A 53,377-nucleotide genomic window follows, 5' to 3' on the forward strand; every position below is an offset into this window, starting at 1 on the left:
GATGCTGAATCAGATGTTGTGTGTAAAATATTTTTTTAAGCAGACAGTTTTTAAGAAACTCCATCCGTCTTGATAGGGCGTTAAAAAGCACATATAGAACAATACATCGGCTGAAAACACATATGCAAGAGCTTAAGTGCTTCATGTCATTGTTGTGGAAATTTTACAACTGACAATAAACCTGGCAAAAATCACATTTTTGGCCGCCGTGTTTGGAAGAACCCGATTTATCAGCGCGGCTCACTCTAAACGTAACATAGAATTTTTTTTTTTTTTAAAAGGCAGGAGGTGAAACTACAAGGCAGAGATGGTGTTCAAGTTCTTTCCAAACACACAAGCACAATCAAACACCGCTGTATAAACACAGCTTACTGATAAGTAAACGTCAAGCTTGGTCTCACAAACACACACAAAAATGACATCTTTGATTATAAAGAGTAGCAAGAGACTGCTCTGTGGCACGGAAGAGCGACCAGAGAAGCACATGCCTTCATTGTCTTAAGTGCCTGTATAAAAAAAAAAAAACATCAACACACAATTTGTCCGTTCTTCATTTCATACAGAATGGGAAAGTGTTAAAAAGCAGAGAATATCTATGATTTTAAAAAAGAGGTGAGGGAAAAGTTGACACTCTCCAGTCAGACTATTAGAAACTAGAAGTAATTTCTACCATCGCTCATCCAAGAGTCAACAACTTGAACAAAGTCTATTTGGTAATAAAAGTCAACTCACTATGCAGTATCATACAAATGTCATAATGTACCTCAGCAAAAGCTTATAAAATATAATAATATGAATAAAATAATATAATAATAATATTTCTTGGTCCGTAAAAACCATGTTACCCTCGCAACATGTTTCCCTTAAACACGACAGAGAAAGTCTTTCAGTAGAAAAGTCGACCGTGGCAGCAAAGAAAGCAAAGAAAATGAGCTTTCAAAACCCACAGGCTCTTAAAAAGCAACACGGGGTCTCCTTTGAATCCAGAATCAGATGCGTCTCCTTTGAGATGAAGATCCACACCACACCACAAGATGGAGCTAAAGAGACGGAGTCAGTTATCCCAAGTAATGTCTGTCCACTTGTTTTCTTTCATCTCCATCGTGATTCCACACTCGATAGTTTGTGTCCAGGTCCAATGAGCCTCTTTGGAAAGTGTATCCCACACAGCGTTGCTATGACAACACCGACATGGCCGACGCCCCGGACGATATCCCCGAGTTGCTGCCGTTGTACGATCCCTGGCCGTCGCCGAGCCGACCCATCGAGGATGACGACGGCGAGGACGAAGAGGAGATGCTATGCGTGCGCAGGATGGCCCCGGCGGCGCTGCAGTGAGGTCGCGGCCCTGGTTCGGGGGTGTAGGTGAAGGTGAGGGCCGTGGCGTAGATGATCCCGTCGTTACGGACCAGCGTGACAGGAACCTGCACCGGCTGTCGCACCCAGCGCCAGCCCTCTCTGAAGGCGGAGATGTCCGGCACGACGCACAGGATGCTCTCCCCGCATCTGTGTGTGGCAGACAGACGAGACGTTTGAGTATCGAGCCATTACACAACTACACTGTTGTAGTCAAAAGTTTGGGGTCACCTATACAATTTTGTGTGTTTTCCATTAAAAGTCACACTTTTATTCATCAAAAGAGTTGCAAAATGAATAGAAAATATAGTCAAGACATAAATAATGATTTTTAGTCAAAATAATAATTTTGCCCTTCGAACACAAGGGTTTTCTAATCATCCAATAGCTTTTTAACGCGATTAGCAAACAAAATGTACCATTTGTACCAGACGTTTTTACCACATTAACAATGTATAGAGTGTAATTCTGATTCATTAAATGTTGTATTCATTAAAAAAAAATGCGCCTTTCCTTAAAAAATAAAGACATTTTTAAACAAATCTCAAAATGTAAATTTTTTCCTCAAAATCTTAATTTCTTTCTCAAAATGTTACTTTTTTTAATCAAAATTTTAATTTCTTTCTCAAAATGTGTTATATTAATTGAAAAATTTGCTTTTCCTTCAAAAATAAGGAAAATGAAAAAAAAACAATTTAGTTACATTTTAAATTTTTTTCTCCAAATTTTAATTTCTTTCTCATGAAAATTTTGATTTCTTCTCATCAAAATTTTAATTTCTTCTCATCAAAATGTTAATTTCTTTCTCAAAATGTGTTATATTCATTGAAAAAAAGGTGCTTTTCCTTCAAAAAATAAGGACATTTTAATAAACAATTTTCTCAAAAAAAATATTTCTTTCTCAAAATGTATTTATTTTTCTCAAAATTTAATTTTTTTTCTCAAAATGTAATTGTTTTTCTCAATTCTTTTTTATTGTTATCTCAAATTTTTAATTACTTTCAAATTTTTTTTTTTTTTAATCAAAATTTAAATTTCTTTCTCAACAAAATTTTCATTTCTTTCACAAAATTTGTTATATAAAAAGTGAATTTCACATTTCTAAGTGACCCCAAACTTTTGAACACTCACAAACACTAACGCTCACCTGTACATGGTGTCAGCCTCCACGTCTCCGAACCACACTCTAAGATTGGGGGTAAAGTTCTGTCCCGTCAGCTCCAACATGGCGACGTCTCCTCCACCGTTTAACTTGGGAAATAAAACAATCAAACAAAAAGAGATTTTGAACTGTTTTTGAACCGATAAGAGATGCAGGAGGAGCTGCTGAGGAGGAAGAGACCAGGAAAACACAGACTTATCCCCACAATAGAGTTGATGCATCTGAATGATATATTATTTCGGGGGTGGGACTGGGCATCAAAAGAATCATATACAGTGCTTGATTAGATGAAAGTTACTAGAGCTGCAACTAACCATTATTTTCATATTTTCTCCATTAATCGTTTGGTCCATAAAATGTCAGAAAATGTTAATAAACGTTGACCAGTGTTTGTCAAACCTGGAAATGACAATGTTCTCGAATGTCTTGTTTAGTCCACAAAACAAAATAGAAAATATTCACATTTAAGAAGCTCAAAAGATCAGAAATCTTGTTTTAATCATGAAAAAAGCTTCAAAACTCTAAAAGTTACTATACCCTACAATACTGGATGAGCTTGGGGGTGACATTTCAAGCAACATATATCTGATTAAAGCACTAAAATGTCAAATTTCAGGTAATAGGGGAGTTCAATAAGGTCTGCTCAGTGTTTGCTGATATAAAGCATAACAAGCATATTTACCTGCAGACTCTCCACGACAGGAACAGGTGTGACCGGTGTGGGGACAGGGCCCATGCCCTCATAAAAGGTGTACTCTGCCTTATCGGTGCTAATAATAGTCCAGGAAGCCCCGTCGTTGATGGTCTCTTTGTTCGTCTCTTTGGAGCACTGTGTCGCCTGGAAAAACAACAAAAACAACATTAGTTGGCACTTCATATGCTAAAATGAAACTATTATGGCGGAGTAGCGGGGAATCCGCAAAACCATTCGACAATTATGCTAACATTGCTCCTACATAAATTTGCAGGAATGTACGTAGATTCACAAAAATAGCCAAAATCTAAAAAAGTCCAACTTCCTGTTGAGTTGACGCCATGGTCTTCCCACCAAGTTTCAGGAAATTAGGTGGAACTCAATCCATGCTGAAGTTACAGGGCACTTCCTGTATCGTGGCGAACGGGTCGCAAAACGTTTGGACAACTTTGCTAACGTTGCTAACAAACATTAAGTGGGGGGGCCGCATGTAAGCGATTGGTGGGTCGCATACAGCAGTTTGACACCTGTGCTTTAGGCAGATTCTGACAGAAACTTTATTGGAGGCAGATCTTACCACTTAAAGGGGCAAAACAAACCACTAGGGTAACAATATGATAATTTTTTCCTTGTAGAACAAAAAGAATAAAACATGACGCATGAGCGACTGCACACCTGGAACTGGATGATCCTCTCCTGGGACAGGCACAGATACATCTTGTCCGTGTCTTTCAGGTAGAAGGCACACTTGTGGAGCTGAGACACTGGGTCGTCGGCGTCCATTAACGCCATCTGCTTGTCTACTTTGCGAATGACCTGAGGAGACGAGACGAAACAGAACCATCACACTGGGAAACAATGTACGGCTACAACACCAGTGCAAATTTTAGAACTCTGATAGCGGTATATGTGACGAGTAATGTCCTAAAATGTCATGAAGGAGTGTATAAGTAACAGTTTTGTGCCTGCAAATAATAAACAATAGTTCAGACACAGTGCTTTTACTTTGCAGGTTTTATTTACTTGCATTCCTGGAGGAAATGATGTGCGTTATGCAAAAGCCTGTTATGTTGTGTTGCTCTAAAACCCTCTGAGCAGCAGTGTGCGTGCATACATCGTCCGTGCATTAGTATTTATTTACCAGTCTGGGCAGCGCCATGCCAGTAACAGAGCACACCAATTTGACCGTCTGGCCATAATGAATGTAGCCGTCTCTCACGGAGAACTCCTCCCCTTCAGACTCTTCTTCGTCCACTGAACAAATGACAGAAAACAGCGATAGCATGAATGTCTGTAACCTATAAATACTAAAAAAAAATGAACACACAAAAGACACGACGGAAAAGTAAATAGATAAAAAAAATAAAAAGTAACTCACGGAGGTGAATGCAGAAGGCGCCCCACTGCTGGGAGCTGGCGTGAAAGTTTCCGCCCTCGACGTGAAGATACCTGGTGCTGACCGTCTGGGAGCGTAAGCGGTTAAACAAAGCCACCTTGGTTCCTGAAGCTATACACACTGGGATGACAGGGAGAGGGACAACGGAGAGGAAGGATGAAAGATATTAATACAGTGTCTCTACAGGCAAGAGGAAGTTATTTTTCACAATAAAATTGGCTGTCCACACGGTAAAAACCCTACAAGGTATAGAGAGAGTGTATTGCCGCTTGTCCACCACATGGTCACGGCTCGCCTTGCCTTAAAGGGATAGTTCGGAATTTTGGACATAAGACCTATTTTCCAACTCAGCCAGTGTGATGGAGACGTTTTCAGGAAATTTACATTCAGTTCTTCTCGTTGCCGAGTTCCCTGGTGCTATGGCTAGCGTAAGTCAATGGTACACGCTAGCATGGCATTAGAAACACTCATACCGACTCCACAGTGCACCCGAGGCAAATCAATTGTAACTGCAGACTATCGATGTACATATCTGTGTTGATAGAATGTTTGAAATAAAACCAACCTTGCAATTAGAAGGATTTATGTCACAGCAGCAGCAGCGCGTCATACTTCCTGTTAGGCTATGGCAGCAGTGGACCGATTACTACGAGAAAGTAGTCCCTCAAAAATTAATGCTATGCGAGGTCAGTTTTGTTTCAAATATTATTCTATCGACACAGATATGTACATCGATAGTCTGCAGTTACAATTGATTTGCCTCGGGTGCACTGTGGAGTCGGTATGAGTGTTTCTAATGCCATGCTAGCGTGTACCATTGACTCGGCAACTAGAAGAACTGAATGAAATTTCTTGAAAACGTCTCCATCACACCGGCTGAGTTGGAAAATAGGTCTTATGTCCAAAATTCCGAACTATCCCTTTAATTAACCAATTCTAATGATTCAGTTACACTGAAACAACTGCTTCGACTCTCACTAGTCACTAGTTAGTCGCGTGTAAAGCAAAGTCACGGCAGTTTCGCGCAGCTGTTCAGCGATGACTCCGCCCACTTTGAGGAGGTACAATATTGTAATGAAAAACCAAGTCGGGAGTGGAAAAGCGTCAAACACCGAATGTGCGTCTTTAACTCACAATCTGCATTTTTCAAGGACTGCTTCTTCTTGGAAGGCTTGGAGATGACCTTGATCCTCTTGCTGAGGAAGACTCCGATGTTGGCGCTGTTTCCGTACAACATCTTCACAGAGAGCATGAAGTGTTTCCTTTTGTCCGAGTCGCTGATGTACAGCGTCTTGGCCGTGCAGAAATTCTAAACGTAAGGGGGGGGGGGAAGAAAAACACAATATCAGTGACAGTACAGGGTGTCTACAGGTATAAACAAGTTGAATTTAAGACTTTTTAACGACCTTTTAATACCACCTCTAAATGAAATTTAAGACCAAACTTACAATGGAAATACATATCAAAAGTGGAACATTTTTCACTAGCTTCATACGCTCTGCCAGGCACCGACCTCAACCAAGAATACTCATTATTTTCAAGCCATTTGTGATTAAACTTGCACTTTCCCATGTTGTCGAGTGGTTAATCAATGCTGCCACCTGCAGACACTTTAGCCTAAGTCATCGAAAGCTGCGCAGTAGGCTAGTGACGAGTTGAAGACGAGACCCGGACACCATCAGCGGCAGTGATTGCAGGGTCTCTGCAGGTTTCAACAAGTCAAATTTAAGACTTTTTAAGACTGACAAATACAATTTAAGACCCATTTCAAATCCATACTGGCAAAAAAGTACAAAAGACATGAAGGAAAATTAGAGCCACAAATTGTTAAGTTTTCACCACTGCTATGCTAAGCTGTAACACACCGCGGCGCGCGCATACTAGCTAGTGGTGCTCGATAAATTCTCACCGGGCCTACTTTAGTTCCGTATTGTAGTTATGTTATCGCATCCTCAAAAATAGAACCATTTATGCAGGTTTTAAATAAAAGTAACGTTAATAGATTATTAAGACCTTTCAAAATTGTATTTAAGACCCATTTATGAGATTTTAGGATAATTTAAGACATTTTAAGGCCTTAAATTCAAATTATTGGATTTTAAGACTTAAGACTTTTTAAGACCCCGCGGATACCCTGGACTGGGTCTCGTCTTTCACTTGTCACCCAACGTTGCTTAGCGTACCGTTACAGCCTCTGACATAGACCATAGACAACGCAGTGGCTACCGGAAAAAAATTTTTTAACTAGCAGAACAGATACAAATATTTAAGACCCATGAAATGGGTTGAATTTAAGACAATGTATAACTTTTTAAGGCCTTATTTTTAGGAAAATTGATATACGACTTTTTAAGGACCCACGGCCACCCTGCAGTATAAACAAGGTTCTGCAGTGATAAACAGACAATGTGGTGAACGTGCACACTACAAAGCCACTGCTCTAGTTAGTTTGCATGGTCCAAGACAATTCCTTATTGCATTAAGCATGAATGTGTTTATTGCTAGAGATCATAGGAAGGATAAGTCATTGACAGAGTCATTTTCTCGTGCCTACATACCTTCCCCTCCAGGTTTAGTTGCTGCATCTCCTGCTCACTGTTCCCGATCCCGATGAACGCACACGGCTGCGCCTCCTGCTCAGTGCAACCCTCCTTCTCCATTTTCTCCAACTTCTTCTGCCAGCCACTGCCCATCAGATACACCGAGGGCGGAGGGCAGAAAAACCTAACAAGACGCACAAATAAAGAGGTTCACTGATTTATCTATGAAACATTTACAAGCCCCAAGCAACAAATACAAACCTTTTTTCGTTGCCGTATGATTTTTGGGCAACCTTCGCGTGGAGAATGAGCACCGTTTGATCATCTTTTTCCTTCAAGTAATTCCTCATAGCCTCCCTGCAATAAGGGGAAGAAACACCTGTTTTAACAAATTGCTCAAATAGCGTCGACTTAAAAACATCGTCTCGCTCTTTTTTACCTCGTCAAACGCTGGGGCTGAAGCAGCTCACCGAACTTCCTGCAAAACAAAAACACCACAGCGTCAACATGTATTATGCTGGGGTTTAGTAAAGGAGATTTTGACAATCAAATTAAAAAACAGTGTTTTTATTCCATTCTGTTTTTTAAGAACTATTCATAAAACCACAAGCATTTCACACTTAGGATCGAGTTCCTGTTACAGCCAACAATAATGTGATAGGACTTGTTTAGGAGGAAAAAAAAAATGGGGCAAAGGTGAAACAACATTGAGAGTTGATCAAATCAACATGCTGTGAAGAAATAATGTGTAAACAATTCAATGTGGCAACACAGACATTACTATTAGAGCTGAATGAGTCTTAAATAGAGTGAAAAGGACAACGCTAAAGTTCGCCACGGGGGGAAAAGTTAAGGGGAAATGAAAACAGTCGCACTGATGCGCAGTGCGACTGTTTTTACACTGATTGTCTTGTCACTTTTTGATGTGAAAACATTTTAGACATGTTAGGTAAGACATTAACCTTGCATGAAGTCCACTGTTGTATTTGTGAAACTTTTATTTTATTTGTGAAAATGCTTTTATACCCAGACCTCATTGAAACAGGTCTGGATCAAAAACCATTGTACCTAGACTTCTCAAATCTGGACTAGATTAATCTACAGACCTTGAAGATTAATAAAAACAGTCTCTCATTTGTGAAAACTTTATTATATTTGTTAAAATCCAATAAAGTCACATTTCAACATTTTTTCTGCATATAGACCACTTTGGACCATGGCACTTTTTTAAACAAAGATAAATGTGTATACACAAGCAACTCTGTTTTATAATTAAGAGTCATGTATGTGTTAAATATGTTGCTAATAGTGAATACTTTGCTAATTCGTTCACCTGTAATAATTATTTAACACAACAGTGTTGACAGTAGAGATGTTGCACAGTACTATGTGGATTTAGGAGTTTTGTTATGCTAGCATAAATTACACTGACACAAAGTGTACATAGAGATAAAGTTACACAGCTGTACACTGTTTCTGATGTGTACACACAGACAACTCTGTATTTTAATTAAGAGTAGTGAATGATAGTCATGTATGTGTTAAATATGTTGCTAATAGTGAACTTTGCTAATTCGTTCACCTATAATAACTAATTAGCACAACAGTGTTCACATTAAAGTAGAGTTTCGTTATGCTAGCATAAATTACACTGACACAAAGTGTACATAGAGCCAAAGTTACACAGCTGTACACTGTTTCTGATGTGTACACACAGACAACTCTGTATTTTAATTAAGAGTAGTGAATGATAGAGTCATGTATGTGTTAAATATGTTGCTAATAGTGAACTTTGCTAATACGTTCAACTATAATAACTATTTAGCACAACAGTGTTCACATCAAATTAGAGTTTCGTGATGCTAGCATGAATTACACCGACACAAAGTGAGTATAAAGCCAAAGTTACACATCTGTAAACTGTTTCTAATGTGTACAAACATACAACTCTGTATTATAGTTAAGAGTAGTGAATGAAAGAGTCATGTATAAATATGTTGCTAATAGTGAACTTTGCTAATTCGTTCACCTATAATAACTATTTAGCACAACAGTATTCACATCAAATTAGAGTTTCGTTATGCTAGCATGAATTACATCGACACAAAGTGAGTATAAAGCCAAAGTTACACAGCTGTAAACTGTCCAAAAGTTTCCCAGACGAACTGAAAATGATGCTAATATCGCAACAACAAGCTCCAGCAACACGGCAGAGACACCAGGCGACACCACTACGAAGAATAGTTTTTGCACAAGTGTTGACCCCACATCAGGCTCCGTGTGGGGGGCTAAAGTTTTTTAGTAAGTTTACCGAGGCTACGGCACAAGTGTGGCCGCAGACACGTCACACAACAACGGCACACGCTGGCGAAGAGTTAGCGCAACTCAATGAAACTTCTTTTCTTTCTGTTTTTTAGCCAAATTGAAGCCTCGGATTTCACCACTTACCCCGTAACAACGGGCGCCATCTTCCGAATAACTCACCCCCCCTCCGGGGAAAAGAAAAAAGTCCCAACAATCGCGAGATCCGTCCCACTCCCACAGTCTCTGTGCAAAAGGCAGCGGCACAAGAGAAGAAGCAGACTGGGAGGAAAAGAAGGGAGAAGCGAGGGAGGGAGGGACGACGGCCAGAGGGCAGACGCCAAAACAACAGGCGTGGGAAAGTTGCAAAGTCACGCGAGAACAGAAAAACTCTCACCATTGACATGAATGGAGGCGGAGCGATCGTCTCGCGAGATGATGCGGCGGGGCAGCCACACACTGACTGCACTGTAACTCGATTCCCACGCCTTATTGAGCAATAAAGCAAACTTTTTACACCTCTCCGCAGACTGATAGCGCAGCGCGGAGATCATGAAGTAGAACACGACAACTGGGAACACAAAGTTATATATATATTTAAAAAGAAAATCGTCACGTGACCTAAAAACGAGAGACTAATAATAACGCGAGTCAGAGGCGATTCTAGAGTCTGTAGGGGCCCTAAGCAAACATTCCCAGGGGGCCCTTCCTTCCAACCAGTGTTCATCACCATGTTACAAATAATCTGAAAAATGTATGAGTTCAAAATATTTTTTTTTTTCCCAAAATGAATGAAATAACATGGAAAAACCTTGCAATTAAAAAGTATGTGAAAATATAAATGTAAAGAACAATAAAATACTGTAAATAGCTTATAAGAAACTATATAAACTTAGTAAAAAAAAACATTACACTGTAAAGAACCCACATTATAAAACAATATGAATATATAGAACAATAAAATACTGTAAATAAATGGAAAAAAAAGATATATAAACTGAGTAAAAAAGATATGCATTACACTGTAAATAATCCTCTTCATTTTCCAACTTGCAGAACGATAACTTCACACAGGTTAACGTGAGGTGGGGCCCCTTTAGTACTATTTCAGTAATAACAGCCCTCAGGCACCGAGTGTCAGGGGGCCCCCTATTGGCTCGGGGGCCCCATGCAGTTGCCTGCCCTGCCTGTTCACAAACTGCACCTCTGACGTGAGCGGCAATGCAGTGCAAAAATGACCACTAAATAACAAATACTTTGGAAAATGATTTATTATAATATAAATGTAGTGTTTAAATATGTGACTATTAAACACAAGTTAGGAGAACTATGAGTAATATAAAGAAATCTCAGCATTTAGATTTTGCAGACTGTTGATAAGTGATAGCATATGTGATGTGTATGGTATGGTGGGAGTAGAAGCATCAAATAAGAGGAATTATACAAACAGCTTTTTTTTGGCAAGATAAAGACATCAAATACACACACTGTGCTGTAATTTAATACACAGATAATAAATCCTCCTTTTGAAAGAGTTATTTTGGAGGCCGTGGCTTGCATTCACGGCGGAAATTAAATCTGATAAGTGACTGTGTGACGCTTTGTGAAATAATACTGTGGCAAATGTCCTCGGCATTTATGATACAAAATGTGAAAGAAACTTTTGCTATTTGGCGAGAAAGATTTCCGTCGACTGAAAACAAACATTCACTCGTGTGACTGGTGTTTTCGTTAAAAACCTAATGAACTAGAAAGAGCCCAGTGGTTTCAATAGTCATTTTCACTTCCCCTCTGCACGACAATATCACAACAAATACAAAATCCGTGTTAAGAAAAGGTGCAGAGTCAGAGGGAAGTGAGGAGTAACCTGCAATGGTACAAATCTATACATAGACAACTGAACACTTACATACTGCAGGATTATTATAAAACTTCAAATTTCACCTTTGTTTACCAAATAAGTGGGAAAAATGGCACTATTTGTAGAGTATACATTATTTACTGTGTCCTGCTCTCAAACAGTAATATAGTTGTATTTAAGATGGCAGCAAAAGAAAAAGAGAAGTCAATAAACCCACAAGTGCAACACCTTGTTTTGTGGCACAAAAATGGGGAGTGAAACCAGCATCTGCAGCACATAGTCACACGCAAGACTAACAAAGTTCTCAAATTCTTAAAATTGTTCTTCCTGAGCCTGTAAAGACATTTGGCAGATGCTTCATATCTTTGGAAAACAACACATTACATATTCTAATCATATAAAGTAGTGATTACACATTTTAAAAAAGAATGTTTGACAAAATGACACAATCGTAGTCCTTTTTTCTTCCAATATTAGAACTCCAGCAGTCCTGATGTAAACAGTGTCCCCTGCTGTCTGGAAAACTCCATCAGTCAGAGTCTAAATTTTCCAAAAAATCTTCTTCCTGTACAGCACATAGGAGATAATCACCCAACAGGAAGTAGCCACTAAGTTCTGGGTGAGGTGTTCGGCGTGGGACTGGCTGTTTGCCATGCGCCAACGGAAGGGGAAGTACTCTTCAAACACTTCATGGCCAACATACACCAGGATGGAGTTTGTGCCTGGAGTCCAAAAATACACAACATTTATTTCACAGACGCCTAAAAGACAAATAATAATAAAATGGTTTCTAATGTGTGATGATGTCACTGACCAGGGTAATAGAAAGGAGCTCCTGACCACCACTTCTTCACGTCGATGATGTAGTAGAGAAGCATCAGCAGCACGAAGGCGAAACAGGCCAGTGTTGTCACATAGGACAGAGACCTAGAAATCAAGTGGTACAGAATTATTGAACATACAATAAAACAATAAATCCTTGAGGATATTTCTGAAGGCACAGGAGGGGTTTCTTCTCCTTTCTCTGGAGATAAATTCCCCTAAATCAATCAAGATGCTTTCAGAATCATACGACACACAATGTGACTTCACACCTGCAAGTTAAGAGTGTGAGTGTATGTGTGTGTACTTGCATTTATGTCTTTGTGAGGTCCATAAAAGGTGAAAACCTATCTTTCGGGGGACATTTTTGTCTGGTCCTCATGACTTTAAAAGGGCTTCTTCAGGGTTAAGACCTGATTTAAGGCACTTAGTTGTGATGTTTAAAGGCGCCATATGTAAGAATGTGGCCAAAAACAGTTACTACATTCAAATACAAAATACCAAGGTCTTTTAGGTTTCGTTTTCTGACTTAACTGGCAACCCGTGGTTGCTCGGCAGCTGAGACTCTACTGACTGCAATGATTGGTAGACGGCGGTAGGTGGCGCCACATGTCAAAACATGATTTCAAAACATAAACATGACTTGCAGTCAGCAAAATATATTTTTTAATGCAAATATTTTGTCTGTACTGTTGTTGTTGGTGAGTTCAGTTTGTTATATGAACATTATTCCTGAGTCTCTGTGACATATTAGGAGGATTTTATGGCCAGTTGATTTAGATTTATTACATAATGCACCTTTAAGGTTAGCGTAAGGGACTAGAAATGTATTATGTCAATAATGTGTCCTCACTTAGTAATAATAATAATACATAGGTTTTATATAGCGCTTTTTTAGGTACCCAAAGACGCTTTACAAGAACACAAGATATAAAAACAAAGCTTGTATGTGTTCACGTTCGATAACTACAACACATATTAAGGATACATATTAGAACTTTAGTCAATCGCTGCACTATAAGAATGTAAGCAACAAACGCTCCTGATTAAAGTGAATAAAAACAAACCTTACCATAAGTTCTTGTTGACAGGAATGAAGCCCAGGTCTGTGGAACACTTAGTCAGAGCTGCTGAAATGGCTCCCTGTGTGATACAAGAGAAAAAATGAGTGGAAATTAGATATTAATAAGTCTATAGAAAATGACAACCTAATGAAGAATAAAGTGATTCATATGCTTACCAAAAAGAAACCCCATATAAGAAACCTCGACATTATACTCGTGTGGACGTCTCTGTAGTGTAAGATTATTTTTCCTGCCTGTAGAAATTAAAATGTATAATAAATTAAACAAAACAAAACAAAAAAGGATTACGTGCGGCAATTTCTGTCAATCATGAATATGAATAGCAAGAGACAAGTACACACTACAAACCTGTAATCCTAGAAAAGCCATAAGGATGGAGTTGATGCTGCCAAGAACACCCTCAGGATCATACGGCATGTGAGTCGCATAGATCACCTGAATTATGACAGACACCAAAAGCTAGAGTTTTTAAACTATACATTAACTCGAGAGCAGTTTTTCAGAAGGAAAACCGATAATCGAGCTCACACTTAACATTCATAAATAAGCTATGGAAAGTTTTCTGCTCACTAACCCGTGACGAGGGATTCTGGTAGATGTGGTTTTCTCCCAGCAGCCAACGGTCGATGTAACCGGCCGCTCCTCCTGTGCAGTTGGCGTACAGGCCCATGTCTCCGATCCCACCTGGGCCCAGATAGCCTCTGTAAATAAAGAGCGAGAGCGAGGTCAAGTCAGTGACATAATAATGGTCGCCGATAAACCAAAACCCCAGCAGAAAGAGGAGAACCTGGAGAGAATCAATGCACAGAATGGCCCTCAAATGAATTCAATTCAATTTCATTCCAGTGGTGTGAAAGCAAAGAATTACAGGAAGTGCAAAACAAAAAAAATACGAGCTAAAATTTATCAACTTCAAATCAGTTTTTCACTTTATCCATCCATCTTCTAACAACCCTTCACTCTCACCTATGGTCCAATTTGCCTAATCCCCAAATCTGCAGTTGAACCCAGAGAAAGCCCACACACACACTGGTAAAAGTGCTAACCACTATTAAAACATATTCAAAAATATCTAAAAAAAAACATGAATAAAATACTCATTGGAAGTGAATAAATCCTTGTTGATCCCTTGTTACATGGATACAAAAATATAACATGGCGGGTTTGACTCACGTTGGACATCCTGGTACATTGAGTTGAAAAGTGAGGTAGAGCCAGATGCTTTCGAAGAAGACCACGCACAGCCAAACAGGCCAGTACATCAAGATGTCGAGGAAAGGAGACCACCAGTTAGCTGGAAGCTGCAACACACATCCCCCACAACCCCATATCTGTTTAAAATCCATTTATTTAAAGGCGCCATATGTAAGTATGTGGCCAAAAACGGTTACTACATTCAAATTCAAAATACCGAGGTCTTTTAGGTTTCGTTTTCTGACGTAACTGGCAACCCGTGGTTGCTAGACAGCTGAGACTCTACTGACTGCAATGATTGGTAGACGGCGGTAGGTGGCGCCACATGCCAAAACACGATTTCAAAACATAAACATGATTTGCAGTCTGCAAAATATATTTTTTTAATGCAAATATTTTGGCTGTACTGTTGTTGTTGGTGTTGGTGAGTTCAGTTTGTTATATGAACATTATTCCTGAGTCTCTGTGACATATTAGGAGGATTTTATGGACAGTTGCTTTAAAATTTATTACATAATGCACTTTTAAAGCAAAGTGATCATAACTAAACAAACAATTTAAGTATCCTTGTTGCAAATGGAAACAGAAGATGACGGCTGACCGTTGTGAGGAAGTCAAGGTGGCCTTTAGCCACCATTAGATCCAGACAGGCGACAACCAGATAAGACCAGGCCAAGCGCTGCAGAACACCTGGGATCCGCAGGTTGTCCCACGATACTGTGGAGGTGGACGAGAGAGGAGTGGAAGTCAAACAGGCAAACGGGAAAGAAAGGAACACATGACCTCACTGGAAAACTGTAGACCACATCGAAGAATTGTCTGCGTTTATTACTCACACGTTCCCTGACAGTAGCTCGGGTTGATAATGATGACGCCGATGATGAAGAGCTGCAGGCTCCTCCACACAACTTTCCTCAGCAGCGAGCCTCGGCTCGAGCCGGCGCACAGCAGGGAGTTGATCGACAGTGCAACGGACGTCCCCATGATAAACACAAACCTGCAAGAGGCAGGAAACAAACACGCGGGAGGTTTTAGTTTGGAGAAGAGTTTCAAGCAGTGAATGAAGTTAAAGGTGCCACATGTAAGAATGTGGCCAAAAACAGTTACTACATCCAAATTCAAAATACCGAGGTCTTTTAGGTTTTCGTTTTCTGACGTAACTGGCAACCCGTGGTTGCCCGGCAGCTGAGACTCTACTGACTGCAATGATTGGTAGACGGCAGTAGGTGGCGCCATATGCCAAAACACGATTTCAAAACATAAACACGATTTGCAGTCTGCAAAATACTTTTTTTAATGCAAATATTTTGTCTGTACTGTTGTTGTTGGTGAGTTCAGTTTGTTATATGAACATTATTCCTGAGTCTCTGTGACATATTAGGAGGATTTTATGACCAGTTGCTTTAGATTTATGACATAATGCACCTTTAAATAAATATAAAAATACTAAAAACACAAGCTTTACCAAGGGAACACCAGATCTGCAACAGTCAGACCTGTAAGGAGACAAACGACAAACACAGGCTTCAAAATGTGTTACAATCCAACAGGCATTTTGCCACAGTATAGGTTACTTAGTGATATTCTCCAATCAATAGACGAATAGTTGGGGCTCACCATTCCAGCTTTCGTGTCTAAAGAACCAGTATCGCCCCCCTCCGTAGTTCACAAACACCATAATGATTAAGGAAATCCTGACATGACAGATAAAATGAAGCGTTAGTGAAAGACACTGAACAACTGCAGGCAAAAGAAGAGAAGAGACATTTCATCTGAGCAGGAAAAATCCCATAAAACAAAAAGTATAGCCTCAAGGCACTGGATCCATGTTAATGTTATTCATAAGGGTTTATTTATTGACTGACAATTCTGGCGTCAGCTGCCGTAATAACGTCACGCTGCATGATACAGTATAATCCCAGCCGGCCACTATAAGAAGAGTTTATTATAATAAGATGCAGTATATGTGAGAAAGTGGAGCTGCAGGGGTAAAGTGGGGGGTGTGGATTTACCCTCGGAATGTGTCCAAAGATCGCAGCCTCTTGCTGGGTCTGGGTGGTGGAGGGAGGATGTTGTCAGTCAGTGGTGTTACAGGCCTGCCAGGGGAGCCCAGCTCCTGGATGGTGAAAGCAAAGATTAACAGATTTAACACTTTTCTATTAGGAGAAAACACACCCATCTACAGACAGTCATACATACTCATTAATTAATAGCATTTCCTTTGAGAGTTTGAACATGAAAACACAAGCACAAATGACACATATTGAGAAATTATTCAATATATTGGAACAAAAACTTTTACAGCAGGGTGACAGGACACAACGTGCTTTATAATATATGAATAAAACAACAATGAACAATTAACAGTTAGACCTTAAAAATGAACACTCACAGAGTTGATGAGCCTTTCCGTTTCCATGGAGCCACCCAATCGGAAGAGGATGCTCTTCACTACGTCAAGCCTGGACAAGAGATAATCAACCAGCTTACACAACAAACTACACAACATTTCACAGCTCTAGTAGGAAACTTCATGAAATAAAGACATGAAATGAAGGAAAGGAATGACATAATACAATTAGATTACCTTGATATTATTCTACCGATGGCTGACAGCAAAAACAGTCCGCCAAATATAAGAAAAGCGACCAATATCGCTGTGAAGAGAGGGTCAATTAAATTCAGCGTGTACTAGGTATGAATATGGCATCAAATCGGGTTTCTGTGTGCGAGACTCACGTATGTAGCTGTTGGTGGGTTCTGTATCAGTCACGACAGAGCAGTTGACGACTGAGGAGTCGTTCAGATTCTTCACCCACAGAGAGTAGTTCCCATGCTCCCCAAAGTGGAATGGAACCCTATAGTGAGTAAAGGCATCAAAACCCATAGCACACAGTTTACCTTCGTTATACTTCACATTCTGTTTGTCTGATTGTGTGTAACGTGTCTGTGTTATTAAACTTACATGCACAGCTCCAGGTTGACGGGAGTACTGTTGAGCTGTAGTGTGATTTCATGCTGCGTGCTCACAACAAATTCAGCTGAACCAAGCTGACCGGGACTGGCAGCTCGCGGTACCAGCCCAAGCTGCTGGTACAAACACTAGTACACAAAGAGGACACAAGGGTCCAGATCAGAGCAACATCTTTCTCCTCATCATCTGAAAAATGACACGTGTCGTAGGGGTGGATCCACGATTCTGAATTGATTCATAAAATTCAAACTTTAAGTTCCTATTTTTGAAAAACCACACAAAACACCAGTTAATTTATTCATTTGTTTTGAATGAATAAATGTTAACTTTTGTCTTAGGTTTGCCTTTGTGTGATCACATTATCACATTATCTTATACAAAATGTATTGTTTTGATGCCATCAATTGCCGTAACGCACTATGCATTGTATCAATTTTTTAATCGAGAATCGTATGAATCGAGAATCGATTTTGAATCGAATCGTGAGCCACCCAAAGATTCACATCCCTAATGTGTTGTGTGTGTGTGTGATGCTAGTGCTACCTGGTAGCAGCGCTCTGATTTCCAGGACACCACCAGCTCAGTGTCCAGCTCATTGCTGACTGTCAGTAACGCCTCATCCATCTTTAAGGCGCTGTGTTTGTGGTGATGATGATGAAAACCCCCTGGAAGAAGAGAAGTGTATGGAAATGGTTAAAGTAATCGAGGGTTCAAAAAAGCAAGAACAAAAAAAAAAAACCCAGCACAATCTCTCTAATTCTCTTGCACTGACGAAATATTTAGTAAATAGAATAGTTGCACTGTTTGCTTCTATAATCCCATTGCCCCTGTTTTATGCACCTACATCAGCAGTTCAGTTTATTGCCTTTGATTCAAAGTTCATTTGAACAAAAAGCAGACAGGATTACCAAACAAAAGATGCATACATCAGAATTATATTATTATTTACATGTTTGTACAGAAAAGGAACACATGCAGAATATGCTGCAGCTTCCTATCGTTGACCACACCCATATCTGAAACGTTAGGAACTGATGTGATGAGCAATCTTACAGTATATTTACAACACATTTGAACTTTTAAGTCAGGATCAAAATTAAAACACAAACACACATACACAGATATTGTGCAAGCCGAATATTAACTAGTAATTCGTAAGGGCTACAGCTGTGCAACCAGACTTACCTCAAAGCGAGGACAAAGTTATTCTGTGTATGTGTGGAAGCTACAAAACACCAGAGTGAAAACAGAACAGCTAACTAGCTGTTGCTGTTGCTTAGAAGGGGGAAGCATGTGAGAGGGTTGAAGTTATGGCTGCAGAGTCTCATAGTCACATGCCGACTTAATCTGTCAAATATCCCCTGGAGGGAAGTTCAAACAGCCTTTGTTCGAGTCAGTATTTTGAGTGGCTACTGTTTTTTTTCCCCTTCCCCAATCGATGCTATTTTAAGTTAGCTCTGAGCTAGCATGGCAAGTTCTTTCACTTGAACCATTTACACAAAATATCGAACGTGGTCAGTCTCGAAGTGACCGACAAAAGGTCGTTTCATTTCTGTAGTGAAACTTCAACACATTGAAGGCAAAAATAATCTCGAAATTCAGTAACTAACTAGTTGTGTGTTGCTAACACATGTAGCATTGCCCCCTACTGTTGTTTTTCGCTCAACACTGGTGTCGCTTGTTTACTTACATAGCGTTAGCTCAGCTGTCAGCGGTGCCACGCAAGCGGCGACAACCAGAGCAATGACAGCACATGAAAACATACATTTCTGGGATTGTGTCATTTCTTTCAGTGGCCCCCGTTGAACCCCTAAACCAGAAGACGGGTATTTTGACTTTTTTTGGTTTCCCTTTTTTCCATAATTTATTCTACTTCCGACTTTCCCGTGTTTTGACATGGTAGTGGGAGCGAGAAGGGACAAAAAGGCGGGTAGGGTTACTGAAGACTGAGAAGTTAGCTTCGGGTTGGAGATTCGAAACATGGATGTATGAGACGAAAGCTTCGGGAGCAATCTCAGAGCAACTTCACCACCGCGGTGCCGTAACCGCACACATTCGTCTTGTGATTTTTAAAAAGATCGGATCATAGCTAACGTTTTAATGTAATCGAAACATTACAATGAGGAGTGTTGCAGTCATATATGGATTTTTGACTAAATAATCGCTGCGATCCTTTTAATACGAAATGGCGCATGCGCTTTCATTGCGAGGCTTACTAATCGATGATCGAGTCACTCACTGACGCCGCCTGTCATCGGATAACGTTTATCACAATGGCAGATAAACAAGGTGCCCAGAAAAGGTAATTTAAACTTTTAAAATGTCATTTACGAATTTCGATACTTCTAACACTATGGAAAATACGAATAGACGGGCACAACGAGAGCGCAATGTAGCTCGTTTAAGAGGGTTTGTGGACGCGGCTACTAGCTAAGTAAGCTAACATATCTCTCTGTTTTCTGTGCAGCGTCAAAATAGCCGCTGGAGCCGTTGTTTGTGTTGAAAGTGAAATCAGGGGAGACGTCACCATTGGTAAGACGTTTTGTTTTCTTTGTCACTGACCAGTAAACATTGCCGAGTTGAAAGAAGTCACTTATCTAAGTTAACTTTACTGTTTGTGAGTGTCCTAAATGACGCCCTGTGTCTCCTCAGGCGCCAGAACAGTGGTCCACCCAAAAGCTCGTATAATTGCAGAGGCAGGACCCATAGTGATTGGAGAAGGAAATTTGATCGAAGAGCAAGCTCTGATCATCAATAGGTACATTTTATCCACATTGTCTCATCTTTTATACTGTCACTGATGTTCCTAGTTCTTCTCTGCATCATTATTAAGTCCACTATCGTGTCTGTTTTGGACTCTACAGTTACCCAGAAAACATCACACCGGATTCTGAGGTGGAGCCAAAGACTATGACCATTGGCATCAACAATGTTTTTGAAGTTGGCTGTGGTATCCTTTTTTTTTAAAATGAGATATTTATACTTACTCAGTTCACTGAAAAGTCACAGGAGTGGGGTCATCTGCTGCTGTGGTCCGCCAATCTGCCTCTGAACATCTCACATGAAGAGTTGCTGCCATGTGATTGAATGATGTGTGATAACAAGAAGTTGGATTTAATAATCTGGCTGGTGAGTCATAAGACTTGCCTGATAATGTCAAGCCAGCAAGAGCACGATATCTGCCTTAACGGACGACTTACAGTATCACAAGCCCTGAAAATTGGGGACAACAATGTGATAGAATCTAAAGGTGAGATCTTTTTTGTTTTCAGTGCGTGTTCATTCGTGTAAAGAAAGATGGTATTGGGTGACACCCGTACACTCGGTGACGACATAAATATACTCGACGTTGTCTTCCAGCTGACGTTGGTCGGAACGTGATCCTCACCAGCGGCTGTATCATCGGAGCCTTTTGTCAGGTCAACACCTGTGAGGTCATACCTGAGAACACAGTCATTTTTGGCTCTGGGTGTATGAGACGGGTGCAGACGGAGAGACCACAGGTATGGACACACACTTTGAATATATGGACTGACATTGCAAGATCAAAAAGCTCAAAAACAAGCACATTTTCAGATTTGTGCATCTGCCCCAATATCTTAAATTGAAAGCATAGTCAAACACATCTTTGTGTACTAAGCGTTTTGTTTTATTGCCTCCACAGCCCCAGACTCTTCAGCTCGACTTTCTGATGAGGATTTTGCCAAACTACCACCATTTAAAGAAAACTGTCAAAGCAGGTCACACTGCAAGCTAGTCTTAAAGCTTTATAGTTTCTAAGTTAAATAGTAAAGGGCTTTTAAAAACAATTATTATTAGCATTAGCGCTTGCTGAGAGGAAGCATGAATGTATATAATTACATAACGTTTATCAAGCTTTATCAGGAACTTTTCACACTTAATAGCTGAATCTTTTTTACTCTAACTGCAACAAATAGAGTGTTTTGTTTTTTCCTCCTGTGCTAATGAACCGTTTTGTATGATTAATTAAATAACAAACCAGCTGACATGGTGTGGACTTATTTTTTTCTGCTGAAAGATACAGATTCATGTTTAAGAATACATTTTATTTTGTCTTCACTGATTCTCAGTTTGAGCAAATAACTCCCATCAGAACTGATGCTGGTACACGGTATGTACAACAAGCACTGACGCAGTATCCTGTAACAGTTATTTATTAAAACAAAAAATAATAAAATTGTAGTATTTTAAACCGCTGTGCCAGGGTTGCAGTAAATTAAAAAGAAATCTTTAAATACATTTGAAATGTCCAAGATGTTTCGGGCTTATTCAGAGAGGATGGGAGGTTGTACAACCTTCTACACATTCACTCACCTCTTGTTGATGCATTATGTGAAATGAAAGAAAAAAGCTATTACACACTATAACTCATTAATATTTTAACAGTAAGGTTACAGTGCCCCCTGCAGGATGGCAAGAGCCCTCACTGTCCTGAATACTCTTTACTTCCAGTGTCCTTTAGTCATCGCTAACCAATAAACAAACTGAAAATTATTCCACAACACAGGTAGTTTACACTCCATGTAATACAAGGTCACCGACCACTTGAGAGGAGCGCAGAGAAAAGAAAAAAGCTTATCTGTTTCGAAAAAACCCGACACCAATGAAAAGTGGATTTCAATTCTTGACAGGAACGCCATCTGAATAATCCTCCAGGACTCCTGCCAAGTGGCTGTTGTGCGTCTTGAAGTGATTCTTCCTCTGCCCAGTCTTCTTCTTCCTCTTTTGAACTGGTAACTGTAACGAGCAGAGACACGTTAGCACCGATTACAACGCTCGATGAATGAAGTACAAAGTATCTCCACACTGACCACTTTCTTTGGTCCCATTTCTTGCATGGAGGTGATTCCTTGCTTCTTCAGGTACTCCTCGATTTTCTCTTCATCGATGGAATCGACCGGAACACTCCTCCACAGTTTCTGGAATTCTGAGAATTATAGTTTTTTTTAGACAGAAATACAACGATTGTGCCGTATCTCAGCCGACTGACAAAGGCTGACTTCATTCTCACCTTCATCTACTACAAACTGGCAGTGTTTGTCATTGTAGAAAAGGATCTTTTTCTTGTCTGGTCTCGTCACAAAGATGATCTGATCTCCCAAAGCCTGCAAATGATCACACCAGTGAATATCACATAGATCCTTATTCCTCAACTTAGCACATACACACTTTTTGGGGTCACTTAGAAATGTCCTTATTTTTTAATGAATATAACATTTAATGAATCAGAAATACACTCTATACATTGTGAATGTGGTAAACGACTATTCTAGCTGCAAACGTCTGGTTTTTAATGGAATATGTACATAGGTGTATAGAGGCTCATTTCCAGTGTTCTAATGGTACATTGTGTTTGCTAATAGTGTTAGAAGGCTATTGGATGATTAGAAAACCCTCGTGAAAAATCATTATTTCTAATCTTGTCAATGTCTTGACTATATTTTCTATTCATTTTGCAACTCTTTTCATGAATGAAAGTGTAACTTTTAATGGAAAACACAACACATTGTATAGGTGACCCCAAACCTTTGAACAGTACTGTACTTCCTGACATTATTTCATATAATTAACAACATTACGTGGCGTCTTTATGCTTTACCTTAATGGCCTTGGCTGAGTTGGGCAACCCCTCCTCTACATCATCTAGCAGCACTCCTCCCAGGCCCAGCTGGTCATGTTTGTCCAGCAGCCTCAGTAAAGCTTTCTTGTCCTTCAGGTTGTACTTGGGCTTGAAGCCATATGTTCCATCCCTTACATCAATTTTCGGATTGCTGACCAAGGCCTGATATTGGCAGGGATATAAACAGTAGTGAGTTCTCCAACGTATACGTCTCTAGTTAATTTGCAAACCAGCTAGGAGTCTTATGACAATTAAAGCTCACATAGAGTGGTCCTGTTGCACATAATAGTTAGTTATGGAGGTCTACTTGCATACATTAACTTGTTTTTATGGTCAAAAACCTCCTAGTTGCTGTAAACGAGTCTATCCTTACTGACGCTGTGTTTCAGACTGAAATCTCACACCCAGAATACAAACTGTTTTGATTAGCCAATACCGGAGAGTGACAAAATCGGCGCTCCCGCTCTCAGAAGCACAGCAGCGCCCCCCTCTGGAACAGTGGATGCACTGCTACTCATTATCAAAACATTGTTTTACCAGTGTTTAAAAATAGTTTTGTCACGACTCCCTGCCGCAGTCCCTTTTATGACTTTGACCAGGAGTCAGAGTCAGAAGAGACTGTAACTCGTGAAACACCTCCACAACCGACGTTATTCTTGTACCCGGACTAGTGTCCGGAGCAGGAGGATCTGCTGTTCAGGAGAAATGCTGTTTACGTAACCGGACCTCGCTGAGCCCAAGATTACAATACAAAAAAGCATTCTCAGCAGTGGCTGAACTGTTTGTTTCGAACCTTCAGGGCTTCATAAACGAGGTAATGACGCAGATACACACCAAAAAAACAGCGTTAATTGGAACCTAAGGTCTGGGTCTGCTTTAAAATAAATATAATGGGTTAAAAACTAAAAAAGCCATTTGTTTGACGTGCTTTATTAGCTTGATCACAGTAGGTCAGGGTAAATCATAAATAAATAAGTTGTATAATATAAAAAGAAACACAGACACACCTCATTTATGAGCCACTGCTTCTGTTTCAAACTGATGTCAAGAAGCTTGGTCTCATCCAGAATCTCCTCTATGGTCAAGCAGTGCGTGTCGCCATTCTGGTGCCTTGTCTGAGAGGACGGAGGAACAGATGGATTTACATAAGGGAGGAAAACACTTAAAGTTAACAGTATTAAATCATCCTTATTATAATTACATTTCGAAGAAACACCTCGAACAGTCTACAGTTTGTGCCCGTGTGCCTCTCATCCCAACTGTCAGGGTATTTAACAGTGCCGGAGAGCGTTTAACAGATGGCACAAAAAAAGGCACACGTTCAAAGAAAATCTGTCGAGTCGAGAGCGAGTCCTGCAGCGAGCGATGAGTCAGAGTGTTGGTGTGAGGGAGCCTTGCTGCCTCTTTGTACAGCCAAAAGCACGATAAACAAGCCGGGTTTTTGTTTTTTAAATACCAAAAAGAAAGACCAGGGACCAAATGTTGTCTGCCGTGCAACATTTGGCCCCATGACTCGCTTGGTCGAGACAAATTGGCAAGTTTTTAAAGAGATTGGATGGAGAGGACAGCGCGGTAAAGCATTTGTGTGGGAAGCTACTGCAAGAGCTTAAATCAACTTGGCGGCTAAAACAGTGATTGAGTTGTGAAATTCAGAGACTTATTAAATCACTCATTTCTAAATGTGGAAGACAAATGGTGCACAGAGGCTTACCTTCATATAATTTACAATCTTGGCCAAGCAGCCAAATTTGTACCCAGAGCTTGCCTTGATGTTTATGCTGCCATTACTCGGCTCTGGGGGAAAAAAAAAGAATAAGTGAACATCAAATTAAATCATCAAAATTAAAATTCTGTCAGAAATGTTGTACATTTCTCTGATTCAAAAAAGGATTTGAAGCCAACAATGGTCCTTGCATCATTCCTAAGGTAGATGCAATTTTTTAAGCCATTGTGCTCATATGTATGTAGTCACAACAATAAAGCGGCTTGTTCCACATAGAGCTGAAACAATTAATCGTCAACTATTTTGAAAATCGATTAATCGGTTTGAAGATTGATGATTAAAACAAGATTTCTGATTGTTTTAGCTTCTTAAATGTGAAAATTGTCTTTGTTTCTTTGCGCCACATAACAAAGAAATCATTAAAACTGAATCATTAAGACTACAAGAACATCGTCATTTCCAGGTTTGACAAACACTGTTTTTTAACAATTCTAACATTTTATGGACCAAACCATTCATCGAGAAAATAATCGACGGATTAACCGATTAGGAAAATAATCGCTAGTTGCCGCTCTAGTTACACAGAACAACAGTTGTTCCTATTTCAGTGTTTTACAGGATACAACTCTCTCTTACTTTGAGCTATTTATAGTCAATTCTGGCCTTATAAATAGTTGTTCCATAGAAATATACAGAATATCACTAATAATACTAATATAAAATACGGCAGCTGTAATTTGATAAGAGTGATTTTGAAGTCCATTCAGCTGGTCCTTTTCTTTGTCAGGCAGTCTAATTATGCTGCTCCCCCCCAGGATACTGTCTGAGGCCTGGAGTCGGTCAACGCTCGCCAATCGCGGCTGAAAACAGACACTGAATCATGAATGATTCATGGCGTGGGCGGGAGCTTCTGTTGCTGCGAGCTGCACTGTGGGCAGGACGCTGAAACGGTGACAGGCTGCTTAACGAACGGTGCAGAGGCAGGGCTACAAAGGAGAGAGCCAATGATGGAGAGGTGCCCGTGCCGTTCGGCTCAGACATTACAAGCTGCAAGGAGTGGTGGAGGGAGAGCGAGGGAGTGCGCGGCTGGAGGAAAAAACGGGTCAAGGAGCGAACGCTGCTGGGGGAGGGAGAGAGCGGAAGACGGAGACATAGGTGGAGCCCCAGAAAAGAAAAGAGGAGCGTGCATCTGTAAGCCTTGCATCTTTGAAAGACTGACCCAGATACAGCGGTGAGTCTGCGTATTTTTGCTCAGAATAGCATCCTTAGAATAATGCATGCAATTGTTCAGCAGATCATAAACAACCCACAGTGTGACTAAAAGCTGCAGGCTGCTTTTAAGTCTCGGTGTGTCTCAGCTATGACTGTGTGGGTGTTTTTCTTTGGTGAATAATCAACATTTACTGGGTAAATCAGACATCTGAAATGCAACACATCTACATTACAAATACTATGTAGACAATTCCTGCTGCGTTAGATCTTTACATAACATTTCAGGCAAAGAATACGCTAAATAACCAATGCTCTGTCTGTCTGTATTCACTTAAATAGCAAGCATCAGGAACTGTGTTGCCGCCTCTATGTCTGGCGCGTGTGCACTTGTGTGCATCATGTCAGTATTGACCTGTGCTTTTTACGAAAACACTTTAACTGCAGCTCTCAGGATAAATCACCAAGAGTCACTGACAGCACTGAGAGACAACCAGAGGCATTAAAAGATAATAGGTGGCGAGTCTGTGCAGCCAGAGGACAATATCTAATCCAATCATCGCCTTTAATAGCTTGGCTGGAGTGGGGTGGGGCTCATAACAGCCATAGCACAGGGATTTTCATTAGAAAGGTCAATTTTTAATTTGAACATGGCAGAATAAGAAGAATAAATAAAGTGGCGGCATTCCCCACGTTAATGTGGATATAGCTTCATAGAGTATTATGCTTCGTTTGGGCACCAGTGCAGTAAGTGACAGTACTCGAGTCAACGACAACATGAGCTCATCACATTTCAGTTTCAAGTCTCACAGAAAACAAAAACCGCACAAGGTCCGTCTTCACCTACAGAATCTCTTCAAAAAGTATGTATAATACACACAGTAAGAGCATTTGTCTCAGGAAGACATGCACAAAAGTGGGCCGACGAGAAAATGAACTCAGGTAATCTGGGTCAGCCCAGCTGCCTTGGTCTCAGTACATCAATAATAGAAAATGGCTCTGATTTTGTGTGTGTGTGTATCTTTAAAACACAGTGTGAGAGCACAAACACCAGCATGCTTCCCCCTCCTGAAATTTAAAATGGTTGGTGGTGGTTAAAACGGTGAATGTAGCACAAGGAAAGACAAATTCCATGACATTTCTTCACTATAATTTCTTTATAAATAGTAATAATAATAATAATAATAATAATAATAATAATAATAATAGAGAAGTTAAATATTTCAAGTATATAGACAAAAATGTCCTGAACAAACCATACATTTTGAATCTGCAAGCCTTTTCTCCTCAGAAGGGTCATTCCAATCAATATTGAGGGGCCCTGGAGCCTCGGGACCGACAACAGACCCTCACATGACGATATAAGGCTAAGAGGTCGTACGAGGTCAACATATTTCATGCGATGGAGCTTGCGGCAAGAACAATACAAGCTTTATAAGTGATCAGTCGAATCTTAAAAATCGATTCTAAAAGTACAGTCAGCCAGTGGGAGGAGGGAAGGCCAAGATGGCACATTTCACTGTGTGCTCGTCCCCATCTATTTATGCTGTGAGCAGATGGCCTCAGTGGGGTTTGTGCTCTTTAGCAATATAACCTTTTGGTCTAATAACACACAAGAAAAATCCTTTCTGTCCCGACAGATGTGAGGCTCGGGTTTATTTTGTGAAAAACTTTGACAACATGATAGCCTATTACTGGTACTGAATGGACGCATTATGTGATTATACTACAACCATCATCACATTGGGAAGGAAATGAATTTGTCCCGTCTGTAGTCTCCATTGAGACATTTCCTTTATGTGCAGCCCATTAGTGGTGCATATCATCAACATAGCCCAGTCCATCACAATCATGTAAAGTTACTTTTCAATTTGCCACCATCACCTAGCAATTAAATGCAGAAACACATGAACTAACATTAAGAATCTGCCTCTCTCTCTGTTTTGTTTGCTTCCAAGCAGAAACTATGGCCAGCGTCAACACCACTGTACATCCAAGTAATCCCCCATGGCACCCAGAGGCGGCCTCTCTTTCCCACATCTCCTTGCAGGTCCAGGAAGTCTACCCCTTCCACGACGGCTGGAACGTGGCATGCTTCGTCATCCTGCTGCTCTTCATCCTCACCGTCCTGTCTCTGGCCGCCTTGGCCGTGCTATACGAGCTACTTGACTGTGGGTGCTGTGCCAAAGGGAAGACACATCACCAGCTACAGGAGGAGGGGCCGGGGAGCTGCAGCAAGCTCATGACCGGCATTTGCAAGGAACCAGAATCTTATAGTGAGGTGGTGTAGAAGCAAAGTCGGAATAGCCGAGCTGCGTATTCAAACAGCACCAAACCCTGATGCCCTGAGAAATGAACGTCCAAAATGATGTAATAGTCCAGTTACTCTACATAAGGAACAGACTGAGAGTAAGTCTATTATATCATTTATGAGGATGTTCACATATCTGCATTCACTACCACTAAATGTAGAGGGCAGACCTTCAGAGCCATATTTTACAACAGAAATAATCAGGAGAAATAGAGTTCCACAGAAGAGACAAAACAAAACAATGTGGCAAAAAAGGGGTTATAGAAAGGTTTTCATTCAAGTGGAACATTTTTGCTTTGTCTCCTCCCCCAGCCCCTAAGTTCTCTAGTTCTTCAACATTTTCATCAACGTATACGCTGGATACAAGTGAGCATCTATGAGCGATGGTAAAAATGTTGGTATATTGTCCATATCAACAAATTTGAACATGTTTCTCTGTTCTTTAGTAAATTGTGTGCCAATGCTGTCAACATGTTAAACACTGTAATACCATATTTGATGATAAAAGACACTTGGTTGCTCTGCACAGTCTTGTACTTTATCGTGTCTGTTTGAGGGGACAATGTATAATTTTATGCCTTACCACAAAATATGGAATAAATGATCACTTCATTGTGTTGAACTTCATTGTTCTTTCTTCTTCTAAAATGCCAAATGTCGTGCAACAAGAAACTACTAGTAAAATAATAAGGGCTAATTATTCTTGAAATACAAGAGGCTGCGTAACTCTTACCAGCACCGTGTTTGGATGCCGAGGAGCTCTCCTTCTCAGTTCTGGCCTTCTTCTTCTTGTGTGACGAGTCGACTGGTGCGTGTCTCTTCTCCAAAGAACTGGACAGCTTCTTCTTGAAGAGCTCACTCTCCCGCAGTAAGGCTGGGTCCATCCCGGCTGACAGGGCACAGACACAGATATTTTATTAATATTGCAAAAAAGAGAACAATCGGCAAAGCTTCATCTCAAGGCCGAGACGTTAGTGAAATCCATTAATTTTTCAAATGGTCAATCACAGATTGCCTTTAAAGTGATGCACTTTGATCTTTCTGCAATAATCATCATCATGATGAATGGAAACTAATGCTCTTTCTTCCAATTATGAGCAGCATCACATTTACTCTATGGTTCTTCTGATGACTTCTGGCAGGCTGTACATGTTCAACAAAGGCAGGTGTAATTCTCTACCAGTGTTGCTCTTGCAATTCAGGTCAAAGGCAGGCAGACAATGGTGGTGTACACCTCCATTCATTCATTTAAAGGATAAAGGCACTCCTTTTGAAAGACAAGTAGTCGTAGAAGAACGACAATTATAGGACATGTCCCCACTAACAATCCTTTAACCCACAGGCCTTTTAAAGGGATTATAGGGACAAAATATAGATATACAATGTCATTTAGTATACGAGGTTTTCTCTGAACAGTAACACTCGAAAACAGTCCTTAATAAACACTGTTCACTCAACTGAACAAGAACTAAACAAAGAGGAAACAAGTCCCCGAAACATAAAAGCTAACGTGGGGTTAACATTATAGTGAAGTGTTTTCGTTGACTAGCCGACGGAGTTGAATGGGTCACTGTTTTTGTCATGTTAATAAAATCAACCAACATAACGATGACTAACGTAACCCGACTTCGTTAAACGGCGCTTACTTCTCTGTGTATGTCGATAAGATGAACGAAGTTAATTAAACGTAATGACGCGGTCTGACACTTGTTAGTTCATGCTAGCGTTAGCTTAGCGATTGTGTTCGCCCGTTGCCTTTACCTTTCACTTTCACTTGTTCCTCTTCGAAGAGAGAGTGACGGGTCCGTCCAGCAGCAGCAGGACTATCTAATCTCGGAGGACATAGACCAAAAGGATAAGGTCTTCCTTCCGAAAAATCACTGCTTAATCACCCAGAGACGAACGCAGCCGCCGCTTGCTAACTAACTTCTAACACTAAACATCTCTCACGCTGCGCTTCCGTTTTCTTGTTCGAGTTGTCGGTTATCGACAACTCAGCCTTGGAAAAACGTCGTCTCGTCGTCACGTGATAATTTGCACCCACAAAAAAAACAATAAAAGACAATGTACTAAAGTATAAAATGAATAGTATTATGTGTGTGTAGTATTAAATCACTGTCACCATTTGTTTGTCACATTTCCTGATATTGAACGAGCTGTTTACTTCGACAGATTAAATGGCATAATGGCGCCACCTACTGTCTCTTACAGGTATTGTCTCTAAATGACATTATACTGTATATCTCCCATTTCAGTGCGAAATATTTCGATAGATCAGTGCAATATTTAGAAAATAACAAACACATGGTAGATAGAAACTATACAACAAATATGTTTTTAGTTCCACTGTTAATATTTTACCAATTCATAAATGGCACATTTAATAATAAGAAAAAATATATTTTTTCTGTCCATTATTAGTTTTTATGTACTATGCTCTGTCTTATCCCAGTGTTTTGTTTGTTTTCAAACACAGTATCATTTATAAAAGAGACTAAATAAGAGCTAATGCATATTTTTGGTGTAAACTAATCTCATCTCATATCTGTTCCTGGGCTGTGATAAGGAAAATGCTGAGATTAAATAACGTCGCACACGTCCATGGTCCCAACATTATTTGACAAGCAGACACAGAGCGGAGCAGCACATGAAAACAGGGATTAGCTCATCCAACTTTCAGATGTTCGCGTGGATCATAGAACACATTAGCATCTCCAAAACTGCTGCTTAATGATTCAGCAGGCCAGTCAAAGACGTGAGCCCACATGAATGATTCAATGTGTGCTAGCCTAATTTTGGACCTAATCCATAATGAATGAATTGCACTGTTTAGTCATAGCACCGAGAGAATAGAAGAGAGAGAGGGGAAAGACGTGGACATGGGAGTATGATGGAGTGACAAACCTTTCATAATCTTATCTATCTATCTATCTGTCTATCTATCTATCTATCTATCTATCTATCTATCTATCTATCTATCTATCTATCTATCTATCTATCTATCTATCTATCTATCTATCTATCTATCAGCTTAAAGTTATCTGTTAGCTTAAAGTCATCTATCTATCTATCTATCTATCTATCTATCTATCTATCTATCTATCTATCTATCTATCTATCTATCTATCTATCTATCTATCTATCTATCTATCAGCTTAAAGTCATCTATCTATCTATCTATCTATCTATCAATCTATCTATCTATCTATCTATCTATCTATCTATCTATCTATCTATCTATCTATCTATCTATCAGCTTAAAGTTATCTGTTAGCTTAAAGTCATCTATCTATCTATCTATCTATCTATCTATCTATCTATCTATCTATCTATCTATCTATCTATCTATCTATCTATCTATCTATCTATCTATCTATCTATCTATCTATCTATCGGCAAAACTGTAGTGTAAAGCAGCTTTGAGTGATCATCAGGACTAGAAAAGTGCTCTATAAATACAGACCCTTAAATCTCATAACTGTCCAGTGTGTTGCTTGACAGGCTTCAAACCAGGCAGATGACTTGCTATGTCTGTCACCAGTGTGTGCAGCGCCGACTTATGATATTGTTTGGCCAAGAATTGCAAGGGAACAGGGAGGTATAGACACAAGTGCACTGCACTATTCAAACAGAGAAAAACGAGGTAAGTCAAGTCCTGGAGCTACAGACAACCCATGCAAATCCCTGAGGAGGAAAACCTCTCCTCACATACCTGCGTATGCCTGTATGTATGCGTGTGTGTGTGTGTGTGTGTGTTCCAGCTGTCAGAATACTTGGGCTTTAACTGACAATCGAATGTCAGAGCTTCTGAACTGAGAGTATGCCTCATGAACACACAAACACACACACAAACACACACTTCCTTCTTCTTTGTCTTCGGTGTATTCACAGGGTCAAACTGCTGCTGGACTCAAAACAGCGGAGAAAAAAGTCTCTCTGGAGTGTGGTGCATACTCTGCGTTGGTGTATAAATATATACATATAAATATCAACACAATTCTCTTTATTTTGGCTATCTATCTATCTATCTATCTATCTATCTATCTATCTATCTATCTATCTATCTATCTATCTATCTATCTATCTATCTATCTATCTATCTATCTATCTATCTATCAGCTTAGTCATCTATCTATCTATCAGCTTAGTCATCTATCTATCTATCTATCTATCTATCTATCTATCTATCTATCTATCTATCTATCTATCTATCTATCTATCTATCAGCTTAGTCATCTATCTATCTATCAGCTTAGTCATCTATCTATCTATCTATCTATCTATCTATCTATCTATCTATCTATCTATCTATCTATCTATCTATCTATCTATCTATCTATCTATCTATCTATCTATCTATCTATCTATCTATCTATCCATCCATCCATCCATCCATCCATCCATCCATCCATCCATCTATCTATCTATCTATCTATCTATCTATCTATCTATCTATCTATCAGCTTAGTCATCTATCTATCTATCTATCTATCTATCTATCTATCTATCTATCTATCTATCTATCTATCTATCTATCTATCTATCTATCTATCTATCTATCTATCTATCTATCTATCTATCTATCTATCTATCTATCAGCTTAGTCATCTATCTATCTATCTATCTATCTATCTATCTATCTATCTATCTATCTATCTATCTATCTATCTATCTATCTATCTATCTATCTATCTATCTATCTATCTATCAGCTTAAAGTTTTCTGTTTACCTATATATATATATATATATATAGAGAGAGAGAGAATTTATGTCCATATGTGTTATGAAACAATATCATAGATATAGATTGTTAGGAAACGATGGCCTCAAGCAACCAAGGAGGAGACAAACATTACTTTAAAAGGACTTTTAAATAAAAACTGCATGAGTTATATTGAATACAGATAATCTGAATGCAACTTGTAGCTCATATTCAGCACTGGAGGTATATAAAAGCAGCTCTACTGTATACACAAGCTATCGTATTTGTTGATCACAACTTTCAGCTCACTCTCCTGAGAAGTTCATTAAAATGCCAAGAAAACTGTGATTTAAGGGTATTTACTGCTAACTGCTGGAGCTCCTCTCGGGTTGTATTCGATTAAATGGAGGACATCGTCTGCGTCTCTGAAGAACTGCTCGTCCAGAAAACTCAACACGATCGACCCTGTAGTTTTCTGCGTTCCTCGGGGACAGCGCAGTAAAATCAAGATGTAAATCTTTTTTTTTTTTTATGCATTAGCAACCATTTTACCTGTGTTTAAGGTGTGTGAATCTGGAGAGTTGAGTCGCAGCTATTTTCTGGAAATCTGACAGTAATAACATAACCACAAGATGGCAGGAGAACAGCACGATGTTCTGCTGCAGTCTGATGAGAGTGACTCATCGAGCCCGAGGAGCTGCAGCCTCTCCAGCAGACAGGAGGAGATAAAAAAAACAAAACACAGCCAAACCTGCCATATTGACCCCCGTCTCTCTGCTGCAGCTTATACTGCTAACCTCGCCGAGTAAAAAGCACATCCCAGCGGCAGAAGCATCCACACTTTCTTGTTAAAAAATGAAATAGATGCGATCATGGGACTCTAATCGAGGAGCTGTATGTTCTTTGACTCTGAATCGGGCCAGCAGGCCGTGGCTTTGTCCTCTCGTCAAACGTTGCATTAAAGAAAACAAATGTGAGTGACTGGCTGAGAAGTGCGTCGGTCAAAAAGCAGACAATCCCCTCGCTAAAAAAAAAAAAAAAAAAGAGGAAAGAAGAGATGCCTCTTAAGGATTTTTCAACAAGCTGAGAGGTGGCTGGTGAGGCATCGTTATGTAAGACGGCAAAGATACTCAAGGATGAGACAGAGTTTTGTTGCAGAGGCAGTTTCTAAAGTATTCTGTGCTTTGCAGCAGAAATCGTGTCCCAGAATTGAGTCTTACTGGCATCGTGAATATGGGATGACGAACAGCACTTTATGTAACCGGGAAAAGGGGGGATTTTCATGGCTGAGCAACAAGGGTTAAAGGCTCTCTTATCCTTTTCCAATGTTTCCCCTGAAACACACACACACACACACACACATGACTGACCTCCACACCATCAGGTGTCAGCACCCCCCCCCCCCCCTCCTCCACCTATACAGAAGCTCAATACTCAGATTAACATTTGATAAACCGGGATTAGTTTACTCCTGCAGGGCTTGGACCGCACACACACGTTTCACCTGGCTGCACGATGGCTGCTCCGGTGCCACCCACACAACCACAGAGCTCACATATGTGTTCTGGTGCTATAGTACACACACACACACACACACACACGCACGCACGCACGCACGCACGCACGCACGCACGCACGCACGCACGCACGCACGCACACACACACATTTACACGTTATTTGCCATGAAATTGAAATTAATGTGTGTGAGGACATTTTTAACCTTGTGAGGACATTTTGACTGGTCCTTACGTCATTATAGGGCTTTTTGAGGATTAAGACTTCATTATAGAGTTGGGTTTAAGGTTAGGTTAAGGGTTAGGAACTTGGTTGTTATGTGTTCTTGTATGGGTATCTTTGTGAGGACCAAAAAAAAACTATAAACCTAAGGGAGTGGGGATATGTTGACCTTGTGAGGACATTTTGGCTGGTCCTTACGTCATTATAGGGCTTTTTGAGAATTAAGACTTCATTACATAGTTGGGTTAAGGTTAGGAACTTAGTTGTTATGTATTCTTGTATGGGTATCTTTGTGAGGACCAAAAAAAACTATAAACCTAAGGGAGTGGGGACATGTTGACCTTGTGAGGACATTTTGGCTGGTCCTCACGTCATTAAAGGGCTTTTTGAGGATTAAGACTTAATTATAGAGTTGGGTTTAAGGTAAGTTAAGGTTAAGGGTTAGGGTTAGGAATTTAATTATGGTTAAGTTGAGTTTTTTGGGAAAATTAGGACATTTTGGCTGGTCCTCGTGACATTATAGGGATTTTTGAGGATTAAGACTTGGTTATAGAGTTGGGTTTAAGGTTGGGCTAGGATTATGAATTTAGTTGTTATGTGTTAAGTTATCTGTTCTTGTATGGGTATCTTTATGAGGACCAAAAAAGAAACCTTCAAACCTAAGGTAGTGAGGACATTTTGGGAAAGTGAGGACATTTTGGCTTTTTGGGGATTAAGACTTGGTTCTAGAGTTGGGTTTAGGGTTAGGGTTATGAATTTGTTGTTATGGTTAAGGTTAGGTGTGTTCTTGTATGGGTATATAAACCTACAACATTTTTGGAAAGTGAGGACATTTTGGCTGGTCCTCAATTTCTGTTGAGCTAGGTTTAGGGTTAGGATTAAAGTAGGTTAGGGTTAGACACTTGTGGGTTAGAGGGCTAGGGAATTCATTATGTCAATGAGTGTCCTCACAACGATTGCTGGGCACATTTGTGTGTGTGTGCATGAATGATACACCCCCCTTTGCCCTTTCCAAATGTCACAAAAGAGCCAACTCCTGAGAAGCGGACCCATAATGTGGGCCTACATGTTTATGAGTGTGTGTGTGTTCGAGTGTGTGTCGGTGTTTCTGTGTGATAATCTCCAACGTTAAGCCCTTCAAAAAAAAAACACGAAAGAATAAAAGCAAGAAAGCCTCGTGCTGCCCAAATGTCTCTGTGTGTGTGTGTGTGTGCATAACTCCCCATTCCCTATTTCCTTGTTGCATCTTTAATGATCGTCATCCACACTTCAGCAGTTCAAAGTCTTCAACACAACATCTACTTACCACAAACTTTCAAAAACGTATTTTTCTTGGTACATGATTTAGAGTTTAGTTTTGATGGATATTCATAAGCAACTCACTTTAAGTTCAAAATAATTAAAGTGTGAGGGTCACTTCATTACATGGACAGAGGCTCACGTCTAACAGGGGTTAGGTTTTTGTGGCAGATGTTGTCCTTCTTCCTTTTTTAGCTAATTAGCTAATATAAATCACAGTTCATGTATTCAGTCAAAATCCATTTAACTAAAAATGGATGAGAACAAAAGTAAAGCACCAACCAAATAGAGATTGAAGACATGCTGTTTATCAAAGAGTGCTTAATGTGATAATGTTTTGCTTCTCATGGGGGAATTTCATTTTAATAGCACATTTAGCCTGCTGGGAGAGTCAACTGTTGGATGTTATTTCTTTGTTGGTACTTTTTTAATTGCTTTTATTTGTTTTTGGTTGGACAGTTGTGACAGTTTTTCCTTTGGTTACAAACACCGAGTTCAACAGTTTAGCCAGCAGCACAAATAAAGTCTGAATTTTCTCCCGATATAATTGAATGTGTTTTGCACAGCAGATCAAACTCCCATTTAACGTCACATTTAGGAGCACCTGCTGTTCTTCTTATAAGCTTAAGTTTGACTAAAACAACTAAAGTCCATTTAATGCTTTTATTCCTGACACAATGCGTTTAAAAGTCAAACTCTGCAGGGGACGGAGTGATGTGGCTCCTGATGGCGGGGGGTTGCATGTACATTAGCGCGGACAAAAAATGAACAGTTTATATAACGGGTTTTTCGGAGCCCGTTTTCACTCACGGACGGAACCAATAATGACCCTGTATGAATTCTTACAAAACTGCAAAATAAATAAAAGATTGTCGTTAGTTAGAGCGGCGAAAAACTCCCACCACTGTGCCACTGCCGCATCACCATCAGAGGCAATGTTTAGGTTTAACTAGGGAAGAAAATGCATTTACCGTCATGTCGTTACATCATCAAAGAGACTGATGCGGCACAAACGGTTTAAAACGATGTTTAAAGGGAAACATCTTGCCTACAGTGCTGCGCTTAATGCCTCTATGCATCATATATACAAACACAGGGAGCGCTTTGAATGACTCAAGAGAATAAGGTAGTTAATACACGACATGACATATCATTAAATAAGGATAATCACCAATCACTCGTTAATATAATGACTAAAAATCACAGATTCTGTCAACTGTCTGACGTGCATCACGTCATGTATCTGTGAATTATTCTCGTATTCTAGGAAGAATCGTTGTGACTTTCCGACTCGACTGGACCCTGTGGCAGCAGATGTCATGGGAACTGCAAAGGCCATGTGTGTGTGTGTGTGTGTGTGTGTGTGTGTGTTATGCAAGCATATCTGTGTGTGTGTGTGTGTGTGTGTGTGTGTGTGTGTGTTCTTGTGCTTAATTTATTCAGGAATTCCCCTGATATCAGCTGGCACACACTACTTTCCCAGCCTCTCTCATAATCCTCTTCCCTTTTCATAAGTGTTTCCCAGACAGAAAATGGAAAGTGAACAGAGTAATGAAGTACACAAACTGATACAACGCTCCACTCGCTTTGCCCTCCACTAATGAAGCAAACACACACACACACACACACACACACACACATGCAAACAATGGACAATTTAATGGCCAAGTGCTCGTTGTGGTTGATCATTGTTTTTTATATCACCCTTTTTTTTTAATTACAGCTGATTACGCCATGACATAATCTGCTAAATTACAGCAGACTTGAAAATGAAATTCCATCTTGAGGAGCGTTTAAGCTCCACATCAGATGAACTGAAAAATACATCCATTTGTCCATTTTCTACCGCTTTATCCTCCACAGGAGTATAGTTTTATGGTTTGAAACTGTTTATTTGTGTCGTTTTCATATTGCGTATAGTATTTTTTTTACTGTTTTATTGTTCTATCAGGTCACACGTTTGTATGTTTTATTTGTTTCATTTATTTATCTCTGATGTACAGCGCTTTGTTTCAGCTTGGATGTTGGACTGGATTGGACCATTCACATCTACGGTCAAATTAGAGTGACCAATTTACCTAATCCCCATATTGCATGTTTTTGGACTTTGGAGGAAGCCGGAGAACACGGAGAACATGCAAACTTCATGCAGCAAGGCCCCTTTTCAAACCAGGGTTCAAATCCGGGTCTTCTTACTGCAAAGGCAAGAGTTCTAACCACTTCACCAACTGTGTGGCCCATGAAAAACACAATAGTGTCGTATTGATTGGCTTTAAAGTTGCATTGATTGATTTATTGATTGATTTTGCTAAAAAGGGTGGCAGATGAGAAGGTTGCAAAGACAACATTTGACATAACACCCTAGAAACTTGTCATATCTAAATGATATCTATCTAAAGTAGCATACTAGCCCTTTATTAGTAATCATTAAGCACATATTATTCTGCGTAACCTTATTCTACCTCTGTTACGACATGAATTAAGATTTTTCCTACATAAGGTGCTTAATATTTACTAATAAAGGACTAGTATGCGACTTACATGCACGTTAGTAATCACCTAGTTAATGGTGAATATGTGTTCTCTAATCTAAAGTCTTATCTTTTTTTCTTTTACTTTAATAATCCCTGAGGAAAAGTCTTTCTCTGTATTTAATCCCTTTCATCAAGAATAATGATTTTAACACACTTGATGTGCTTATACTGTAGCTCTGTCTGTCTCTAATTAGGCTCCGGGGCCACTAAATATTGCTGTCAGAAACTAGATTAATAATAGGGGGGAAGGGAATGTTAAGGTGCGTAATGTCTTCCATCTTCCCCTCTTTTAACATGTTGACATGCTGCGTACATTTGCTAATCACTAAAGTCATTACAGGCCTCCTTCGTCTGCAGACCACTGTCTGAATAAAGTCTCATGACATCCATCAGAGTAGATGTTTCAGTTTGCACCCGCTAACTCAAAAGTTTCCCCCGCGCTTGAGCCGCGCCACGAGCTAATTGCTAAAAATATCCAACGGCTACAGCACGAAGACATTATTAATATGCCGTTGTGATGATGACTAACAACCGAAATATTCCGATCACCAGGAGAATGGTAATAGGAGCCTTGAGCACGCCGTTGCTTAATGAACACAACCGTTAGAAGTTAGTGGGTCTGGCCCGAGAGGGCGAACGTGGAGGATCAAGCTTAAGAGTTAATGGACAGTACGAAAAGGAACAGCGTACACTGTCGTTCAATAAGTTTGGGGTCACCTATAATATTTTTGTCGTGTTTTCCATTAAAAGTCACACTTTTATTCATCAAAAGAGTTTCAAAATGAATAGAAAATATAGTCAAGACATTGACAAGATTAGAAATTATGATTTTGCTTTGGTCAAAGAACCAGCAAAACTGTTTTCAGCTGTGCTAACATCATTGCACAAGGGTTTTTAAGGGTTTTCTAATCATCCAATAGTCTTCTAACGCCATTAGCAAACACAATGTACCATTAGAACACTGGAAATGGGCCTCTATACACCTATGTACATATTCCATTAAAAAACAGACGTTTGCAGCTAGAATAGTAGAATAGTCACATTAATTTCTCAATTTTTTTTTTTTCTAAAATATATTTTTTTCCCCTCAACATTTTTATTGATGTTTTTTTCTGAACTTTTTCTTTTTCTTCTCAAAATGTGTTATACTAGTGCAGTGCCCGTAGGAAGGATGTATTCTTATAGTGGGGGCTGAAGAAGATTTTTCAGATATACCCATTAACCACATTAACAATGTATAGAGTGTATTTCTGATTCATTTAATGTTATATTCATTGAAAAAAAAGTGATTTTCCTTCAAAAATAAGGACGTTTCTAAGTGACCCCAAACTTTTGAACGGTAGTGCAAAAAGCAACCAGATTTAGCCAGATTAAAGCTCATTTTCATCTGTGTCCTCCGTCCTCCCACGCTCAGCTTCATTTCTCTTTATTGAATCTTGCGCTGAGTATTTGCAGCTGTAACATATCTCAGAAGAGCACAATAACTACTCATTCGCAGCTGTTTGAGTACACGTCCGTATGCGCGTCAAACAGGGATGTGCTGCTTCCCCATTTAAGTATGTTATTCTATATATTTATCCTCACGATGTGATACCCTTTGAAGCCCGTGCATTTGCTAAAGCTTATGTGACTTGGTTACTACCACCACAGAGCTGGATTTCATTATACCGGATGTTTATTCTAGCTGAAAATGCAGGTACAGCTCACCGTCTCTCACTCTTCGGCGGCTGAGTCTGGCTGGTGTGGGGTGCTTGGCAGCGCTGGCATCTCAGTGGTGGGTATTATTAGTCTCTCTGGAGAGCTCCACCTGTAAACAAGTCACACCACTGTCAGAGGAGAAGGTGAAGTCGACTGTGAGACATGGACAGCCGGGCGATGCAGAGGGGGCAGAGCAGCACACTAATGAGAAAAAATGGAGCGGAGAAGACGCTGCGATACATATTTAGGAACCATTTTTTAATTATTACCCCTATAATAATAAAAAAAACACATCGTACAGCTTTGATTGACGGAAACAAACTTTTAGTCATTGAAAATTTTAACATAGCACACAACAGCAAAAATAAATAAACACATATATTGTTAGTATTGCCTCTGCCTTGGTAAAGGTTGCTGGTGCTTTCAAAGTAAAGTGATGTTATTTGAGTGAAATGCGAGGTTTGTAACTGAACTGTGTTCTTCTCCCTCTGCAAAATGACACACTCACATAATCTTTAGGCATTAATTATTTTGAAGTAGGTGCAAATGTCAAACTTTCCTCTTCACCGTGTTCTCTTACAACTCAGTGCCCACACAGTGGATGTGTGAGTAATGTGTCTTGTGTCGCACATGGTGTTGCTTATCTGGAGTATTTAAAAGTATACATTTATCATCGTTTCAAAAAGTAAGCAAATTCAACATAAAACATAGACAACAGTGACAACTCTCTGCCAAGAGGCCAAGAAGCTCCTATTAGCCATTTTTCAGTTAGAAAACATTATGTTTACATCAAAATACACCATTAATTATTCAATTAATGAATCAGCTCTGATGATTTATACTAAAACTGCAGCTCCAAACTGAAGTTTTAAACTAAGACAGCTCCCACTCTCTCTCTCTACGTGCTCAATGTTGAATAAAGCCTTTACAATTTTAGGAAACCTCGCTTTAATCGGTTACAGATGAAAAGTGTGGATTTTCTTGCACACTAATTTTACAAATACAATATCCACGGGCAGTTTAGCGGTGCTCGTGGCGTTGGGGCGTACAGCAGCGCGATGCATTTTTAATGCGCGCATTGCACTTTTAAGTTTAACCCACGCTGTCCTCATTTTTTATTCATTCATTCATTCATTTATTTATTTATTTTGGACAATCAAATATGTATTTGCTTTGTGAGTAGCCTCGTGTAGCATCAGTGCCATCATGACTTATCTATCAAAGGTAATGCATGTGTCTATATGTGTGTATATATACAGTATATATATATGCATTTATATACGTATATACATACATATATATACATATATACATACATACATACATATATGCATATATATACATATACATATATATAAACAGCCGGATAAGCGGTAGAAAATGGATGGATGGATGGATATATATAAACATATATACACATATACATATATATACATATATATGCATATATACATATATACACATATACATATATATACATATACAGTATATATACATATACATGTATATATACACACACACACATATATATACACACACACATACATAAAATACACATATACACACACACACACACATATATATAAACATTTTTTTTAAATAAGACATAATAATGAGGTGGAATTATTTATTGGCATACCTAATGATAGTTTAAAACTTTGCTAAATTATTACAAATTGATTCTTAATTGTACAATCTAAATGCAAATTTAATTAATCACTCACTACTAAACTTGTTTCATCGTATCAATGAATTAATCAATTACAACTAAGCAGCCCGACAAACTCCATAATTATTTCAGTGGCACGTTTAAGCCTCGCACACAAATTGCCCCTCGAGGGACACGAACGATGTATTGAATTGTTCTTAATGGGACTGAACTTGGGCTGTTTGAGGTGGTGTTGTCTGTGTGTGTGTGTGACCAATAGTCATCACGCGGAGGCAAGACATCATTTTCGAGGCATTGTCGGTCTAAGGTTAGAGGGTAAGATGGTAAATGTGGGCATCAGGCTTTGGTTAGACTGTCCAAATAAAGGGACGTTAATAGCTGTACAGCCTGCCTGTGTGTGTGCAGCATATAACTACACCACAGTCTTTTGTAGAGCAGGACCACTTGTTCTCAATCCTGCATCATCGCTGAGATCAGACACTATCTGCTGCGTGACAAACAGCTAAGGTTATTGTTCTGAGGAGATGCTTCGCGCCTATTTTGTACCAAGAGCCCTCACGCTAAAGACAGCTAACTTGGTTTTTGTCATTGTTTATGTCTCCTATAGACCGGAAGTTCCAATTAACGCTGTGGTAACCTCGTTTATAAAGCCCTAAAGTTTGGAAACAAACAGTTCAGCCACTGCTGAGAACGCTGGGTTTTATTGTATTCTCGGGCTCTGCAAGCGCTCAGAAAAAGCCAGGAATCGTGACGTAAGGATCCCGTCTCCTGAACAGCAGATCCTCCTGCCCCGGGCACTATTCTGGGCACATCCGGTTGCGTACATTGAACCACAGAAGAAGAAGGAGAAGAACGTCCGTTGTGGAGGTGTTTCCGGGTCAAAGGGGTCGTGACGAAGCCATTTTTAAACATCGTTAAAACAATGTTTTGATAACGAGTAGCAGTGCATCCACCGTTCCAGAGGGGGAGCTGCTGCGCTTCTGAGAGCTGACGTGCTAATTACGTCACTTCCAGGTACCTGGCCAATCACAAGACAGTTGGGAAAGCTGGCTGGCCAATCACAACGCAGTTCCCGTCTTCTGGGGGTGAGATTTCAGTCTGAAACAGCGCGGCTGACGAGAGCTTCAGTCAGGAGAGATTTCTATCGGCTCGTTTGCAGCAATTAGTTGGTTTTTGACCATAAAAACAAGTTCATGTATGTATGGACCTCCATAACTAACATATATGTGCCATAGGACCACTCTATAGGAGCTTTAATGTGCTGTTAAGTGACAAAGTTAGGTAACGCTTTCTTTTACAGTCCCCTAATTACCTGGTATTTAGCTGGTAAATTCATGGTAACACTAAAGTGTTGCTAGGTAATTACCAAGGGTAATAAGATAAGTGAAACCGTTGCCAAAATACTGGGTAATGCACGGTAATGTACTCGGTAAGTAAAGTAAAACTGTACTGTAAAAGAAAGCCAAGCTTGTTTCCATGTAATTACACACATTTTTAGGGTTAAGTTTGTTAGATTACCCCTTGGGTAAATAGCTAGTAATTAGGGGACTGTAGGTACCTGCTTTTTACCAGTTTATAACCCAATAATACACTTACATTTACCATAGTTTTGCCATAGTTTAGCTGTACATACCTTCTTATTAACAGCAGTAATAACACGCTATAATTAATTATATAGTTACCAGGTAAATGCCCAGTATTTTGGCAACAGTTTCACTGTATTTACTTTCTTATTACCATTGGTAATTACCTAGTAACACTTTGGTGTTACCATGAATTTACCAGGTAAATACCTGGTAATTAGGGGACTGTAATAGAAAGCGTTACCCAAAGTTAAGCCAATAACTTGGGTAACATTGGGTTGGGCTCTTGGACTCCAGTCCGACATTTCCACAACTGCCGCCTAAACGCTGCTCACTCTCCGACTTTCTTTTTTAAACTCCTGTTTATTTAATGACTTTCACCTTTTGCTTTCTTCGTTGCGTCTCGTAACGCCACCACCACCACCACCACCACCACCACCTCCTCTCCTTCTCTTTCTCTTTCTCTCACCGCCTCATTTCCTCACACTCCAATCTTTTCTCAAAATCACTTCCTTTGATTCACATCTTTGCCCTCCCCCCATTTATGAGCACTTTATTGAGAGGCAGAGAGGTGGCAGAAAAACAGACATAATTGCCTGCGGTGGTAAGTTATTGGAAAATGGATGAATTGCTTTCTTTTGTGGGGGGAAGAGCTGCGAGAGTGCCAGGAATAAAGAAGCCTCCTTAATAACAACGCTGAAGGTCAGGTGAAGATGTTGGGGAGTGATTCTCCATATGCTCCACACCAGTGTGAGGGATGAGTAAACACACATAGCATGTTCCCTCTCTCCCTTTCTGCATATGCAGTTTTTCCCGGCGCGTGTGCTCCTCAGGGCACGATCGTCGGTGTGTATGGGGCTCGCGAGTTTGGGCGTGTTTCTTTTGGAGAAGGGTAATCGCGCCTCTGATATTGTTATTCTTGGCCAGCTGGGCTTGGCGGAGTGAGGTTAAGGCTCCCTGTGATGGGGTGCTTCAAGTTCATCGCCATGGTTACAATCAGACACCCGCAAGACGGTTGTGTTGTGCTAATGCGCGATTGATATAAAAACACAATACTGCCGAGACACACAGGATCTTTATTCCCCCCCTTTATAACGTTTATAACATTTTTATTCTCCATCTTACAGCTTTAAATATCGAGTAAATACAGATACTAAGTGGGTTGTAATCTACTCTGTTTTCCAATAAAACAGTGAAATGCTAGTATGTACAGATATTTTCAGTAATTTTAGGTTTTATGTTTAAAATCACAGTTAATTAACCATAGTGTAATATTACGTTAATATTATGTGTTTTTATGACAATTTATTGCATTTGCACATCTTTAACTCTAATTTTACGGTATCCGTTTGTTTTTACAGCGTACAGTTGTACATCTTTTCTGAAAGAGTCTCTGTTTAGGATTTAGGAACTCGAGCATCTCCTGCAGCTGTAATAAGTGTAATATACACTACTTACAAAAAGTTAGGGATATGAGATGTTTGTTTTTATCTTTTTATATATAGTTTTATCGTATGGCATGTTTATTTTATGTTGTTTTTATATTTTCTACAGTATATTTATTGTTTTATTGTTCTATTAGGTCACACATTTGTATGTTTTATTTATTTATCTCTGATGTACAGCTGCTGTTGTTTTTTAAGTGCTTTATAAATACGGTTGGATTGGATATTCAACAAGAATATCCCTATGTAAAGTTAACGCTACAGTGATATTCTATCATGAAAGCAGGGCATTTAAGGTGATTTTTTTTATCTCAAACAAGAGCTAACAACAGTGGTGGCAATACCACAACAAAATAAAGTCTCAATGTCTCAATAACTCGTTCGATTTTAAAGTGTTGTCTCGGTCTCATGACGTCAAAATTTTGTCATTGAATCAGAACTTTTAACCACTACATCAGACAGTTGTTGTGATTTCTGCAGCATGTTATTCAATAAGTACTGAAACTAAGTTTAGAGTTCACCTGTAAAGGTTATAGTGCATTTCAGATGCATTCTGAAACTGAATCCAAAAGCCAAACATCCCTAACTTTTTCTTAGACTGGTGCCATTTTGAATGTGAAATATTGTTGTGTTGGGAATATTGCTGACTGTCAAAAGAGCTATTTACAAGTGAAGCCGGTCGATTGGCAGCACAAAGAGAACATTACAGTTAATAATTGCATTTCCAAACGTTTCCAAAACAACAATCCATGCAGCTCGGATCAAATATTTGCACTGCACTGTGTTGCTTGGTGTTTTTTTTTAAGGCTTCCACATGCAGCAAAACAGCAAGAAATCTCACTTTAGTCGCCAATGTGGTCGTTGAAACCACTTTGGTCCTTTTCTGAGAATCATACAGCACTGATTAACTCCATTTTTAGCAAAAGATTTGTGCTGTCAAACGTTAACGCACGACGCGTTTCCATGACGACTGACCATGTACACGTGACTCCTGACTGTTAAAATGAGTCTCTTAAGTAACGCTAAACTTTAAAAACAGAGGCACACATACGCAGTAACACGGGTACGCTGGTTATTTGTAGCGCTGCTCTTTTCCTTTAATAAACAGACCGCTCCAGTTCGACTGTAGGCGCGCTAACCGGCGCTAAAAGGAGCTAATGCAGCTAACGGAGCTAACTGGTAAGCGGTGCCTGGACTCCGGTGTCGCGGCACGTAAACATGACGTCACACGCGTCTTTTTCCCGGTCAGTCGTCATGGAAACGTGTCGTGCGTTAATCTATTGCACAACACTATCGAAAAAATAATTCTATTCTACTTGTGTTTTTAATTTGAAAACATTACACAATTGATTTCAAACACTTGGCACACTGTGGTCACCACAGGTTTGAATCTGGTTCATTTCAATGCGGAGATTAAACTTCCCTTCCCTCGTGTTTGCACAGGTTTTCTCCAGATGCTCTGGATCTGCGTCCAACAGACACCAGACCACTGAGAATCACACACACACACACTCACTGAGTGAAGATCCATCCAAATTAACTCCCATGTGGAAATCGTTCAAACACACAACACTCACGGGGAAACCGAGCCATATTCAGTACTGATGAGGTGTAAAAGTAGAAATCAATGATACATTAAACATCGTTTCACATCCTCTCTGTCTCTGTTGCTCTCGTCGTCCTCGGTTTCTCCCTCTTTCACTCAGGCGCCACCGATCAAAACGAGATGAAAAGGAAACTGCAGCGTGCAGCACATCCTGCAAACCAGAGACAGTCAGCACATCGCTGCCGTTCTGTGGGTGGGCTGACGATAACCAGTCACTTATTAGGAGATGGGGTTTAGAGCAGCTGGATATTCCAGGACACTTATTAGCAAAGAAGCAAAGTTAGGACTCTTAAAATTGCAATAAAGTATTGATTTACAATGAATATTAAACCTTCTGTGTTGTTTTCAGACTTTGAGAATTTCCTCCACTGATAGAAAAACCTGATAGAAGACAGAATAATCTCTCTTTGAGTTTCTCAAAAACTGATGTCGGCGTGTTTGGGCAAAGGGTGGAAGATTTCACACTGTTATCGATAAGAGGAACAGGGCTTTGTTGTGACAGCGAGTGACAGTCAACAATTGAGGAGAGGGACATGGATTTCTGAACAACGGATGTTGCTTGATCTTTTTTTATTTTCAGCAAATGTTAAAAATCCATGCCCTTTTTTTGTTTCCTAAAATAAATTTCCCTCGATAGAGGTGTTACTGGAAATAAAACAGGACTATCTTGAAGGAGACATATTATGCAAAAATCTACTTTTTAATCATGTTCATACTTATATTTGGGACTCTGGATGCTCTATGAGTCAGTAAAGTGTGAAAAAAGATGACTCATGTCATGTTTTTGTGGTCCTAATAGTATCCGGAAGAGCGGAAGTCGGCGAATTGTTCTATTCTTGGCTGCACAGTGCAGCACAGAGTTCTACACAAACTTCCAGCCTCAGAGGATTTACATGTTATATATGACAACAATGTTCCGGCTAGAGTCGGCAAATGATGGCTTTTCCAAATGCTAACTGCTGTTAGCTGCCGTTAGCCTCAGTGACGCTGACGTAGTTACCTGTGCCGTATTTGCATTTAAAGAGACAGGCGCTCAAAAGCGAGCGTTCTGAACAGGGCTGTTTTGACAGAGTGATTGAACTGCTGTGGTGCTTCATCCTTATTTTGCTATTTTGACCAAAGCACACAGTCACAGACATGTTCACTAGGACACCAGGGAACTAGGCTCACTTGGAGAAATCGGGTGTAATATGTCAATAGTGACTTCAGTTCCTGGTATATGATGAAATAAAAGTGCGACTGTGAAAGCACAGGGTGAGGTGAGGGAATGATGGAGCGATAGAGTGTCAGCGTACGCCTGTGAAGATCCTATCTCCTGCTGCTCATGGTTATCAATGAGTTGAATCGAGGGCGGCGAGACTCAGATGTCAGCCGAGCGTTTATTCCTGGCTCGTCGATGGATGGGATTTGCACGGAACTGATGTCACTCGCGGAAAAAACCGCAAAACACACGCAGCAGTTTTTTTTTAGTTTAGTTTAGAGTTTTAATGGACACGTGCTTGCCCTTGTGCCTTCTCTGCCTGATGCTGCTGGGAACACAGGACCTGACAGCGTTTGACACAATGACACCACAGTGCACGTCCGCATGCATTCATTCGAATGCCCCCACACACACACACACACACACAAACTCCGATAGTTTCTCAGTGGGGGAAACTGGGACAAACTGTTCTGGCAGAGGGAAAAAATGTCTGTGCTCAGAGAGCAAATCTAACTGTTTGGCAGCCGACGAAGCAAGCGGGCAAGCATGTGCACGCACACACACATTTTATCAAGTAGGAGGCCACAGTGGCAGATGTAAAATGGATGACATCTGGCCAGAGCAAGGGTTTCTCTTTGTGTTCATGTGTGTCCGAATATTGTAAGAGACAGGAGGGGCGAGGAATTCAGTCGATCCAGAAGTGAAGGGAATCTCTTCTCTACAGACTATTAGGTTTAGATAAGCATTAATAAATATTGAATTCATCATTTTGCATTACGTTCATCTGCTCAATACCATAGCCCGTGATTTCCGAAAATAATGTACTATGTCAACTAGTAATATCAGCACAATAACTGTTGAGGAATACAGAGCCAGACTGAACATAGGAGCTTAGCTTCGCGGCTGAGACACAAATAGACCGCGGGACGCTGCCACTGTTGGGCACCTGCAGTAGCCAATCAACGATTATTAGACTAAAACATTGAAATATGCTAATAATTGTTTAAAATGTTAGCCTTTTTAAATGATATGCCATGTTTCTAACCCTAACCCTAACCCTAACCCTAACCCGTGAAACAGGGGTGTTCTAAACCACCCCTATTAGAATTGGTACTTTCCTCCTAATGAAAAAAAAAAATAGTCGACCAATCACTATTTTGGTCGAGCCAGAACGTGTCGACCAATTAGTCGACCAGTCGACTTTGACTTTACAGCCCTACTACTTATTATACTCATGTTACCTGAGGATAAGGATGGAGGATGAGAAGAGGAGAGGAGAGGAGAGGGAACAGACACTGAGAAGAGCTGGAAATAGAATGTTGAAGAAATAAAGATGACAAAATGGGAGAAAAGAGAAGCGGATCAGAAAAAAGTTTTTCCCTCGTTTTCATTCAATCACTCCCTCTATCCCACCTCTCTTTGCTGCTCTCATGAGAACTAAGTTCTGACTTGTTTGAGATGTTCCGTGTGTGTGTGTGTGTGTGTGTGTGTGTGTGTGTGTGTGTGTGTGTGTGTGTGTGTGTGTGTGGGAGGTGGTAAAATTGAGCAGGTGTATCAGGAACAAAGGAGCAGGGGAAGATCAGTGAGTCAACTTTCGCCAAGCTGTGTCTCTGTGTGTGTGTCTCTGTGTGTGTGTGTGTGTTGTAAAAGTGACAACCTGGGGTATTTGTCAGGGGAAAGAGCACTCGGTGAATCCCAATTAGTGTGCAAGTGAACACACACACACACACACACACACACACACACACACACACACACACACACACACACACAGACACAGACACAGACACACAAAGAGAGAGAGAGTGTGTTGAATGTAGTCATTTCCAGTCGACACTCAGTCATGCAAATCTTCCTCCGAGTGATTGATTCTCGTGGCTCTTTGCAAACACAAGTGTGTTTTTCTTCTTCTTCTTCTTTACGCCAACCTTTATCAAGTGTCACGTATATAAAGTGAACAGATGCGGGCGATTAAATAATACTTTTAACTTCAACTCAGTGATTGTTTATTGAGCAAGTTTAACAATATGCAAATGTAGGAAAAAAAACCCCGAACAAGAGTGAGGTCACACTCACAACGATATCACTCAGGATTATTGTTCGACTCCCTTTTTCTCCCTATACACCGACTGTATTCACCCTTTTGTGTGTGTCTTTCAGTCAAACAGCGCTCACTCCAGTGACACACACTTACAGAGAAGGAGCTCTTCAAGCCACATCAGCTCCATTTTTGTGTCTCGTAATCTATCCAAGAAGCAAACGCGTATACAGCTAATTAATATCGTATATGCATCGTCTTTGAGAAGCTTTCCTTCTTTGATTCAAGACCCCCCCCGCGCCACCTCTCAACTTTACATATGTACTTATGTGCACTTACCACGTGTCCAACAGCAGGAGAAGCGGGTCACTGGTGCCTGGCTCATGGGTCAAGAGGGTCAGAACGGGTCTTCGTGCACCTGGTGCATAAGAAAGAAGAATGTGTAAAACAAACATCTGAGTGCATCTGTGTGTGTTTTACTACACGTTGTATATGTTTTTATTTATGTACTGTAAAGCACTTTATTATATTATATTACCACCTCGACAACCGATCAATAAAATAACACTGAAATAAATTAATTCCAATCCCAAAGACAACATGAAAATCTGTCCTTGTAATTGTTATAAACATTTAAAACTCAGTCAACAAAAAGTAGTCTTTAGAGGCTTAAACTAATTTGCTGGATATTTGTTGCTGGGTCTGTCATCTTGTGTTTTTTTTTTTTCCTGTTTGTTTGTTTTTGTATTTCGCTCGTTCCCTTTTAATGCCACCTAGTGATTTCACCATGTGTGTTTGCTGTTATTAATTCTGCTGGGATTCAATCCATTTTCAGCAGTGATTCTGGAGGCGGTGTATGTGTATGTGTGTGTGTGTGTGTGTCTGCGCGTGTCCTTCACGGCACGATTATTGTCAGCCCTGATTAAAAAAAGAGCCGTCGCTATGGACTGATAAAGAGCAGACAAGTATATACGTTTACAAATAACGTCTTTTTATGTTGACACAGCAGTTCTTTCCCCCCCATTTGAAACCAGTTAAGGGAGAATTTGGGACAGAAAAACCTTCTGCACAGCCTCACATTCAGACCAGGCCATCTAATGTGACTGGGCAGATACAACGCAGACCACAGGATTTTAAAAAAGTGCTTGAGCTTCACTATAATCAGTTCAGATTTGTGTTATCCTGCAGTGATATCACTGAAGCCAACGCCTTAATTATTGAGCAGCTCTGGCCACTCTCAAACACAACCGTTCCCTGCAAGATATACTAAAAAAAAAAAAAAAAAAAAAAAAAGTCAAATCAAAAAACGAAGAAGAAAGTCCATTATTAGTGTAAGGTTTCCATGCAACAGCAGAGACGTGGGAGTCAATGTCTCAGCATGTGCTGGTGCTTTTATGTATGCATGTACACTGTAGGCGTTCACTCCTTCTTACCTGCCGACTCTGTGTGTCCTCTGTATCATCATGCCTGCTTTACCTTTTAACTAAATGTATGCAGCGTAGTAAAGACAAATGGGATGGGTGTTAAAGACGGGGATGCACACGTGTGAGAAGCAAGGGACATGAATGCACTGCCGTCTGTGCACTTACTACACAATCTTGCGCGTGTATGTTTACCTTCTTCACAATGACGCATTGTGTTACCCAATGCCTTGGAATTTAAATGCTAATAGTGTCTGTAAAAAATATGTAAAAGATCAGCAACAATAATAATAATCACTCTCAATGTGTGAAGATCTGAATTTGACAAATAGGAATAGCTGTATTTTATTTCCCCTCATTGCTGCCGTGCTCAATCATGAGCCAAAATGGCACAGCTGTTTCTCCATCGCGCACCGTATTACATACATATATATACACATTTAAAACATTTTTTAAATATATATATATACACACACTACACAAATACATTTAGGGCAAGGGATACAAATGACCAGAAAGTACCAGAAAACATGCAGTTTCACTTAAAATAATAGTATATCTTTTTGTATTTTTGACTAGACTTTTCCTTTTCATGTGTTGTATTGCTGTATTTGCTTTTAAAGATGTATTTTCCTTTTATTGTGAAGCACTTTGAGCTGCAACCCTTGTAGGGAAGGTGCTGTACAAATAAAGTTTATTATTATTATTATTGTTACTCATTAAATAAATAAAGGACCAGAGGACTAAGGATTATTAAAATAATTAAAGGACAATAAGGACAATCGGCCATTGGTGTATAGGGAGGTTTCCACCAACCATCTTCTCAGCTGCTAAAGACAAAAAAAAACATGATTCTGATCTGTTTGAAATACATCTCCTTACCAGGATATATACTGAATTAGCCTAATATTGAACATTGACATTTTAGATTTTAGTATAACTGCTAACACAGCTTGCCAGTTCATACCAAAAAGTTATCGATTGGTAAAAGAAAAAAAATATCTTCCCCATCTCTGGTATTCATGATAAGACCAGCAGGAGGTGGTAGTGAAGTTGACTTTAATGTTTCCAATGCTGGGAAGTCAAGATATTGGTTTTTAGTTTTTTTTTTATTTAATAAATAAATAAAATGCACGTGTGTGCCTGCTGTTATCTGCTTGGAGGCCTCAGATGTTGTTGTTTTTATCATGTGTGTGTGTGTGTGGACTTATGAATGTGGGCAGACAACAGTTTCTAGTTTTGGCAAAAAGTCTGAAATGAAAAAATGCCATCTGAAATGTTCCCGACCACCTGGACTGTTACCCCCCGTACACCACAGCTGCTTTGGTAAAGTTTGCCATCTGTATCTACAGTAATAACAGTGTATGGATTGTGTTGAGTTCATATAAAGCCAAGTGAGTTTTTTGATATTAAACTTTAAAAAAAAACAACTTTTCAATGGGACACAGTGGACATACTCAAATTTGTCTAAAATCTAAGAATTTGGTTATTTAAAAAAAAAAGATGTGGTCCAGTGACAACCCAAGCTTGGCAATTTTATTTAGGCATATCATCAGGATCTGTCATATAAGGGCGTAAAAGATGACAAGATATTTCAATATGAAAAGAATATTAGCAATATTTAAATGTACACTGTAAAAAAAACAGTAAAATCACTGGCAGCAAAGTTTCCAAACGGATACAATTACAGTTAAAGATGTACAAATGCAATAAATAGTCATAAAAAACATAATATTAACCTTAATCTTACATTATGGTTCATTAACTAATTAGCATCTCACTGTTTTATTGGAAAACAGTAAAAATCTGTTTCCTGTCATTTTCAAAAAACATTTTTTTAACAGTATATATGGTGTTGAATGGATTATTAATTCTTCCGGAAATGTTATTTATATTAACAGTTGGACGATGGCGGGTTGATCAGTGGCCAGATGGACATTGGGATATTTGGACTGACACATGCTTTGGCTCAGCTCATTTCCTGGTGCTTTCCCAAACTGCGGTATTTATAAATGACTTATATCCAAAGATACGGGGCGCGTACGAAGAAGAACATTTGGGTGACATTGTGCGATATTATTGGTAAGAATCATGGTGCATACGACACGTATGATAACAATACCGTGGCGATACTGTAAAGCAAGGTGGTATAATTTGACTTTGATTACTTCTA

General features: G+C 39.8%; 5 protein-coding genes across 5 annotated transcripts; 2 read left to right on the forward strand and 3 right to left on the reverse strand.

The window, feature by feature from the left end:
• Window positions 1–830: 830 nt before the first annotated feature.
• LOC310943540 (recombining binding protein suppressor of hairless-like) lies at window positions 831–7,498 on the reverse strand (the record flags this gene model as incomplete). Its single annotated transcript, XM_083909139.1, has 9 exons — window positions 831–1,506; window positions 2,504–2,607; window positions 3,201–3,356; window positions 3,888–4,028; window positions 4,354–4,466; window positions 4,591–4,728; window positions 5,743–5,917; window positions 7,167–7,332; window positions 7,410–7,498. 9 exons carry the CDS (start codon window positions 7,496–7,498, stop codon window positions 1,176–1,178), a joined length of 1,413 nt encoding a protein of 470 aa, XP_083765265.1. The 3' UTR covers window positions 831–1,175.
• A 3,283-nt stretch (window positions 7,499–10,781) lies between these two features.
• On the reverse strand, window positions 10,782–19,187 carry hgsnat (heparan-alpha-glucosaminide N-acetyltransferase). The gene is made up of 18 exons (XM_083909126.1): window positions 19,076–19,187; window positions 17,929–18,050; window positions 17,377–17,513; window positions 17,151–17,269; window positions 16,999–17,068; window positions 16,804–16,873; window positions 16,424–16,527; window positions 16,029–16,105; window positions 15,877–15,907; window positions 15,248–15,408; window positions 15,013–15,128; window positions 14,391–14,518; window positions 13,792–13,918; window positions 13,566–13,652; window positions 13,373–13,450; window positions 13,205–13,275; window positions 12,125–12,237; window positions 10,782–12,032 (listed from the first exon to the last, which is right to left on the reverse strand). Exons 1-18 carry the CDS (start codon window positions 19,167–19,169, stop codon window positions 11,851–11,853), a joined length of 1,887 nt encoding a protein of 628 aa, XP_083765252.1. The 5' UTR covers window positions 19,170–19,187; the 3' UTR covers window positions 10,782–11,850.
• A 424-nt stretch (window positions 19,188–19,611) lies between these two features.
• LOC310943501 (dynactin subunit 6-like) lies at window positions 19,612–21,383 on the forward strand. Its single transcript, XM_083909094.1, has 7 exons — window positions 19,612–19,687; window positions 19,853–19,917; window positions 20,038–20,143; window positions 20,250–20,335; window positions 20,588–20,635; window positions 20,746–20,888; window positions 21,050–21,383. The coding sequence occupies exons 1-7, from the start codon at window positions 19,659–19,661 to the stop codon at window positions 21,140–21,142; spliced, it is 570 nt and encodes a 189-aa protein (XP_083765220.1). The 5' UTR covers window positions 19,612–19,658; the 3' UTR covers window positions 21,143–21,383.
• Window positions 21,384–21,594: 211 nt separating this feature from the next.
• On the reverse strand, window positions 21,595–30,204 carry gtf2e2 (general transcription factor IIE, polypeptide 2, beta). The gene is made up of 8 exons (XM_083909093.1): window positions 30,031–30,204; window positions 29,003–29,158; window positions 24,738–24,820; window positions 24,034–24,141; window positions 23,006–23,188; window positions 22,418–22,511; window positions 22,218–22,333; window positions 21,595–22,143 (listed from the first exon to the last, which is right to left on the reverse strand). The coding sequence occupies exons 2-8, from the start codon at window positions 29,151–29,153 to the stop codon at window positions 22,024–22,026; spliced, it is 855 nt and encodes a 284-aa protein (XP_083765219.1). The 5' UTR covers window positions 29,154–29,158; window positions 30,031–30,204; the 3' UTR covers window positions 21,595–22,023.
• On the forward strand, window positions 25,867–28,248 carry smim18 (small integral membrane protein 18; the record flags this gene model as incomplete). The annotated part of the gene is made up of 2 exons (XM_083909095.1): window positions 25,867–25,980; window positions 27,920–28,248. The coding sequence occupies exon 2, from the start codon at window positions 27,925–27,927 to the stop codon at window positions 28,246–28,248; it is 324 nt and encodes a 107-aa protein (XP_083765221.1). The 5' UTR covers window positions 25,867–25,980; window positions 27,920–27,924.
• Window positions 30,205–53,377: the final 23,173 nt, after the last annotated feature.

Source organism: Microchirus variegatus, assembly GCF_963457635.1.
Source record: "Microchirus variegatus genome assembly, chromosome: 23".
NCBI lineage: Eukaryota > Metazoa > Chordata > Actinopteri > Pleuronectiformes > Soleidae > Microchirus > Microchirus variegatus.

Bases quoted from the DNA above. Each gene is read 5' to 3' on its own strand.
- hgsnat (XM_083909126.1), bottom strand. From the start codon at position 19,169: ATGACACAATCCCAGAAATGTATGTTTTCATGTGCTGTCATTGCTCTG. The intron at 17,514-17,928 runs GTAGCACTAGCA...TTTGTGTACTAG, and splicing joins AATCAGAGCGCTGCTACCAG to TGTTTGTACCAGCAGCTTGG. The intron at 15,409-15,876 runs GTAAAGCTTGTG...TGCCTCTTGCAG, and splicing joins GCAGATCTGGTGTTCCCTTG to GTTTGTGTTTATCATGGGGA.
- LOC310943501 (XM_083909094.1), top strand. From the start codon at position 19,659: ATGGCAGATAAACAAGGTGCCCAGAAAAG. The intron at 20,336-20,587 runs GTATCCTTTTTT...GACGACTTACAG, and splicing joins TGTTTTTGAAGTTGGCTGTG to TATCACAAGCCCTGAAAATT. The intron at 20,889-21,049 runs GTATGGACACAC...TTGCCTCCACAG, and splicing joins TGCAGACGGAGAGACCACAG to CCCCAGACTCTTCAGCTCGA.
- gtf2e2 (XM_083909093.1), bottom strand. From the start codon at position 29,153: ATGGACCCAGCCTTACTGCGGGAGAGTGAGCTCTTCAAGAAGAAGCTG. The intron at 24,142-24,737 runs GTAAGCCTCTGT...CCGTCCTCTCAG, and splicing joins AGATTGTAAATTATATGAAG to ACAAGGCACCAGAATGGCGA. The intron at 22,512-23,005 runs GTAAAGCATAAA...GATCATTTGCAG, and splicing joins ACTCAGCCAAGGCCATTAAG to GCTTTGGGAGATCAGATCAT.